Below are 72,089 nucleotides of genomic sequence, written 5' to 3'. Positions count from 1 at the left end.
CATCCTCTGAGTTTCCCCAGCAGCTAAGACAGTGGTTCAGAGGCATCTGCGAAAGGTGAAATGTTCTATTCCACTGAGATTACCTTCTTTCCTTGTTGGAACTCTAAGTCCCATTTCATCTGGGTTCCGTGATCTGAACCTCATCCTGTGCAAAGATTCCAGACCCAGGAGACAAGGCTGCAACTTTGTTGAGTGGATGTGCATAAGCCTTGCTTACCTAATAAGTCCCCCACCAAGGGAATGTAATGTTATGATGTCAGTACCTAGCACACAGCCTGACACACAGAAGCTGCTCAGCGAATGTTCACTCAATAATAGAGGGGAACCAGTCTGGTTGTGGTTGCACAAAGATGTTGGTTTCCTGCCCTCTAGGAAAAAAAAATTTTTCAGAATCAGTCAGTTGACGAATATTCATTGCTCACATCAACCATGGGAATTCTGAGTTCCCTTGGCTTGGATCTAAGAGGATTAAGTAGCCAAAAGATGCATAAAGCAGCTCAGAAAGCTACAGATAGTTAGCTTGACATGTGTAAGCCATAAATCAACAATCAACAGAGATGGGCTGTCTGAACTAGTTAAGGAAAAAAGGGTGATGGGCAAGTTTCAAAGACCCCTGTTCTGCTCCTCTGGGAACTACCCCACTGCAGACACTGCAGGCAGGTGTGTGGTGCAAAGTAAATGAGCTGCTTCTGGCAGAGAAGATGCATCCGAGCAAAGTCTGCATCCTGAAGGATATTGACTTAGGGCTTGAGGAATTAGAGGAGGAAAAGAAATAGAGGGAGAGGGACAAAAGGAGAGAGAAGTCTTAAGGCGGAAATAAGTGAGTCCAAGAGTGTTTAACCAATCAATCAAGGTATATTTTTATCCTGACTTACAAAACACTCTTCTCCATAAACTAAAGTGTCTTTCTTAAGTCTTCTCCTAATATTTAAGGACCATAGCAGGAGATCAGTTGTTCCTATTTTGTAGTTCCAAAGAAGTTAGAGAGTTTGTAAGAATCCGGAATAATTCAAAACCAAAAGTTTTAGAGCTGGGAGGGATTTTCCAGAAATCTTCTGGCTCAAATGCCTGACTTTGGATAAATAAGGTTTCATTTTTCCCATTTTATAAGTAACAGAAGCTCATACCAGGACTGAGCTTGTGTTAGAAGGATGTGAAGGGGCTCAGAAGAACATAACTTGGTCCACTAAACGGTACTTTCTGAAAATCTGCTCATAACCTTAAGTAAGCTAGGACCTTATCCAAGTGACCCAGTGACTTCCAGAGTCATCAGAATTTCTTTCAAACATTTAGTGAGTGATTTCCATATGCCAAGTACTGTTCAGTCTTTTAATGTTCATAAAAATATCGTGAGGTATAAATACGATTAGTGTTTCCATTTTACTAGTGAAAAAAAAAGAGAGAGGTCAAGTAACTTGTTTGAAATTGCATAGTTAATAAGTGTCTGGGTCAGAGCTATGAACCCCAGTACTCTGCCCCCTTAGCCTGGACTGGACTCTTCATCTCTATGCTACTGTACCTATCAATTTAATATCCTATCAATACATTGTTTGTAAGGAAGAAACCACCTTCTAAAAGTACTTTTTTCTTTCCTCTCAAAGAAACTATGTATAGAATGTCCTATAATCTCATTACAATACAATTACCCCAGAGGACTATGAAAATTGAGAGCTAAGAAAAGCTATACCCAGCACCAGGTCTGGCTGAAACCTGCTGCATTCTTCTTGTGAGTATGGTGGTTGAGAGGGGGAAACATGCCCAAAGCATCACCCCAGAGACAGATGAGAATTAACCATAAAGAATCATTTCATTCTGCTCTGGTGCCCATCTTGTACTCTCACTCCTTTTTTCCCCACCCATTTGTGAGCCTATGTTACAATGGCTCTCTATCCCCAAATGGGAGTGTGCATTTCCTCCACTTCTCTGAAGGGCCACAGGCCAAAATTTGTCATTTATTAAGAAGTGAAAGGGTCCATCCAGAGCTTACATATTCCCAGGATAACAGGTCCAGAGTATCCTTGACTCTTGTTTGTGCCCATAGCACCTCGTAGTGCCTCCCATCAGCTTGAAGACTCCTGTTCCCCACTGGACGGAAGCTCCATGAAGACAGGAGGATATTGACTCGGTCTACCTCTCTGTCCCTGGTACCCAGCACACAGCCTTCCCAGTCAGGTGTTCTCAATAAATATTTGGTGAATGTAAAACAAGCTTCTAGCCAGTGGTTCTCAACCAAGGTTGACTTTTGCACACACACACATACACACACCCAGGACACATGGGGACATTTGCCATTTGCCAAGGTCTGGAGATATTTTTGGTTGTCACAATTCAAAGGGATGGGAGTAGGGGGAGTGTGCTACAGGCATCTATTGGGTAGAGGCCAGGGATGCTGCTAAATACCACGCAAGGCACAGGACAGCCTCCTTAACAAAGAATCACCTGAGCCAAAGTATCAATACCACAGAGGTTAGATACCCTGTTCTAACCCAATGTCATCCTTTGATAAATGGAAAAAAAAAATGAGAACAGAAGCAGTGAAAGTTCCTGCCCAACCTCATGCATCAGAGTGGCAGCAGGGTCAGGGTCAGGGCTTGACTCCCAGCCCAGGCTCCTTTTCTCCTTGGTAAATACCCCAGAGATCATACATGTCTCTACAGGGCTCACGTGTGGCTTCTTAGGCCAAAAGGCTCACACTAAAAAGACAATCTTAGATTGAAGCATGATTTCCTGTTATCTATTTTTACTTAGAAAAAACCCTGCATAGCTCAGTATATATAAATAAAATAAATGTTGCATATATACATATCTTTAGCTATTTTTTTCCTTTAGTTTCCCACAGACTGATGAGACATTACTTTTTATCACTCACTTTTCTAAAGATGGATTAATGGTTAAAGAGTCAAAAATTAAGGACATGGGGGGTGGCTCCTTAGTGCACATGGCTCTCAACGCTCTCACTTGCTCTCTCTCTCTCTCTCTCTCTCTCTCTCTCTTTGAGAGGGGGATCTGAAGCAAATATGGAAGCTAAAAGTTAAGTCTGCTAACTTCAAGTAGTGGCTGCATTATTAATTTTTGTATTTTTCAAACTCGAAGCAAGATGACATCAGCTGGAGCACCTCCTGGAGCTGCAGACTCTCCCCAAACAACTCATTTTCCAACTGTCTGCAGGTCCAAGAGGCAGAATGGACCATGAAGAGAAGTGAAATCTTTGAGTGTCGACATCTCCACCATTTACTCGGGCAAGTTAATTAACCTCTCTGAAACGGAGTTTTCTTTTTTAAATTGCAATTTTTTAAAAGGAAATAATTATAGGGATGTGAAAAAAATATTTAAAAGATGAATTGAGTTCGTTCTGAGAAGAGTGAGCACACACTTGTTGAAGATAATAGATGTCTACTTTTTACTGTCGACAGAGCTTTCACTTTTTTTCCCTCTTTTTATCTTTCATGAGACGACTAAAAATACCAGGCAAGAATTAACAGGTAAAATATATTCCTCCTCCTTTCTCTTCCTCTCCAGTCAGTAACCTCAAATTCTTCAGACACTACAATGTGTTAAGTAGGTTGCTCTGGGAATAAGTTAGCTTGGTGACTCGATCCTGTCACCAGCTCCCTGGATCCCAGGGAACACTGATTACCTGGTGTGTGGGGGGCACTGGGCAGTGGAGGGGATAAAGGGACAAACAGATAAGAATAACTGTGATCTAGGCCCTGTCCTCAAGAAGCCACTGATTTCATGAGGAGATAGGACAGAGGGCACACACAGTCCTGAAAGCACAAAGAGTGGGGATGCATCCTATCAGGTGGCTGCAAGCTATTCATTCCCACATTCAAGCAACAGATTCCATTTCTGGCTGGACACTGAGGAGAAGCTTCACAGAAGTGGTGACATGAGAGGTGACCCCTCCAGAAGGGAAGGCATTCGAGCAGAGCTGTCAGAGAGAAGCACATTTCTTTCAGCAGGAGGGAGCAGCCTGGTTACAAAAGGTAGAGCATCAGAATGTAAGAAGAATGGTGTCCCAGGAGAGCAAGCACTGTGAAGGGGACTAAGTGAGCTGAAAATAAAAGGAAGACAGGCTTTGAAAATGGAAATGTGCTTTAGATTGATTGATTGATTGATTGATTCTATAGGCAAATGGGAGCTGTTCAGATTTTGGAGCAGCGGTGGATCTGAGCTGAGATGGGTTTTCAAGGAGGCTATTCTGCAGCATTGTGGGAAGAACACAAGGATTGATCAGTGCAGGACAAGGAGAACACCATGAGGCTCTTAAACTGGGACTTGTTCAATTATTCCTTGCTTTGAATTAGAATCAGGGTCTGATATTTGCAAGTCTTAAAGGTCATCTGGTGCAAGCTCGCAAGAGATTCTGGGGTTACACACTCTGTCCCAATGCTTCCCATGGCGGGAGAGTCACTGGGACACAGAATGACCCAGGCCATGAGTGCACACCTCTGGTCCATGGGCCAAGGATGCAGAAAGACATAGGGGAAAGACCACATAATCCTGGCCTTGAATCCACCTTGGCCCCTACAAAGCAGAACAAGCTGAGGCAGATACTCTCTGAGTCATGGTTTCCTTATATGACAACTGTGAATAATAACCTTTAATATACAAAGATGCAGCGACATAAAATGAAACCTCTTACCCACTATAGCCAAGCATGGTAGACACATACCCTTCCTCTTGGTCTGAGCCAAAATCTTCCTCTTTGTTTCATCCATTCATGGGACTTAATTTCACCTCCTAGAAATGCCCAGAACATGTTTGCTACCAATTTCACAAGACAGATATTAGAAGATAAAAGCTATGTGGCCACAAGTCTTCTGTTCACGTAGTGAACATCACCCTCCTCAGATAACATAATTTCCAAAGCATTTATCTTTGCAATCCTAATATATACCCTGTGATGATGTCTAAATCTTTGGTCTTTAATACAGAACCATATTTCTATGTTGGATTAGGGATAGAAGTAGGCTTTCTCAGAAGCAGTCCTAATGATCTCACTTCTGCTAATGAGTAAGTTTGCTTTGGCTGAGAGGTAGAGAGAGGGGCCCTGTCGATGGTCTCTAGGGAGTTCTGACCCCCTTTCTTATTCCTCTAGGCTCTGTTCTGACAACTTCTTAAATGCAGTCTAGGACAAGGCACTTGGAAAAAAAAATTGAGAACCACTGGTGTAAGACACATGGATCAGTGTTCGGCTGACTACCCGAAATAAACTAAGACTAACAAGACGAAAATAACTCCGACACTTCATGTTAAAGAGGCACCGATGAGCTCCCGTTAAGGCAGCGCAGAAAACAGGCCTGTGGTTCTGGGTACAGTTAGCCTGGCCTGAGAAACCAAGTACAGCCTGGGCCATAAGGAGAGAAATAAAACCTGAGGGAGAGGCCCAGGGCTGTCCCACCAGTGTGGGGAATGAGCTGTCTGTGCCTTTAGCACACTGGAGCCTCTCTTCCAGCTGACCCACAGACTGTAGCAAATACATTTAGTGACCTTCAGTACCCCAGAAAATCCATGAGCCAAAACGGTGAAAACAGAACTTTTTTTTTTTTTTATTGGTGTTCAATTTACTAACATACAGAATAACCCCCAGTGCCCGTCACCCATTCACTCCCACCCCCCGCCCTCCTCCCCTTCCACCACCCCTAGTTCGTTTCCCAGAGTTAGCAGTCTTTACGTCTGTCTCCCTTTCTGATATTTCCCACACATTTCTTCCCCCTTCCCTTATATTCCCTTTCACTATTATTTATATTCCCCAAATGAATGAGAACATACACTGTTTGTCCTTCTCCGACTGACTTACTTCACTCAGCATGATACCCTCCAGTTCCATCCACGTTGAAGCAAATGGTGGGTATTTGTCATTTCTAATGGCTGAGTAATTAATATTCCATTGTATACATAAACCACATCTTCTTTATCCATTCATCTTTCGTTGGACACCGAGGCTCCTTCCACAGTTTGGCTATCGTGGCCATTGCTGCTATAAACATCGGGGTGCAGGTGTCCCGGCGTTTCACTGCATCTGTATCTTTGGGGTAAATCCCCAGCAGTGCAATTGCTGGGTCATAGGGCAGGTCTATTTTTAACTCTTTGAGGAACCTCCACACAGAAAACAGAACTTTAATTACAGCGAGAAGAAAAGTTGGCTGACTGATGGGGATTACTTGTAACGAGTGCAATAAAGGGGAAACTTGAAGGACTTTTGTCTCTATAACACAAGTATAATCAAAGGCCAACAAATGATGGGTAAACGATCAATTCTAAGGGTGGACAGAAAGAAGTAAAGCAACCTGAGGTGAGAAAATGGGCAAGGGTGGTGGTCATCCCAATTTTAAGACTGAATCCTCTTAAAGGTGTGCCATTTTTTCTGTCTCAAATGAGAGACTTTTGGATGAGTTAATGGTAAAATCGTTTTTAACTATCATTTTCCTGGATACACACCATTCATATGCACAGCTACATGGGTCCCTTTCCTATATTTCTTCAAAACCTATTCAACTCACTAATTTTCATAGCAGCAGTGTATCTCCCAAGATGCTTATGAATTATAAAAGGAAAATTTAAATATTTATTGTAGGAAAAACTGACACACCCCTTTAACCGAACGGTCAAAGATTATTTTACCAGAGGGGCACCTAGGTGGCTCCGTCAGTTGAGCATTTGACTCTTGGTTTCAGCTCAAGTCAGGGTCTCAGGGTCCTGCATTGGGCTCTGCACTCAGTGTGAAGCCTACTTGGGATTATCTCCCTTTCCTTCTGCCCCTACCTCCCATGCTCTCACTCATTCTCTCTCTCTCTCTCTCTTTATTTATCTCTCTCTTTATTTAAATAAATAAATAAATAAAATGCTTTTTTAAAAAGTAAGATAAACCTTATTAAAAAAAAAAAAAGACAGATGACCTCACCATACTAAAAGGTACTGATACCCTGTACCTACTGATACTGACAAGAGCACGATATCACTAATGTGGAGAGATCATCCAACCATCGCATTCACACCAAGACAGTATATTTGGGACCATCTTTTCTGTACTCAGTCTTTTCTGGGAAAAATCGACTTGAACACTCATACTCCTTAAAGTACCGATACCTATGGATGCAGAAGCTGAAATATCATTAATTTAGGTGACTTTATCAACAATCATCACAAAATAGAATCATGTTGACGCAAAATAAGTCCTCATTCTACTTGGGGAAAAAAATTCAATTAGCAACGGAATCATGTAGAGCCATCCGTGGTTATGGAGATTTAGTGACTCATTGCAATCGAAAATTGCCTGTAGTGGTGGTGGTGGTGCTATTTCCCTTTTATTCTAGCTTTGCAAGCCCCCAGCAACCTTGCCTGGTTTCCACCCATCACAAAGCAAAATGAAACAAAAATCACCAGGGGTTAAAAGACCTAAATTGGATTACAGTCACACCATTTAGAAAACAAGGTTTTACTGGTAATTGCATTCAGCTGAATAAATATCCTTACATTAGCTTATGGCCCATTAGTATTCTGATGGTGATTATTTTTACTTAAATGTGTCTGCTTCTGAATAAATGGGGAAAGGGTGGAATGATATGAGGTTTTGAGATGAAATGGATATTCTGTTCAGTAAACTAGAGATTTTGGCATGGAGCTAGGACTGTGGGTGAGACTGAGATTACACAGAGATTTATTTAACATTATTTCTTTGCAAAGTGGTCTACTGAAAGCATAAACTTAGGTTTTTCAAACTTTGTTGCATGCCTCAGAATGAGGGGCCAGAAACACTGAGGCCGAGGCTTTTCCCTAGACATTCTGCATCAAAATCTCTACTGGTGGGATTCAGGAACCTACATTGCTAACACAGCTCCCAAATATTGCAGTGAAAAACCAGTTTGAGAAATGCTGGTTCTAAATGTTTACCAGTTTCATTTCAAGTTATGAGTAATGATTCAACTACAGATTTATCTGAAAGGACAAAGTCCGGCACTGGAGATAGAACAAGGGTCAGCAAACTACAGCCCATGAGCAAAATCTGGCCCAACACTTGTTTTGTACATAAAGTTTTATTGGAACACAGTCATGCCCATTCGCTTATGAATTACCTATTCCAACTTTCTTGCTAAAATGGCGTAGAGAATGATTGTGACAGAGACCATATGGCCTGCAAAGCCTAAAATATTTACTACCTGGCCCTTTATAGAAAAAGCTTGCCAATCTCTGGTATAAACAGATGCCAGGGATTTGAGAGAAAAGGAAAATGAGTAAGTTAAGAGATAGGCTGGTAGAGTAACTGACTGCTAACAAATTGTCATGTCCCTTCTCTGGATTTTTTTTTCTAAGTGATCAGGGTGGATATATTCTATTTTTTTCCAGTTTTATTGAGATATAATTGATATATATATCAATTATATAATAATTATATATATAATAATTATATATAATTATATATAATATATATATATCACAGACATATCACACATCTATATGACATTGTATAAGTTTAAGGTATATAACATGTCAATTAAATACATTTATATACTGTGAAATGATTCCCTCATTAATATTAGTTAACTTCCCTATCAACTCACACAATTGTCTTGTGTGTGTGTGTGTGTGTGTGTGTGAGTGATATGAAAATATTTAAGGTCTACTGTTTCAGCAACTTCAAAGTATATAATACAGTATGTTAGAAATAGTCACTATGCTATATATTAGGTCCTGGAACTTATTCATCTTATAAGTTTGTGCCCTTTGGCCAAGATCTCTCCTTTTTCCCCTCCCCCCAACCTCTGGCAACTATCATTGCTGTTTCTATGTGTTTGGCTTTTTTTTTTTCCATATATAAGGGGGATTCCACATATAAGTGAGCTCATATAGTATTTGTCTTTCTCTATCTAACTCATTTCACTTGGCATAACACCTTTAAGCATCATCCATATATTTGCAAATAGTAGGATTTCCTTCTTTCTCGTAGCCAAATAATATTCCATCATGTATATACATGGTGGCTCTTCATGAGACATTCTGCATCAGAATCTCTAGGGGTGTGATTCAGGAACCTACATTTCTTTCTTTTTTTTAAAGATTTTATTTATTTATTCATGAGAGACAGAGAGAGAGAGAGAGAGAGAGAGAGAGAGAGAGAAGAGAGGCAGAGACACTGGCAGAGGGAGAAGCAGACTCCATGCAGGGAGCCTGACATGGGACTTGATTCCAGACTCCAGGATCATGCCCTGGGCTGAAGGCGGCGCTAAACCGCTGAGCCACCCGGGCTGCCTGGAACCTACATTTCTAACATATTCTTGGCTATTGTCAATAATGGTGCAACGAACATGGGGGTGCAGAAAACCCTTGAAGACTGATTTAATTTCTTTTGGATGTTTACACAGAAATAGAATTGCTGGATCATATGGTACTTTTATTTTTAGTTTTTATAGTAACCTCCATACTGTTTACCATAGTGGCTGTACCATCTTCCTTGGATTCTAATCTCAGCTTGACTCCATACTAGAAGAGCTTGACCTCCCTGAACTTTAGTTTTCTTTATCTGTAAAACACAGAAGGATTAGACTAAATAAAATAACATCTAAAGGACAGACACTATTGCCATCATTGTACTAGGTAGAAAGAAGAACACGACTAAGTCATAGTTTGTGCCCTCTGGTTGCTCAAACGTGATCTCTGGGTTCTATTTTATCTTAATCCAAAAAGCTGAATTGTATACTTATTACAATTGTGGATTCTGAGGTCAGATCTAGGACACTTTAAAATCTGGTTCTGCCATTACTAGCAATGTCATCTTGAGAGGATTCTTTATGTTCTTTAAGTCATTCAGGAAAATGGGGCAGAGAGGGAGATAGTATTTACTACCAAGTACCAAGGTGAGGTTAAACTAGACAATGCAGGTAAAGTGCTTAAGGCAGGTAGTGCTTGACACAGCATAGGTCTATAATACATCATTAGTACTAGTATTATTCAAATGCTAGCATTGGTTAATCAATGGAGACACCACCGATTGGGGCAGACAATTCCTTGTGCGAACCTTGTCAGAGTATTTAGCAACACTGCCCACTGAATACCAGTCAAGTCCTTCAAGTCAATGGGATAGCAAAACTGCCTGCAACATTTTCAAACACAGAGAGAGAAGTGATATTGCTCATAAGAGTAATGAATGAAGGTGAATGAATAAAACAGTATTACTTTGTAAATATGCTTCAAGTGCCACCATTATATATTTATACCTTTTGTTGTACATGATTCTATTAGGTTTCTAGAGTCCCTCCTTAAACTGCAAATCATTCCAAGGGAGAGTACTTTCAGCAGTTATTAACCAACATCAAGGTGGCTGAATGCCAACTGTGGCAAAAACCCTACAGGAGTAGCTTATAGGACAGAGGGAAAGAAGGTGCACTGGTGTCCAAGTATAAGGTCAAAATGGAAAGCTTTGTATGATCTCCAATGGTTCTTCTGCATGAGTCTGTGTGTGAAAGTACTCGTAGTGGGAGCCATCTCTTACCTGTCTCCCTCTGTGTTTGAAAAGAAATTGAAACTAAAGGTCTTTTGCATTTACCATCCTTTTTCTCCCTCCGCCTTTTTTATTTTTTTTAATTTTTATTTATTTATGATAGTCACAGAGAGAGAAAGAGAGAGAGGCAGAGACATAGGCAGAGGGAGAAGCAGGCTCCATGCACCAGAAGCCCGATGTGGGATTCGATCCCGGGTCTCCAGGATCGCGCCCTGGGCCAAAGGCAGGCGCCAAACCGCTGCGCCACCCAGGGATCCCACCTCCGCCTTTTTTAGAAGTAATCAAAATGTCCAGTAATAAGGGGTTTGGAATCATTATGGTATGTCCATATAACGTAATGTTTTAAGATCCTTAAAATCATGTGCATGAGGTAGTTAATGACATGGGAGAATGATCATGGTGTAATCTATATATACCGAAAGAGAGAAAGAGAGAAAAACTGGGAGGAAACACGCCATATATGAACAGTTGTAAATCTTGTTGTAATGAGATTATAAAATATTTTAAAACTGTTTTTACTTTTCCCTTCAGTTTCTAAAATTTCAATGACCTCAGTCAGACCAAAAAACAAAAACAAAACAAAACAAAACAAAAACCTAAGAAAAACAAATAAAGAGAATAATATTCCTGACTATTTTCTCATTCCCAGCACCAAACATGAGTCTGTCACAGCATCTAGGTTATGGCTTGTATTTTTGCATTGCCTTTTTCTTTCACTCTTGTTTTCAACTATTGTTTTGTAATTTTAAATTCATAGTTTCTCTCCCCCAATATCCCAAGATTGGTTTCAATACCCTGTGGGAAGAAACAAGGGACTAAACACATAGGCAAATGAGAAGAACTGTGAATTGTATGTCACAAGGGACTCCCATACTCAGTTCTCTTCACTTGGAGTCCAGATCTTGTCCAGAATCTACCCTTGGAGCCTCCCTCTCCATGGTTGGACTTGTCTTTACATGTCTGATGAAACAACTCACCAGAGGATGCTAAGGAGCTGGTGACTGGTCAAGCTAGGAGCTGCTGGGGGCTGTAGCTCTTCTCATCTATATGTCAGCACTGAGTTAAAAGTAGTGACATTTGGGGATCCCTGGGTGTCCCAGCGGTTTGGCGCCTGCCTTTGGCCCAGGGCGCGATCCTGGAGACCCGGGATTGAGTCCCATGTCGGGCTCCCGGTGCATGGGGCCTGCTTCTCCCTCTGCCTATGTCTCTGCCTCTCTCTCTCTCTCTCTCTCTCTCTCTCTCTGTGACTATCATAAAAAAAAAAAAAGTAGTGACATTTGAGAGAGAAGGCTACATCTTCATTTTCCACTTCTGATGCCTAGAATAGTGCCGGCAATCTTGAACATGTTCAATGTCCTCTTTCTTTCTTACAGGCACAAGCTACACCCCACATGCCTCTTTTCTCAATAATCAGTCTTCCTGAGATAACTAATCCTAAATTGTCTTCTCTCCTGTTTATTTTTTTAATTAGCCAAATTATTCTTATAATTTCCTGACATCTCCTGCCCCAGCTACAGTTTTTCTCCTCAACCATCTAAAAGTTAGTGTTCTCATGATTGCTTTGGTTTTCTTTCCTGCTCAAAGTGCTTTACTCTGAAGAAGACATCCATTCCTAGGGCTTCAACAATAACATATTGTCTTTATTTGAATATTTATCATCGGAATCCCCAAACTCACAAAGTTGAATTCTGTAAGAATATTTACCAAAGAACTGACAATTTATAAAAGTTCACCCCCATTCAAAGATCCTTCCTTACTTAAAACAAATGTCTCCTAGTCCATCAAGACAAGTAAAGCAGGATGCCTGGGTGGCTCAGCGTTTGAGCATCTGCCTTTGGCTCATGGCCTGATCCCAGGATCTGGGATCAAGTCCCGCATAGGGCTCCTTGGGGGGAGCCTGTTTCTCCCTGTGCCTATGTCTCTGCCTCTCTCTCTGTCTCTCATGAATAAATAAAGTCTTTAAAAAAAGATAAGTAAAGCAGTCATTCACTGATAATCACATGTAAACATCTATTATAGTACCACTAAATACAAAAGCAATTCTCACAGTAAAATCGTACATCTTGTAAAAGATGCAGGATTTTATGAGGTCAGAGTACAGCTGAAACACTTCCAAAGGCACCATATAAGAGAAACTGGAAGAGTTACTTCAGTTAACAAATGAAGAAGATCAATTTATAAGGACAATGACAGAATAGTGGCTTCAAAGTCTTCACAGAAAATGATTTGAGTATCATAAAATTAAGAGGGTTTCTTGGGGAAAAAATGATGAACCTTCAAAAATTTTTGCAATATTTATCCTCTTTATGACAATGCTGTAAAGGTAAAACCAAATACTTGAATAGCTATAGCAATCTTAAAAAAGAACAAAACTGAAGGTCTCACACAACATAATTTCAAGATTACAAAGCTGCTGTAATCAAAACAGTATGTTACTAGTAAAATGACACACAGACCAATGGAATATAATAGCCTAAATATAATAGTCTAAAAGTAAACCCTCACATATATAGTCAAGTGATTTTTGATAAAGATGTCAAGATTATTTATTTGTTTGTTTATTATTTATTTATTTATTTATTTATTTATTTATTTATTTATTTATTTATGGGGGGGGGTGTGCACATTGGGGGAGGGGCAAGGAAGAGGGAGAGAATCTCAAGCAGACTCCTGACTGGGTACTAAGTCCCATGCAAGGCTTGATCCCATGACCCTGAGATCATGACCTGAGCTAAAACCAAGAGTCATATGCTCAACTTAACTGTGCCCCCCAGGCACCTAATGTCAAGACTATTCAATGGGAAAAGGACAATCTTTCAATAAATGTTGTTGGGAAAACTGGGTATTCACATGCAAAAGACTAAAGCTGTACCCTTATCTTGTATCATATACAAAAATCTCAAAATGGATCAAGGACCTAGATAGAAGACCTAAAATTGTAAAGTTCCCAGAAGAAAACACAGGGGAAAAGCTTCATGACATTAGATTTATTAGAATTTCTTGGACATGTATAACAGAAAAAAAAAAAATTTCCTCACCCTCTTGGGACCCCTGGCTAGGCTTGAAAGTTAAACCGATAAAGACAGATTTAACAAGAGAAAGCACACCAATTTATTTAATGTAAGTTTTAGGTGACATGGGCACCTTCAAAAGAAATCAAGACTCAAAGTAATGGTTAAATCTGAGTATCATTATCCTGGTTTTGAGGAAGAGTGGACAGTTATGGAGAAATATGATGGGGCAAAGAATATAAAGTAAGTGTAGTAAACTAGGGGAAATTTAGCAAGGCCTGTTGGTATGAAATCTTCTCAGCATTCCTTTATCTTCAGAGATATAAATGCTCCTTTCCTCCAGGTATTGAGAGGGTACGACTCACACAGGGTTTTATGATCTGCCATTTCCTCAAACTCCTTCAGTTTCAAAAAATTGAATATGCCAAGATGCCATACTTTGGATAGCATGCCAAGATGCCAACTTTAGGATAGCATGCTCTGAACCCCATCAGATATGACATCAAAAGCATAGTCAACACAGGTAAACATAGATAAATTGGGACACACAGAAATTGAAATTCTGCACATCAAAAAAACCCTGACAGAGTGAAAAAGGTAAACTATGAAATGGGGAAAATATTTGCAAACCACCTATCTGATAAGGGATTAATATCTGGATTATAAAACAAACTCTGAAGATTCAACAACAACAAAAAACAAACAACCTATCTCAACAACGGGCAAAAATCTTGAATAGACATGTCTCCAAATATAGATGAAATAGACATTTCTCTAAGACATATGGATGGTCAGTAGGCACCTGAAAAGTTGCTCGTTGAGAAATGTAAATCAAATCCTCAATATCACTTCACACCAATTAAAATAGCTATTTAAAAAAGAAAACAAGGAAAAAGAAAAGATGTATTGGTGAGGATGTAGAGAAACTGGAACCCTTATGCACTGATGATAGGAATGGGAAATGGTGTAGCCATAGTGGAAGAGTATGTCAACTCCTCAAAAAATTGAAAATAGAATTTCTGTATGCTCTACCAATTCCACATCTAGGTATAAAAAGAAGTTCCTAGGAGCTAGGGAAAAAGGACATGGGAAGTTGTTCTTTAATGGGCATATAGTTTCAATTTTGCAAGATGAAATAGTTCTGGAAACTAGTTGCACAACAATGCAAATATAGTTAACACTGCTGAATTATACACTTGAAAATGGGTAAGATGGTTAAGTTTTATGCTATGTATATATTCCCACAATTTAAACAAAAACTATTTAAAAAGTTTAGAGGAAACTATCATAAAAATCTAAAAGGGTATTGCATTCAGATTGCTTGCCAAAGAGTCTAAATTTTCACTGCATGTTGAAGAAGCAAGATTGGCTTCTTTATTATGTGTAAGATCTGTGCATGAGAGACCAGTCAAAACTCTAACCAATATGCCAATGATTTATTTTTTAAAAAAAGATTAAGGAATAAACATGCATTTATATGTTTTTTTAAAGTGAAATGGAGTAAAGATTCTATAACTGACTAGTACACAAGTTTATTGGGTCTATGGCAACAAAAACAACAAATAAGCAATTAGTTATTTTTTCATTCTAAGAATTAGTAACTAGTTGGAATTACAGTATAAATTGCTTTATTTTTTTAAAGATTTTATTTATTTATTCATGAGAGACAGAGACAGAGAGAGAGGCAGAGGGAGAGGGAAAAGCAGGCTCCCCACTGAGCAGGGAGCCCAATGTGGAATTCAATCCCAAGACCCTAGAATCACAACCTGAGCAGAAGACAGATGCTTAACCAAATGAGCCACCCAGGCGCCCCCAAATTGTTTTAAATATAAGATACAAATAATTGCTTGTAACTATGGTTCTTTTGAGGTCCCAATTTGGCCAGTTTTTCACTATTTATCATTAAATATTGATCTTGTCCCATGTGGATTCATTTAAATAATCTTTTTTCCAGTATAAATCTTCTTTGGATAATAGAGACCTCCTTCAGTTATGTACTCTATGCAGATGACTTCCCACTCTATCTTTGGACCTAAGCAATCTAAGTTTTCCAAATGCCCCAGGACATTTTTACTTAAAGTGTTTCTCCATTAATTCAAATTCAAAGTAAAAAGTCAAAGCTATCATTGCCCCTCTAAATATTACTTTACTATTTCTCAATGTCATTATTGAGGCCCAACCAACTGAAGTGAGAATACCAGTGTCAATCTGCCTACTGACTTCCATTTGCTCATCTATCATTTAATCAGTTTCCAGACCCTGCAGACTTTGCTTTTGGAGGACATCTTTCCCTGTCCTCTTTTTCCATTCCCTCAGGAGTTCCCTAGTTCCGGTCCTTACTGCTCATGTCTGAATGAGCACAATGAACTCCTCATTTCCTGGGTCTTTTGCTATTCTAGTTCTACTCAAATAACACCCCCAGGTACATTTCTCTAAAATGTAGCTCTGCTCCAATCTAAAGAAAAATAAAATATTTTATTCACTCTCCCTTGAACACATCTTCCAGTGTCTTGGCTTTTGCATCATTCCTTCTCTCTCAAATGGCCTCTTCCAAGTCTCCTGCCTCTCCAAAGCCTACTTAGATCCCAGTGCTGTCTTTCCTGATGAGTTCAGGCTAAGTGTTTTCTCCCCAAGAATACATTCTGCCTACATCCCTCAGAAGAGAAGTATCTGTGCATGTACGCTCTAGCTGTTTACAGCATAAAATCCAGAAGTGGGAAACCTAGACATTTCCTAATTGTATAATCTTAAATAAAGCTCTCAGTGGGTATAATGATTACAAACAATTGTTATTTGTTACACACCTACTGTATGTCAAGCACTTTATTATAACAGCCATCATGTATTGAGTACTTATTAGGCACTGGGTCCTAAATAGCATTACATAAATCAGTCTACATAAAAAGCTCTATAAGGTAGGTAGTATTATTAGCCCCATTTTTCAGATGAGGAAACTAACAGAGAAAATGTATAACTTGACAAAGAAAGTTGCTTCTACTAATGTGGGAGAGCAAGTATTTAAACCCATATAGTCCAGCTCCTGAATCTGTATTCTTAACCACAACTCTGCCTTACATTCTAACATGCCATTTATTGTGACAGTTACCCTACAAGACATATATTATTTTGCCCACTTTGAAAATGAGAGAAATTAAATTAAAAAAACTTAGGAAATACTTTTAAGATGTGGTGAGTAATAATGTGAGACTTTATACCCAAGTCTGTGAGACTCCATTAGATGTTATTTTTTATTATGCTTGTGTTCTTGAGATTAACATGACTACTTCAAAGGTTATTGTGGGAATTAAATAGGATCATGCAGGTGCTTTATAAATACTAATAAACTACATTAAATGTAGGATTGAGTTCCCTGTGAGCACATTCTTATGCTGCTACCATACATATTAGTTTTAGACAAATAGTCTCTGAATTTTAATCCATACTTCTGTTGGTCTTTTTATTGGTTTGGAGATGCAGTAATTTATGTATAAATTAAATATATGCATTACTGCACTAATAAATCTTGATTCTGTCTTTTATTAACTAATTGGTCTTATGCTGGTTTCTTATCTGTGCTTTAACTTCCTGATCCTTTAAACAGGGACACTAGGATATATATTGGGTGTTGTGAGAGTTAAAATAATTGATATATGTGAAGTATTTAAAAACAGTACCTAGCACACAGTAAAATGTATAAAATGCCAGGTATAATTACTATGATTGTATCTATTATAAAGCACACAAAAATGAAATTTAAAGAAAATGGAAAAGATTAAATATATTTTATTTCATAAACTTTTGTGCCTTACCTAAAAATATTACTAATATTAATTTTAGCAAATGTGATTAAATATGCTCTGTTGCTTTTGAAAGTCTGGACACAACATTTTTTTGGTACAGTGATTTCATGGCCTGGTTCAAAATCTATTTCCTTTCTTGATTTTACTATTTGCCTAGTTGAAAAAACATGCTTCACAAAGAAACATAGGTCCTTATGGAAAAAGCATATTCGTATACAAGTAACCATATTAGCTCAAATTATGAAATCCTGGTCCCCACTTTTGGTCCCATTCACTAATAATTCTAAGTTTAATGTTGATATTTGATCAATAAACTTCCATCTTATATAATGTCAGTCTCTTTTTTTGAAAATGGAAAGTACTTAATATTTACATTTTTTACAAATGGTCTTAAAAACTACTGAAAGTCTTCATTTGGAAAATTTTTGTACAGACAAGAAAATTCAGCTTGAAATCCTTATTAATATTAAAACATGAGAGTTTTAGAGATAAAAAACATCCATCTTTGTCTCAGGAACAAAAATCACATAATGATGGAAATATTTTTAAACAAATATTTCCAAAATTCTTTCTGCAAAGCATGAATTTCTTTCAAAAAGCTGTTATTTTCTCATTTATTATAAAAAACATTACTTTAACCTCAAAGAGATTGATTAAGTGGGTATATTTTGTCATAAAATCACTGTTGGGTTATCTATCACCAATAGCCATAGTTTTTAATTCCGTGCTGTCTGGAAAATAAACCAAACAAGGCTTGCTGTTCTTCCATTTTTTTGTTGTTGTTGTTATCCTAGGCTTGAATTATTAGAATCATTGTTTTTAGGTAGGCTCTAGACCCAGTACGGGGCTGAACTCACAACCCTGAGATTAAGAGTCACATGCTCTGCAGACTGAGCCAGGCCCTTTGTTAGTGTAATTTGGACCTGCAGTTTCTTTGCAGGAAATGTTTTAAGTCACTTATATGTTTTAAGAGGATTAGTATATGAAAATCAGTAATAGTATATAAATACATTCCATCAAGAATAGGTGAATTGCAATATGGCATTACACATTCATGCAAATGACTGAAAGAGGTGGCCACCACCAACTTCTGAGTTATAGAGTCCCCATCCTTGCAGTGTCTTTGCAGACCATGTGACACAGAATCACCTAACTTACTGATTCAGTGGTAGAGCCAGTATCAGTCCATATGTTAAATACTAATAAAGCTTAATATATTTCTATTTTCTTAAGATAAAATCTAAACAGAAATTTAAGCTCTAGGATGGCTCAGTGATTGAGCATCTACCTGCCTTTGGCTCAGGTCATGATCCTGGAGTCCTGGGATCAAGTCGCACATCAGGCTTCCCCCAGGGAGTGTGCTTCTCCCTCTGCCTATGTCTCTGCCTCTATCTCTCTCTCATGAATAAATAAATAAAACCTTTAAAAAAATAAATTCTAATATTTTCTTCAGGGGTATTCTTGCACATTCCTAGAATGTATCCACCCTTGTTTGGGGAGGACAGCACTGAGCTGTATCGTGCCAACAGTGTCACCACGTGGTCACCAAAGAATACCATGATGCCTGCTTTTTCTGAGACTCTTCCTCCTGTTAAAATGGGAACTGAGTACCAACAGCCCTCCTCATTCTTCTGACCTTTGTTTTCCTTATTATCAAACTCAAACCAATTAGGACAAACATACCATTTTAAACTACATCTCTCTTGCTAACTTATATTCCCCATGAATGTTCCTCTTCCTACTCCTATTCTCCTATAGCTGAAAATTCATCATTGTGTATAAACATAAGGATGGTATTAGTTATATGTCAGCATTCAAGAAAATATAAACTATCCATTTTTATCTAAAATTAAACAGTAAGTACCAGTATTCTCAGTTTTAAAAGCCTTCACAGATTTTTAGACATCTGCTTCAGGATCCCTATTTTCCCCTTAAACTTCTACACATATCCTCATCTTCACCTAGTCTCATCTCTTCACCTTAAGCATTATAGCCTTCAAAAAGACATATGTCCATCTTTTTCTTACTCAATTTTAATATTGTTGTTTCAGGAGTCTCTAGTTCCTGGTAAGACGGAGCAAGCACAATCCATTGCATCTCTTTAACTGAACACAGCTACAAAACAGGAACAGAATACCTGAAAAAGCCACCCAGAAGCTCTGAGAAGTGAATAGTAGCAGGATGATTGGGAAACAAGTTCAGAATTTAAACTACTACCTGTCAGTGGTGATTTTTTCACTTTTTTCTTTCCTAATTATCTCCCACCTGAGTACAATGTAGCCTGAAACCAGGAAGTGAGTATCAATACAGAGAGCTCCAGAAGCAGCCCTTAATTTGGCCTCAAGAAATGGAAAGAGGGCACCCAGGTGGCTCACAGGTTAAGTGTCTGCCTTCAATTCAGGTCATGATCCTAGGATCCTGGGATTGAGTCCCGCATTGGGCCCCCTGCTCAATGGGGAGTCAGCTTCTCCCTCTCCCTCTGCCTGCCACTCCCCCTGCTTGTGCTCTCTCTCTCTGTCAAATAAATTAATAAAATCTTTTTAAAAAATGAAAAGAAAATATGTATATTTCCTTCATCTTTTTTCCCTTCTGTTTCATACCCTTGTCCCCAAGCAACACCATGGTAGTAGCGCCAGAGGTCCCCCATGGGAGCCCACTGAATGGGAAGGGTATGGAGGGGGTCTTCCCCTCCATGGAGCTGCTATTCCAAGAGGGTGGAGTAATCCACCTTGATTCTTTCTCTTTGTCCTCCTAGAAGTTGGTCCCAGACATGGACATAGTTACAGAAATGTGTGGCAGGGAGGATTAACTAAAGCCCCAGCTTTCTTTTTTTAAAGCCCCAGTTTTCTAGCTAAAGGCGCAAAAGGAGACACCCAGGGAACAAATGTCAGTAACCTACAAGGTGGAAGGAGATCAAGAAAATGACCTCATGAAGTTACTTATAAACCAGGTGTTCCCCCAACCGGTATGAATGTGATCCTAATCAGCATATCAAAGAATTCCAAAACTGAGCACCCAAGCCACTGCCCACATCTCCATAGCCTGATTCCTGCATGCCACCCACATGTGACAAATCTAACAGCAAAGGCTTTAAAAACTGAACTGACATGGGAATGATAGCCACAAAAGAAAGGCTAGAACTTGTAGCCTGAACCAAACCAGGACAATTGCCTGATAAAGCAGAAACTCCCAATCCACATAGCAAAGACGATCAACAGACAACCTCTTCAAAGTGACACAGTGTTATGGGCTGAATTATGTTCCCCGCCCCCCACCAATTCATACTCTGAAGCCTTAACCCCTAGTACCTCAGAATGTGACTGCATTTGGAGACAGGGTCTTTCAAAAAGTGATTACATTAAAATGAGACCATTTGAGTGGGCTCTAATCCGGAAGACACAGTGAGAATGCAACCACAAGCAAGCCAGGGAGAGAGGCATTGGAACACACCATGCTGGCGCCATGATCTTGGACTCCCAGCCTCCAAACCATGAGGGGGTAAATGCCTGCCATCTAACTGTCTGTGGTAACTATTATGGAAGCCCTGGTAGACTAATACAGACAAATAGCATAACTTTCTGACAAAGACTTTAAAGCTGCTATTTTTAAAATGCCATGAACAATAGCCAGCATTCTTGAGACAACTGGAAAAAATAGAAAATCTCAGCAAAGAGATAAAAAATCAAAAGAATCAAATGGAAATTTTAGAAACAAAAGATACAATAACCAAACACTCTATCAATAAGCTCACTGGAGGGGCTCTGACATACAGAGATAATCATCAGTGAACCCAACGATACATCAATAGAAGTCATCCAATCTGAACAACAAAGAGAAGGAGGATTGAACAAGACTTAACACAGTCTCAGGGACCCATGGGGCCAGAAGAAACAGGTCACTGGAGTCCCAAAAAGACAGGATAAAGAGGATGGTTCTGAAAAAATATTTGAGGAAACAATGACTAAAAATCTCCTAAGTCTGGCTAGAGAATTAAACCTACAGATAGAAGAAAACTAAACAAAACCTATATAGGATAAGCCCTGAAAAATCCAGGCACATCCTAATCAAACTTTGAGAAACTCACAAAGAAAAAAAAATATTTAGAGCAGCCAGAGAGAAATGATGCCTTACCTATGGGGGAACACTTCAAATGACACATTTCAGAAACCAAAGAACTGGAGCTCTCACAAATGACACCCAAAGCGCGACTCATAAAAAAAATTATAAACTGAACTTCATTAAAATTAAAAACTTTTGCTCCGCAAAAGACACTATTAAGTGATTGAAGAGACAAGCTACAGACTAGAAGAAACTAATTAGATATCTGACAAGGGACGTGCATATGTATTATATAGATAGAACTCTCTCAACACAACAGAAAGAAAACAAAAACCCAATTTTAAAAACCGGCAAAAGAACAGAGGATATCGGTATGGCAGATATGCATATAAAAAGATGTTCGACATAATTAGCCATTAGAGAAATGCAAATTAAAAGCATAAGATGCCACTACGTATCGATTAGAATGGCTAAAAAAGGAAGAAGAAAAAGATACTGGTAATACTAAATGCTAGGGAGGATTTAGCCCACCTGAAATTCTTTGTCTATTGCTGGTGGAAACGTCACTTTGGAAAAGAGTTTGGCAGTTTCTCACAAACATACGTGTGTCATGAGAGTCAACAGCAATTCCACTCTTGGGCTTTTCCCCTTAAAAAGTAAAAACTTGTATTCATGCAAAAACCCTGGACCTGAATATTTACAGCAGCTTTATTTCCAATTGTCAAAACCTGGAAACAACCCAAATGTCCTTCAAGGGTCGGGCAAATAAATAGGCTGTTGTATTCTTATATAATGGAATATGACATAAGATTAAAAAGGAATAAACTATTGATATATATTTTTTAAAGATTTTATTTATTTATTCATGAGAGACACACAGAGAGAGAGAGAGAGAGAGGCAGAGACACAGAGGGAGAAGCAGGCTCCATGCAGGGAGCCCGATGTGGGACTCGATCCCAGGACCTGGGATCACACCCTGAGCCAAAGGCAGATGCTCAACCGCTGAGCCACCCAGGCGTCTCCATTGATATATTTAATAACGTGGATAGATCTCAACAGAATCATAGAAAAAAAAAATCTCAAAAAAATTCCATTTACATAATATTCTTGAAGTGACAAAATGATAGTAATGGAGTGAACGGTGGTTTGCCAGGGTTAGGGGTGGGGGATGCTATTTGAAAGGAGGGCACAAGGTAGTTTGGTGGACACCGTAACTGGTAACCTGACTGTAGGAGCGGCTCCATGAATCATACATGTATTCAAATTGGAAAGACTAGGGGCACCTGGGTGGCTCAGTTGGTCAAGCGTCTGCCTTCAGCTGAGGTCATGATCTCAGGGCCCTGAGATCGGGCCCCACATGGATCCCTGCTTGGCGATCCTGGGCTTCCTACTCAGGGGAAAAGTCTGCCTCTCTGGCTCCCTCTGCCTGTCCCCCTCCACTCGTGCTTTCTCCCTCTCTTACTGGCTCTCTCTCAAATAAATGGATAAAATCTTTTTTAAAAAATGGGAAAACTATGTACCCCCAAACAGTCAATCTTCCTCTGTGATAATTTAAGAAATAAAATTAATAAACAAAAGAATATATTTTTCTGTTGGTTTAGTTATTCATTGGGTAACATTATTACTTTTCCAAAAATGCCCAATGTCAGATATTACTTATATTATTGGGGGAACAAGCCTTTGGCAACTAGCCTAGAAATCTAAATACAACACATCGTAATAATTTTCAGCAAAAAAAAAAATCATATTTTGAGTTTATTTGACAAAGAAGGATGACTTCGATTCAAAAGGCAAAGAAGCAAGATGGGGCCTTGGAAGACTAACATTGGGGAGTGGGGGTCAGAAAGAGAGCTGTGTGCAGAAAACCGGTCCAGGGAGCGCATGTGGGTGTGGGTCCTCTGGGAGAGAGGAAAGGAGGAATGTCCCAAGAAGGAAAACATCAGGCCTGCAGGAGTCTGAGCTTTTAATCAGCAGCTTATTTACCTTAAAGAGGCTGAAGAAACTATTTCAAAAAGAAAGAGATCAATCTTTTCAGCTACCAAATGTTAGTTCGGCGACTCTAGGCCACCCGTCCTCCTCTGTTGGGGCTGTTATAAGAGAACACCACACACTGGGGCCTGTGAACTGCAGAAATGTTATTTCTCACAGTTCTGGAGGCCGGGAGATCCAAGATCAAGGCTCCAGCCATCTGGTGTCCGGGGAGGACCACTTTCTGATTCACAGACAGCATTTTCTCACTGGAATCTCACATGGCAGGCAGGGCAAGGGGACTCTCTGCGGTCTCTTTTATAAGGGCACCAATCCATTCCTGATGGCTCCATCACCTAATCACCTCCCCAAGGTCCCACCTCCTCAGACCATCACACAGAGGGTTAGGATATGAACATATGAATTTAGGAGGGAGGTCATAAGTACTCAGTCCCTCATACCACCCCTCAGCAGTTAAGGGGATACCAGAGCAAGATGCAGTAAATTCTAGAAACAGTATATATATATATATATATATATATATATATATATTTTTTTTTTTTTTTTTTTTCCATTTTGCCACAAATACACACATAGAATGTGTGCCCGGCAGATGAGGACGACAAGGAGGTGGCACCCAAGGGGCTGGTCTCACTGAGGCTCGGGTATGAGCAGAATGTGTCAAGTACAGGGAAGGCCTACCTGTTGTGATCCCAGCAGGACGTGCCTTCTGCAGAGACTGTTCAGATGCTTTTCATCCACAACTTCCGAGCCATGCTTGGGAAAAGCCAGCTGATCTTTCCAGCCAGGAAGTTTCTCCGGGCGTGGGAGCAGGGTTGGAGGTGGGGGGCCGTTTATCTAGCTCCATGGTCTGGCAGGTCCTGGAGCTCCTGAGTGCAGATTCTGCCCAAAGACCGCACTTTGTGCCAGGAGTTGTCTGTGTCCACGAGAGAGCAGCCTGGAGCCAGAGCTGGAGGTCAGAGCCAAAGCCCTGAGGAGACGAAGCTGATCCTGCAGGCTTCCTGCTTCCAAAGCACGCCGTGCAAGTGGGTCATCGAGAGGACCCTGGAGCAACGGGAGGCTTCCTGCCCCCTCCCTTGGCCTTAGAATGCACATTTGGCCCAGCATTGCCAGGGCAGGGGTGGCTCAAGGGTGCAGCCGGAGGGAGGGAGGCACTCCCTGGTCCCCCATTATAGGGCCTCCATGCAAGCTGCCAAGATCCTGGCTGGCCTGTGTGGAGAGGTACTGGTCTTGTGGGGCCCAGCACAATCCTCGTGGGTAAATGCCCCTGCTTATTAAACCTGCCACCTACCTATCTCGAGGGGCCCGCCTCTTTCTTCCTCTGCCCTCCCTGTGCAGAGGCTAGTTTCCAATTTTATCTGGAGATCTCCCGAGGTTTGAAACCAACACACATTGCCCACTGTCTGTCGCCTTAAAAGAAGTGTTTAGCCTGCTGCAGTGCCCTGTCACTTTGCCCAGGAGCAGGTGGGGACTGAGAGGCCCAACAGGGCGCGGCGCCGGTGAACAGCATCCTCTAGCAGCAGCAGCATGTGCTGAAGGCCGACGGGCCAGAGGTAGCTCCAGCCCAGATTGAGGAGCTGCTGAGCCTGGCTGGGCCCCCCACAGCTGCCCAGACAGGGGCTGCATCCGGACTGTGACACAGTGAAGACACCCAGGGGCCAGGGGGAGCTTCTGCAGACCCTGTGGACACACCTGATTCTGCAAGTGGCCTGGACACGCTTCCATTCAAATAATGGAGTTTAAATCTCTTTGTCTGGAATGTTGGGAACTTAGTGACTTCATTTTCAACAAATAGATATGGTGTAGGTGATGGTATGTGACTTCAGATGTGAGGTCATAAAAAATATGCACACCCTGTGCCTCTCTTCCTCTCTCTCTCTCTCTCTCTCTCTCTCTCTCTCTCTCTCTCTCTCGTCTCTCTTCCCCCCTCACTTTGTTGTGAGGGAAGACAGCTACCATGCCATGAGGGGTTTTAAGAACCCTCTGGAGAGGCTTACACAGAGAGGCACTAACACTTCCCATCAACAGCCAGCAGCAGTGTGAGTGGACCACATGAGAACACCAGCCTCCAAGTGGATTCTCCAGCTACAGCCAAGCCTTTAGATGACCACAGGTTCAGCTACCATCTAATTACACCCTCATGAGAAACCCAAAGCCAAAACAGCCCAGCCAAGATGCTCCTGAGCCTCAGAAGTGGTGAGGAATGAAAAATGAGTACTGCTGCTCGAAGCCTCTAAGTGACACAGCATTAGATAACTCATGTGAAGCCTATATGTATCGGCCTTCATATGTGTTACCTTATTTTATTATCTTAAAGTATGACATCTCATATTACAGATCGGCAACCTGCTGCCTGGAATTATGCAAGAATTTATCACAGGGTCATGGAGCTAATGTATAGCCAAGCTGGAATTTTACACTCACGGCAGGTCATATGACTAAGTACCAAGCATCGAAACACAGAAACAGAAACAAGTAGGGTGTAGATCAAAGGGAGAGGGTATCTAACAGGAGAAGGATCATCAACCTCAGCTGGAAGAAATGAAAGAGCTAAATTAGCCTACCTGGTAGGTAAGGAGTCAAATCTTAGGCAAATAGAAAAGCAAAACAAGATGAGAAAAAAAGCAGAACTATGCAATGGTTTGTATTCTTTTAAAGGCATTTGGGTGGGTAGCAGCGAACACAGCAGGAGTGTGTTGACGTGGAGAAAGAGTTTCTGGCAAAGCTACTCTGCTCATTTTCTGTTACTCTTCACCCTGGGGAGAGGACCTCTGCCTTATGGTAATGGTATTTAAGTGAGAAAAGTGCATGCAAATGAAGTAACTTGTGATATTATTGATACTGGTGTTCACATTCATCTAGTTAGCTCCACCTTATCAGGAGATCTGAGTACAAATCTGGGAGGAGTTTTATCCCAGAAAAGAATGAAATCATAAAAGGAACATGGAGAATATGGCAAGAGCTTGGGCTTGGCGTCCCAGAAAGATCTTCCATAGACCACTGAGCTGTTTCTTTCCCCCATAGCCCTGATAGGAATCAGGGTTAAGTAATAACTCTTGCAATTGTTCATGCCTAATCCATTCTGGCTTTAATGCTGAGGGAAATCCTGTAAGTCAAGGCCCCCAGCCTGGCTAGCCAGTCACTGCCAGGGCCCTGTGTAAGGGATCAGGACTCTGTGGGTACCCTGCTGCTTAGACTGCTCTGCCCACTTTGGCGATTTCTGCAGGGAATTAGGCTGCCCAGAAGGAGTATAGTAGTTTCCTAGGGCTGCCTTGCTGAGTAGCACAAACAGGGTGGTTTAAAAGAAAAATTTATTTTCTCATAGTTTTGGAGCCTCAGAATCCCAAATCAGGGTGTCATCAGGGTCATGCTGTCTCTCTGAAGGCTCACGTGGAGGATCCTTCCTTGATTCTCTCTCTAGCTTTTGGTGGTTTGCTGTCAATCTTGGCTTGCAGTTACAACACTGCAACCTCTACTGTCACATGGCCATTTTTTCTGCGTATGTCTATGTGTCATCTTCTAGGGATACCAGTGGTGTTAGCTTTGAGACCATCCTAGTGACCTCATCCTAACTTGATTATATCTGCAAAGATCCTTCTGCATGTAAGGTGTCATTTTGAGGGATTGTGCATTAGGATTTCAGTATAAGAATTTGGTGGGGGGAAGCCTTCAACCCATGACAGAAAGGGAGCAGCACTCAGAGTCAACAAAAATAGATCAAAGGAGAAATGACCCCAAATGAAATCCAGGTTCATTCACACTTTCTACATACCCACCTGCACTCCTGTGACTGTCCTTCCTTTGTCTCTTCACGTCACTTACAGTCCCCACAATATCACAGTTAATCTAAGAGATAAGGTAGCAGACCTAGGAGAAGATTTGGCTTGGCAGGACCCTGCTGCTGGCTGAGTATGTGACTTTCCCAAGTTGTCCACCGAGCACCTGATCAGTGACCTTCAAGTGAGTGTCCCTCTAACATACAGCAGCTCATGGGTCACTTGAGCTTTGGTGAGGCATTCACACTGGGCAGGAGTTTCATCCACACAGGAGACATCTACTCCCTAGACAGGTGCTGGGCCCAAGGTAAATCTCTGAGCTCCCATCATGACATCTGCAACTCCACCTTACAAAACAGTACAGGCAAAAGGAAGACTCCCACCATAAATACTTAGGGGGCAATCTGGAATGGCATACATCCCTCCTGGTCACATTCCATCGTCCAGAATTCAGCTGTATGGTCACACTCAGAAGCCAGGAAGGGTGAGAAGTGACGTTTCTAGCTGCGTGGCCATGTTTTCAAATAAAAATCAGGAGTTTATTATTAAAGGTAAAAGAGTAAAATGAGTATTAGTGGAAAACTGTCACATACATATTTATTTATATTGTGAACATTTTCCGTGCCACAATCTTTAAAAATTTTATTTTAATATTTGCATAGTTTTCGGCTATTATATAGTTGTACAATAATGTAACATCATTATTTCCCTCTTATTGGACATTTAACTTTTTCACAGTATAAATAATGTTGCAAAGAAGAAACTCACTAATCTTTGTGCAATTCTTTGATCCTGTCCTTATGGTAATCTTCTAAAAGAGTTCCTTGAGGCCAAGTATTTGTTACAGGGACCAAATTAGCCTAAAAAACTGCTGATCCAAGTCATCTTTGAGAAAAGTGAATTTTCCATGTTCTTAGCACACTCTGTCCCTCCCCACGCCACCTTGCTTTGGCCAGCTCTCCTCCCAGACCCAGAGCTGGTTATCAGCAGCAAGGCACATGGGGCATAATTTGTTTATGGTCAGATGTGCCATTGCTGGGTATTTTTGGGGAGTTTGATTTGAAGGGCTTACCTTGAAATTGTATGCCATGTGTCTCTAGGCCATTGGTATGTAATATTTTTAGTCATCGACTGGATTTGCATACTTCTTTACAATTTGCAAATACTTAATCACACATGATCTCATTGACTGGAGCCAACAGTGATTTTTCTGAGACACAAATCTGGCACTTCTACTTCCATGGCTTAAACCCTTTGAAGCATCCATGGCACTCTCAGATTCAAGCCCAAATTCCTTTACATGATTTATAAATCTGTATGGCTGCCATGTCAATTAGCTTTTACTGACAAAGGAGAAGAAAAAAATACTCAAAATTCAGTTGATTAAAATAATAGCCATCTATTTAGCTCATGAACTTATGAGTCAGCAATTTGGGCTGGGCTCTGCTGGGCAGTTCTTCTAATGAGCCTTGCTGGGCTCACTCATGCATCTGTGGTCAACTGCAGGTCAGCCAGGCAGCTCTGCATCTGAAGATAGTTGACTAAGAAGACACTGGGAATAATGCCTCTCATTATCCAGCAGGTTATCATGAACTTATAAAACTGTCAGTGTCAGGCTCCAAGAGTAGCAAGAAGCTTTCATGTGCAAGCATTTTTCAAGCCTCTTCTTGCATTTTATTTGCTAATTTCTCGTTGGCTGAAGCAAGTCCCATAGGCGATTCAGATTCAATAGTTGAGATGGAAAAATAGATGTCCCCTGTTGATGAAAGGAAAAGAACATTGTGGCCATTTTGAACATCTACCACAACTTCCTTTTCTAGACTCATCTCTTTGTGTCCCTGTTTTCACCTCCACAGACTCTGTTCTAGCCAAAGAGAACTGCTTACAGCTCCCCATCCTGCCTTGTGCTTTTAGGCTTCCAGCCTATGGTTCAGGCTAATGCCTTGACTGCTATGCTTCTCCATTGTTCACCTTGCTCAGTCCAACTGGATCCCATCCTAGATGTTCTTTCCTTCAGGACACCTTCTCTCAACTCCAGACAGGGGTAGGTATTCTTTTGTGGCATTCTCTTTGCTTCCTCTTCCAACACTTACCATGTTCTGTTACAAATGTCTGTCTTCTTGTCCATTTCTCCCATAAGACCGCAAGGTACTTGAGAGCAACATTTCTTTACTGTTGTGTACTTGGTATGTTGTGTCAGATAGTGGGAGAACAATAGCCATTCATTGGCCTGCAGATTAACTGCACATGAATGAGTGAAAGAAAACAGGTGAAGGAAAGCCTTTTGCACACCTGTAAGCACCCGACATATCATGCGAGTGGAATCTTTGAGTTGGAGGGGACCTTAGTTACTTCTCATCTATGTATAAACTCTTGGAACAACATGGTTAAAAATTGCTCCTCAGCCCATCAGACACAGCCATAAAGATGAAAAAGTCTCTCCTTCAGCAGAGCTCATTCTATTGCTGAACAGTTTTCAGGCTTGAGACTTTCTCTTTCCAGTTGAATCCAAAACTGTTTTCTACCTGTTGTGCAAGACCTTCCGTCTGAAGCCTCAAAGGCAAAGATTACCATGTTTGCCACACATCAGGCCTCCTCACCTGAGATGTAGCAACCATTGCTCTTAGCATGTTCTTACAGCCCTCACCAACCTGCTGGCCCTCCTCTGGACATGCCCAATGTGTCTCTGCTTCTCTCAGAAAATGACATCTAGCTCTGGACAAGATCTTCCCCTGGGATGGAGAGATGCAATCTCTCTGTAAACGAGTCATCAAGACCGTGGTGGCAGCAGCGAAGTTTAGGAGTGCTGGCAATTGCAGCTCCCATAGAAACAGAACTCAGGCGCAAATCAAAATATTAGGATGACTTTTCTAAAAAGCAAGTTTCATCTGGGACTGGCATGAGGATGACTTGCATCCTTTTTTTTTTTTTTTTTTTTTTACCTCTTCTTACCATTTGTATCCAGGTCAAGGACCCCAAAAGCTCAAATTTGCCAGATTTTGAACACATTTCAAAACTGCATTCCAGGATTTCTACTCCTGGTAGAAAGTGGCAAGAGATACTGAGGTGGGTTTCATTATGAACAGATTGTAAGCTTTGGAGTAAAGCAAACAGGGATCAGACAACTTGGCCCAAAATGCAGTAGGTGTGTCTCATTAAGGAGGTTTAGACCTCCCCAGGCTATGCTTTGTCTCATCACATCCAGGTTACTGTTAGGATCACATGCAGATTTAGAGTTTGTCGTGTGTCAAGCAGAGTGCATACATGCATTTTATACATTTTAATATGTACCTACCTCTGTGAAGATGGTTCTAGCATTATGCTCGTTTTATAGAAGACAAAATGGAGACCGAGAGCATTTGTAGAAAGGATACAGAAAGTCATTTGCTAGACACCACTGAGCTACTAAGGGGAAGCGCTGAGCCATAAACCCAAGCTTCTCTAGCTCCAGATCTAGCATCCAGTGAACACTCTAGCAGTCTTGGCACCTGCATTCCCACCTTGAAAGTCAGAGCAGTGGGTGATTCCTGTCACTAATGGTGCCAGGTAGGAACAGCCCCAGCTCCGTGGTGGTTGTGGGCAGCCCTCCACAGTAAAGGCTTGGCAAAGACTCCACTCAGTACAATACTCCATCAGTCTCTTTGGGGTTTGGCAGCAGTGACCAGTTTTGTTGCTATATTGGCACACTTTCCCAGAAATAGATTAGAAAGCAGGAAAAATTTTTAAAGACGGGGGTGGGCGGGGGAGAAAACCCACTCTGATGTGTTATTTCGCTAACGGCCTTAACTTTGTAATAAATAAAGACCGCAAATGGGAAGCAAATGCATAAACTGAAAATAAGCTGAGTGAATCATGGCATGCAGTATGTACAGTATATAAATATTCATGTTAAATTACCTTTTACTCCTACTCACGGTTCTCCTGTGTGCACTTCGGGCTGAGTGGTTTCCGTGGGCCTTAGTTACCGACACAAATGCGTGTGACTTTTGTGAGAGCTCGAGGAGTACCCAAGGACTATTAGCGCAGGCCTGAATAATGTCGGATCCCAGTATAAACCCAGAAGCTCAAGCACCCTCTCTGCTTTTGGCAAGAGAACAGTTATCCATCGCCTGGTCTTTCCTAGTCAATGGAAACTGAGCTGAGGGAGAAAATCCTTAATCTTAGCAACAGCAGGATCTGGTATTTTAGCTGCAGAGCTTAAAGGAAAAAAAAAAAAAAAAAAAAAAAGCCTTGTTGGAAAGTTCAAATCTAGGTAACCAGTTTATGAAAGAGTCTTTTGTGCGAACTGGAGACGGACTGCATGGGCAGAAAAGGGAGTGCAGGCCACGCAGGGAGGTGCCCGAGCTTTCAGAGCTTTCTGAGCTGCAGGGTTGGTTTCCTTCCTGCGGGGAGAAGCATGGCTTGGGGCAGGGAGGGGCTGGTACAGACCTTCACAACACTCCACGGAAAGGCCAACAGGGGGCGTGAGCACACCCCGAAGCTCAGCTGGCTCAGAGGCCAACATTCTTTCCCCTCTTCTGCTCTGGCCTCCCAGTGACCTGGGGGTTAAACTTCAGTCAAGTCCAATGGACACGATAACACTTATCTTGCTCCTCTGTGCAGTGAGCTGCTTCCCACCAAAGGCAAGATCCTAAGTGTGAGCTATTGGAATTTCCTTACAAGGACACAGAGAGAGGTGCTGCAATCTCACTCCCCAAGCTAACCCAGCTGGTCCCTGCCTAGGAAAGGGAAGTGTGTGGAATGTGCGGTTGTGTGTGTTCATATTATACTAGGTAAGTGTCTTTACAGAAAAAGGTCCCTACACAAATTGTGTTACACGTAATAGCAGGATGACTTTAAAGTGTTAAACCTGGGGCACCTGAGTGGCTCAATCAGTTAAACAACTGACTCTCAATTTCGGCTCAGGTCAGGATCTCAGGGTCATGGGATCGAGCCCCCTGTTGGGCTCCACACTCAGTGCAGAGTCTGCTTGTCCCTCTCCCTCTACTCCTCCCCCCACACCCCCGTTCATGCACATGCACTCTCTCTCTCTCAAATAAATTAAATAAAAAAATAAATAAAACTTGAAAAAAAAAAAAAGTTTAAACCTAGCTTTCTCCTATGCCTCATGGGCACAGATTCATTACATCAGCATTTCCTTCCCATAAGGGTATATAGCCCATGAAGTTGAAACTTTCCAAGTATAGCTTTAGGTGTTTGTTCTGGTTAATTCAACAAGCACTTCTGGAACACCTATGATGAGGCAGAGAGTCTACCCAGAGCTAGTAACACCAACACAGCTAGTGCAGAGAAAAATGGAGACCCCTGAGTCAGACCAGGATCGGATTCTGGCTCTGCTACTTGGACCTTTGAGACCTTCGGTAAAAACGCTGACATATTTAATGCCTCAATTTCTTCATCCATAAAGTGTTGGTAACAGTGCCCCGGAGGGTGGATGTGATGATTCAATGAGAGAGCATGTCTGGAACTAAAAGCATGTTTGCTGGTCTTACATCTCAGGTGCTACCTGCATGGAGGGCATAGCCCAACAGGGAGCCTGTGGGCAGAACAGAGAATCTCGGTGTGTGAGGCCTTGAATGGTATGTGAACATGTTTCTAGGGAAAGGTAAACACAGAAACTAGAGACACAAGTTGATGGTGTGGGGTGTGAGAAGGGCAGCCTTTCAGATGGAGGATCAGCAGGAGCTAGTGGAAGGAGGTTGAAACCTGCAAAGCTGTGTCAATCCATGGCACTTGAATGTAGCAAGAGTGGGAAATATTTCCATTTTCAGTTGGTGTTAGAGAATCTTTGTGAAGTATCTCTGGATCCTTATTATTGGGGCACTTATTGGTGTTTAAAATAAAATATTTTAAAAATTTAAAAAATTAAAAGTTGAATAAATGCTATAATTAATTAATATATATTAATATAACAATATAATTAATATAACTTTTTTATATAAAATAGATTTCGAGAGAGAGAGCCATGTATTGAGTGCCCACAGCTCTTTTGCACTCGTGATTTCCTTTCATGTACTCCAAATAACTTCACAGGAAAAATATTGTTATCCCACCTTAACAAATGGGGAAACTGAGGCTCAGAGAGGTGACACGGCTGATCCAAGTTCACACCATCGGTAAGAGGGGTTAGCACCCCACCTTGACTAATGAACTTCGGTTATGGGCAGTCGGAGAGCAGGCTCCCTTCCCCATGCAAAAGACTCATGTGTTTACTGTATGTTTGTTCATCTGTGAAATACTCCTGTGAGGCAAGACACAGAATTCAGAGCAATCTAGGCACCAGACTGGTTCATCATGCTGATACTGAAAGTTAAGGAAGAAGGCCCATGCAGCAGGTCTGTTAATACTGAGATTGGGGATGGAACCTATCTCTAGGAGTCAGACTCCTTGATGATGAGAACTCATGTCATCATCATACATCCTGCACATACTGAACTTTGGGAAGCTGAATCCCCCCTTTCCTGCATCTCCATAACCCAAACAGCCCTTATTCTTTTGAGAACCATTACTTTAGTGATCAGTAGCTTAAGTCACATTTTCTTTATAATAGCACATTCCCATGCAACCTGAAATGGCAAAGAGGAGATGACAGGAGTGCAGGAAGTGGGATGGGTTCGAAGAAGTATTTGAGCATTCCTCAGGACAAGAGAAACAACACTCAATTTTCTTTTTATACCAACGGAAGCACAAACTCATCATTACCAGGGCATGGGCAAGGACCATATGTATAACCTCTGGTATTCCAATTAGGCCCTGTTTCATGTGCTTAGCCCTAAAGCATTGCCAATTCTTTTACATGTGAGCTAGAAAACAGAAATACTAATTGTCATGGTTAAATTTCCTTAAATACTCAGTGCCAGGAACTGTGCCCCTAGGGTCAACAAGCCCTTAAGGTCATTGCATTATGTAATCAGCTCCGCTGCACTATGAAATTTGTGCTGGATATTTTCCACTTGCTCTCCACCGCCATCCACACCCTCTTCCCCTTTGCCTCTTGGTACAGCTTGTACCACCCGCTCTCTTGCCTCTAGCTTCTCCTTGGGTTACACCAACAGGCAGCCTCAAGAGAGTAGGGTTCTGGAGAAAGGAAGGAAAGGAGGTCAGGCTCTCTCTCAGTGAGGCCATTTCTGGTAGACTAAGATCTTAGCTTTTCTCAGAGGCTGTTTCTAAGCACCTCTTCCCTCTTTGGGTTCCTGTCACTTGTCTCTTCCCTCTTTCCTATTGGCTGTGTGTAGCCACAGCTCTGTGCTATGAACTGGAGTTACCTCACTACGTGGTGTGGCTTCCTAAACCACTTCCACACATTTACAGTTTCTCTTTTTATAAAGAAGACCTGTTTAGCTGCGCCAGGGTGGCTCAGCTGGTTAAGCATCTGCCTACGGCTCAGGCTACGATCTCAGGGTCCTGAGATCAAGGCCCACATGGGACTCCCTGCTCAGTGGGGAGTCTTCTTCTCCCTCTCTGTCCGCCTCTGCTCCTCTGTGCCCCTGCCCCTACTTGTGTTTTCTCTCTCTCAAATAATAAATAAAATCTTTAAATACAAAAACAACAACAAAAAAAAACAACCCTGTGTGAATGACCCTAACCTGAGTACAGCCTCTATTTCCTGTCAGAATTTTGATAGATAGATACTATTATCACATCCATTTTATAGATAGTTTTTAGAAAACTAAAGCATAAGACCAACTGGAAATCCTAGAGATGCAGCCTTGTGTACCACCTCATGGGAATGTGTGGTGGGCAAAATGAGACGGTGCAGATGGTTTGCACTGTGTCAACCTCTTTATCAGGCCAAGAGCTTACCCAAAAGAAAGCGGGCCAAAAAAAGACATCCTCACCGGGCTTGCTGCCCCTGCATACTGGACTCTCTCAATGATATCGGGGCAGAAAACACCTGATGGTGCAGAGAGGCTGGGAGGAGCCATCAGACACATTTAAATCCTGGTTGGGAATCATATTCCAGACCCACCATCAGCCTTTCTCTAATGGCCCTGGTGAGCCAAGAGAAGTTCCCATTGGGGCCAATCGACTAGGACAGGCTATGGTTGATTCTTTATTCCAAAAGAAAAATCAGGGCTACATTTGACCCCCAACATCTAATTCATTCACTAGACCCTAAGAGAATTCATAGCCAGAACTAAAGACGCCACTTGCATCCGAGCAGGACTGACCTCAGCATGCTAGTTTCTGCCTTCCACCTCAGGAAGCTGCATAATCTTTATTTAATTCTGCAACACTGAACCTCTCTCTGCAGAGTGAGGAATTTATCATCTCAGGCCTCAGATTAAGTGAAAAGAATTTTTTAGCTAAAATAGTTACGTAGATGCATTTCCATAAGTCATTTTACCATAAATTAGGAAGACATCTACTTCCTCTGCCTAAAGAAGAAAGATTTTAAGCGAGGATTCTCACCAATGCCTTCTTCTAAGTAGTTCTGTTATCTCTTGTGCCTATCTTGGGACTCACTGTACTGAATTATGTTGACATGTCATCTCCTGCACTGGAAAGTGAGGTCCTTATAGGTAGATCCTATGCCTCCTTCATCTCTTCATCTCTGACCCAACACAATGCGCTGCATACAGCAGGCATTCAATACATATTACAGGAGGAACATACTTGGATGCCCTCAGAACAACCTGTGAGGGCTGCTGTCAGAGTCTGTTATGCAATTATATATTGACTCATCAGCCTCATCCACAACGAGAGACACCATCTTTTACTTAATTTTATACTTCCCATGTTTGGAATATCATGACTACTCAAAATATATTTTGTAGGAATATGTAGGAAGAGATGGAGGACACAGCAAGCAAGAAATAAAGCTTCCTTGTCTTTGGCCCCTTTGTATTATGTGGAGATAGACAACAACTTGGGTTGGCGTCAGAGGATTACACCTACTGTTTACCCCTTATAGAGAGAATAATGGAACAGAAGGGTCTAAAAAGTAGGATGCTAGTGGGGCTGGTCACAAGGGTAACAGCCTCTTTCCTCACCCAAGTCAACTCCTAGTTATTCCTCAGACCTCAGGTCAAGTGCCCCTTCCTATAGGAAACCACCCTTAGCTCTCCTATCACAGTCATGCTGTTTTCCCCCAGGACACTTCATTCTGTATGTAACTGTATATTCATTAGTGTGACCTCTTTGGTGAGTGTGTGACCCTCTTGAAAGTTCCATCAGTTGCATCTGTTTTGTTCATTATTCTATTCCCAGTACCAAGTGTGACATCTTTTAATTAGGTGTTCAATATATCAGTGCTGAATGAATGAATGAGCAAATAAACAAAATGTCACTCTATGCTCAACTCATATTGGACCATATTTTCTCATTCCTGGTCTAATATTCTTTCTCTTAATACCAGCCATTTTAAACACTGTCTTTTATCTGTATGCAGGAATTTAGGCCTTCTGTGAACCCAAACATTCTGACCCACTCTCACATCTGTTTACCTGGGGGCTGCCCTGCAGGTGGCCTACCCAACATCTTGGCCGTCTCATAGAAGAAAGCTGTAAACTCTAAACCAATGTGTGTTTGTTTCTAAACCAGTGGTTCTTAAACACTTTAAACACTGTAGAAGAATTCTTTTAAAATCTACATCCCACAAATTGTATTATATCCAAACAATGCAATATTATTCAGTGATAACAAGAATTTAGCTCTCAAGCCATGAAAAGAAATGGAAGGAACTTAAGAGCATATTGGTAAGTATAAGAAGCCAATCTGAAAAGCCTATATATTGTAGGATTGCAATGATACGACATAGGGAATACTATGGGGACAGTAAAAAGCTCAGTGGTTTCCAAGGAGTTCAGAGAGGGCTGAATAGATGGAGCTCAGGGCATTTTTCAGACAGTAAAGCTATTCTCTCTGATACTATAATGTACATACATGGCATTATGGGTTTGTCAAAACTCATAAAATGTACAAGGAGTGAACCCTAATTTAAACTATGGACTTTAATAATAATGTATCAGTATTAGCTCATCATTTGTAATAAATGTACCACACTAAGGCAAAATGTTAATAAAAGAGAAAACTGGGGGGTGGAGAGGAAAGGGGATATATGGGAACACTGTAATTTCTGCTCCATGTTCCTGTAAATCCAAAACTGCTCTAAAAAGTCTATTAATTTTTTAAAAATCTGCATCCTAGCTGGTCACTCGATGTATAAAATATACAAATAGACAGATTCTAGCTGAAGTAGAAGTGCAAGCCTTCCCATTTCCTAGCCACAAACTCATCTCACACCTCACTTTCCTCCTTGTGGGTCCCTAAGATGCCACTATGGAAAAATCTCTATTGCACTTACATGAAACCTTCCCTTGCTTTGCCTACCACACGCCCCCCTCCCAGCTCCTATCCCCACCCCTAGCACCACAAGTATGCCCTAAGTAGTCTGAACTGACTCCTTGCTCTGTAGCTCAAGCTATTTCTCTGTAGCCCATTGTTATTTTAGAAAGGCAGGTGGTCTCCTTGTGGCTTCTCATGGACCTTAGCACAATTTGTCTGATTGAAATGATGCTCTTCTCATTTTGGTTTTCCCATCACATTGGCTGAGAAATCCCAGTTTGGATCCAGCCATCTCCCATATATGTCTATCCAGGACCCATGGGTATGAGAGACCATGGAAGAGTACAGACAGGGGGGAACATGGATTTTGAACTGGGTATATGTGAAATCAGACCACTTTCATATTCCAAAGTCACAGCCAAGACTCCTCAGCAGTCCTAGTTATAAACACACCCCAGTTGCTAACAAAGAATCCAAAGGAAAACTCAACAACCCCTTGAAGGCAAACCAGAACTTGTTAACTAAAAGTGGTGACACCACAATTACTGGCAAATGTTTTCTGGGCAGAAGGGGAGTCTGTGAAATGCCGCAGGGCACCGAGACAGTTAGGAGCCAGTTCCACCAATTAATAGAGTGCTTCTGAGTAGCAGTTGTGTCTCAGAGTTTCTGAAATAAGCCCTGGCTGTACCAGCTAAGGCCCCTGGAAATGGGGAGCAAACTCACTCTCCCCAGCAGCAGGGAAGCAAGAAGCATAGCATCGCCATGGCTACCCAGTAGAACTTGCCTCAAAGCCTTTCAGGAATCTCTGCTATTTGTGGAAACTGGATTGCATTCTCCAAGGACCAGCATTCCTACACTCCATGGTTGCTTCTCTTTACTTTCCCCTCACTCCAATTAAAAAGGCAAGAATGGGTCCATATACTCCACTCATGCTGGGGACCCTCAATGACATTCACCTGGAATGCCCCCATCCGAGGCCATGCATAGCAGAGGCAGCCCCAGCAATTTTCATCCCCATATATTCACAAGTCATAATGTGAAAAGTCATTAGCATAATCCTGAATTCCTAACGGGATTGAAGGGAAAAAAATAGATCCTTATTGATGTGACCAATGTGCCAATTAAGGACCGAGGTCTTTCTTCTTTTGCTTTTCTGTGTTGTCATCTCAACACAATCTCAGGGGTCAGTGAGTGACAAGGCAATGTAATTGCTATTGTATATTTGCCACAAAGAACACCGTTAGAAACCTTCCCACTGGGGCCAGCAGCAGTGGATATTAGTCTGTATTTTTTCAAATAAAATAGGGGAAATGTGTAGATTAGTTTAGAGTTTTTGGAAAACAATAGAAATTCAAGCCAAGCTTAAATTCTTATTAAAACCGACCCTCCCAATCAGCTAACAAAACAGACAGAAAACATCTACAAGAGAGTCAATGAGATTTTCTTTTCAAATTGACTCCAATGTCTGTGCCCATATATTTGTCTTTTCTAGCCAGTGTATCTCCATTATTCCAGAAGATATATCACTTTATTTTTAGCGTAGTGTCTCCAAAATTGCTCTTTCTTCAATCCCTGCCCAAATACGCACTTCTAGTGGGAACTGCTAATAGTGCCAATAGAGGCATCCTAATTACTTTGCTGCAGGATAGGCATCTCATGGAAAGCATCTCACAAAAAGCACACCAGAACTTAGCCCGTGAAGAAGCCTAGATTACCCTGCTGGAGACAAGTGGTGCAGCCAATAGCCAGCACCATTTGCTGGGCATAAAAGGAAGACAATCATGGATCATCTGGCCCCAGTTATGCCCCATGAGGGATACCAGAGATAAGCAGAAGAACCATCAAGTTGAGCCCAGCCCAAAACAATGGTGCAGAGTTATGAGCAAAAGGAAGGTGGTTGTTTATTTCACCAAGTCTTGGAGTGATTTGTTTGCTCTACAATAAATAACTTGTGGGTTCCTGGGACCTTCCTGCTACCATATAAAGAAGGTGACAGAACAAGAGACTGTGTAGAAAGAAGAACCCAGGTGTCTCAAAGATCCCAGCTGTCCCAGCCATCTGGCTAAGGTCATAGATGCAACACTAAGCCTAGCGAACGCCACATGGAACATAGGTGAGTCTCCCACAGGAGTTGCCAATCCACAGATTCATAAGCAAATAGATGTTTGTTTAAACTTAAGCTTTAAAAACCACTGAGCTTTGTAGTGGCTTGTTATTCAGCAAAAGCTAACTCTTCTTTCTTGAAGCCACTTATTTTTGTCTTTCTCCTAAAGCCACTGTCTTCTGGATTTTGCCTAATCTGCTGTGCAAGATTGTTCAGGATTGTTCAGTGCACTTCTAATGTCCAGTCACTCCTCCTCCCTTGACTGAAAAATCTTGATTTTGTGCAGGGGGGCAACGTTCCACCCCTAAATGCTCTGTCCATCTCCCTTGCAGCTAGATGTGGTCACGTGACACAGTGGAAGCCTTTAAGAAGAACATAACAATTGAGAAGGCAGACCATATCACTTTCCACCACTTTCCACCTTCCTTACTAGAATGCAGGTATGATGACTGGCACCATGGCAGCTCTTTTGAGACACTGGGTTCTCAAAAAAGAACATAACAATGAATCATAAAGGTACCAGACCTGATTTTGGTGAGCTGCTAAAGCAATACTGGTGACCTTCTAACTACAGAATTGTTGTACTGGAAAAACAGAAAATTGGTTACAATACACCTGTCTAAAGTGAGATGCTTTTTCACATAGCCCAATTCAATCTCAAGAGAAATGAGTTAGATTTCTGTCACTTGTGACTGGAAGAGTCCTGATCAGGGATTTGGTCTTTCTCCTGGGGAGTTTTGGGGTCACTTATGCATATCATACCTTAAGATGCACTGCTCCCCTTTCCCTCTGGCTCATGTGTAAACACAAAGGCATTTTCCTCTTTTACCTTAAAATAGATAAAAACAGGTAGATATTTTCAGAAAGCATTTCATTAAAACCCAAAGCAAATAATTACAAGAAATATAAGTAGCATGAAATTGCCCTGTTCCCAACACATTTGATCCTAAAATCACTGATGAAGCTTTATGTGCCCCTATTGTATGCTCTTTAGGACAGTGATTCTCTTGGGGAGTCACCAAACCAGAAGCATCAGTATTACCTGAGAACTTCTTAGAGATGCAAATTTTCAGGCCCCACTCCAAACCTACTGAATCCAAAGCTCTGAGGGTGAGGCTAGCAATAAGTGTTTGAATAACCCCTTCAGGTGATTCTGATGTAGTCAGTGTTTGAGAGCCTCTACCTTATCATAATATTTGTTATTATAATAAGACTATAAGTTTCAGCTTCCTTTAGATGGAATTGGGTAAAGCCTAGGGTTCGAATCAAAGAGACATGGTGTCATGTTGTGATTTGGCCATATTAGCTGTGACATCTAGGGCCACATCTGATTAACCCCTATTTTCCTGTGGTCTTCATTTCATTCACAGGTAAAAGGCAATAATACTTTTTAGGATCATTTAAGATTAAATGAGACCTGTAAAATGCCTACCCAACAATCTGGCCTATGGCAGTAATTAAATAAAGTCAGCTAACTCTCTTTACTCTCTCTCTCTCTTTTTTTTTAACTCTCTTTTTTAAAAAAGTCTGCATCTTAGTTCTGTGGCCACAGCTTAGTCCAGTAACAAATATTTGGTACATGCTGCTGAATTACTTTCAAAAAAATAAAAATAAAAATAAGTTCCCTAAGTCCAGTTCAAATCTCCCAATACTTCTAAATACAGCCCCTTCAGCCAGGTGTCAAGATAAAGAGTTCACTTTATTTCTTAACTGATTTGTTAGAATGACTGGCACTTGTCACGCCCCAGTGGTCTGGCCTTTACACGCTGAGGCTGAGGAACTGCCACCCCCTTGGGCATTTCCATCCTCCTCACTGCCAGGGGCCTTCGTTCAGTCTACTTCTTTCCCAGGAACCCCAAATGACCTTTAACCATATCATAAATACTTTAAGAGTTAATCACATTCAGAAATAATCGTCTGCTCTGAGGAACCTATTCAGAAACAGCCGAGTATAGGATAGACACTTGGCCATAGCTTCTTGTTTGTTTGTTTGAGTTTCCTGTTTTGAGGAAGGAATCTATACCCATGATTAAAAGATTCAAAGATCATAAAAGAGGATATTATGCAAAGTTATTCTCTTTTGTATCCCTGGCATTTAGATCTCTACCCAGAGGCAACTGTGCTTACCAGCTTTTTGGATAAAGTTTTAGAAACAGTCTATATATGGAAAAATCATGGAAAAAACAATATATATATATATATGTATATATATATATATATATATAGTGACATACATACATATACATACACATATACACACACATACACACACACACACATAAAATCTTGTTTTCCACAAAATGTAATGTATAATATACACTGTGTGCCCCAAGAATATGGAAATCATGGGCAGAGGGAGACTGATTAATAAGAGACCTTTATAATCTTCAAAGTCCTATATGGGGAAGCTGGAGAGTTTGTATGGTATCATCTGCAACATAGAAGAATCTTATTCTATGTCTCTTGTGTCTCTGGCTTCAGACAGACACTCTCTTTTTTTTTTTTAATTTTTTTATTTATTTATGATAGAGAGAGAGAGAGAGAGAGGCAGAGACACAGGCAGAGGGAGAAGCAGGCTCCATGCACCGGGAGCCCGATGTGGGATTCGATCCCGGGTCTCCAGGATCGCGCCCCGGGCCAAAGGCAGGCGCCAAACCGCTGCGCCACCCAGGGATCCCCTCTCTTGATGGCTGTATCCATGTGTGCATAAGTGTGCACATATGTGTGCCTTACTCTGCAAACACACAAACAGGACCATGCACATCTTTTGGGATCACTGTTCTCTATTACACTAGCTTGGTCACTCACCAGTCCTAGATTGGACTTCCAGGCCCTGGGATGAACTGCCTCTAGAAGGCTCTGTGCCACTGACTGGCTCCCTGTTCACTTTTTTCACACTGGCGAAACAACATCCAGTTTACTGGGGACTCACACTTGACATCACCCAGTCTGCCTGACTGCACACCTCCTCCTCCTGCGCTCCGGACACCCACTGACAAGCAGCTGATGGGATCTTAATCGGTCTCTCCCCCTATTTTACAGATGGGAAAAATGGGACCCAGGCCCAGGCCCAGGGAAATCCCTAAAGAAACATGGATAGTGATATACCCTGGAATCAAGACTCTGAGATCAGCTTGGGCAAAGAAAGGTTGGTTGCCTAATAGTAGTGAGTTCTAATCCTGGCTTCACTACATGAGACCTGTGTTTTCTTGCTTCTAGAACCTCCAGTGGAAGATTTGTAAGTGAGATAATAATAATTAGATATAGAATCATTAGGATTATAAAACAAATATATGGAAAACACTAAACACTATATACTACAGAATCATAATTTTCCAAATTTTAGGCTTTGACATTTCTTAGGGGTTCACCCTCCGAGCTCTAGCTTGCTTTCTTATTTCTGTAAGCATTATTCAAATATATAGAGTAACTCCTGCATGTGGGATACAAAGATGATCGAGACAGTAAGTACCTTTGTCCTCGAGAAGTAGAAGGGGTGGCAGAGACAGCCAGCTAGTTCCTGCACCTTAGTGAAGGCTTCTTTCCATGGAGGTGTGATGAGGAAAGCTAGGAACACAGGACACTTACCTACCTGCCATTGACAGCATAAAGGGCAGAGCCAGTGCTTGTGTGTGTCTGCTGGACCAAGGCCAAGTGTGGTGTGAAATGGGAACATCTATTTCCAGCCATATTTCCTCAACCATGCCCACGGATCCCACAGAGCTATTCAATGCCACCCCAGCATCTCTCAGGGATTTTCCAAATACTATAGCCAGCATTGTGGCCACTTTCATTTCTGGGCTTCCAGATGCACAGAAATAGAAGAGTCTCCTTTCTCTGCAACCAGCATGTCCTTCCACCTTCCACACTTAGGCCCCAGCATGACCTCTAGAATGAAGTCTCTAGAGAAATAAACCTCTCAGGATAATTTGTCAAGGACGCAGTTCGGCAGCAGGGCAGGGAATCTTTCCTGACTTCTGCAGATAGGAGCTTACATCACAGCATGAAATTTGTTTGCCCTTATCTTAGCACACAAGAACAAATTATCCCACCCTTGTTATAAATCCAGCAGCCCTGCATCTGTGAGCAGGTTTCCATGTAAATCTCTAGCAAACGCTACTCGGCTGACTGTTCATTTTGTTTGCTGCCTTTTCCTGGCCCCGGCTCATGGAACAGTTCGTCTCACCAGTGGACACGCTGGTTTTCATCTGTAGAGATAACAGGAGAAAGAAAGAGAGCATCCAAGAGTCACAGCTGCCCCAGAAACCCCACCACCCGCAGCAGAGCGTGTATCCCCTCTCCTGGCTGAACTGTGGTGGCTCCATGGGCCAGAAAGATCCACCAAGCCACAGTGAGATCTGCTCTCAACAACTTGGGAGGCCAAAACTTATCAGCCTGTAGGGCCCCCTTGCAAACTCGCTCTGTTTGGGATGGTTAGTAAGAACAGGTGGTCCTCAGTGGGGTGAGGAAGCTGTTCCCAATGGGCTTTAAAAGGCCTCAGCAGCCATTTAAATCATGTGAGTCCAGCAGGGAAAGGGGAGCCCTCCATGCAGCTAACAGATCACATGACCATCAAAGGAACCATCCTTGGCCTGAATGCCTAGACCTCAAAGACAATAGGATGGCTTAGGACCCCCCCCCCCAAATTTTTTTTAATCATTAACAATCACAATAGCTATAGTGCAGGACTCCATGGGGTTCGGGGCTGGGTGCCCTTGAGTGTAATCCTCTGGCCTTAGCCCCCTGGATAGATCACCTGGCAGTGCTCACAGTAGCCCAGAGGTGGGGGTGGGGGTGGGGGGATGGCCTCGTTGTGAAAACTAGAGACTGGAAGCATAGAAAGGTTGAGATGGGTCACACAGAAGTAAGAGATAAGAGCTTGATTAAAACAGGTGGTCAGACTTCAGAGCCTATGTTCTAAGACAGTGCTTCCTATGCACTAAGATGCCCCAGAATCACCTGGTGACCTTGCTCCCATGCAGATTCTGATGCAGCAGATGGAAGCAGGGTCCAAGATCCTGCATAGCCAACAAGCTCAGCTCCCAGGTGAGGCCAATGCTGCCCAGTCAGACCACACCTGGAGGAGGGGCCATCTGACGCAGCGCTATGTAGTGGAATGGGAGCACCTCTGTCCATCCATCTACTCTTCGTTACCTGTCCATAGAGAAAGCAGAACAAAAACTAGGAGCAAGCCGGTGGAAATTTTATGACTATTTGACAGGTTATCATATCTGCTAAGTCTAGTACCGAAGGTATGGCTTGTATGTCACTTTATTTTTGACTTCATCCTCTAGTAATTTCTATCTATGTTATTTGACAAAGGTGCACAAAAAGTTAGAAATTAGAAACCAAACCAGGAAACCAAACCAACAGACTTGTCCTTTCCCATGGATACTTTGGAAATCACTTCTTGAAATTACTACCCTGTACTGATTCCCTAATAGACGGAGGAGTCTAGGGCCATGGGGTGTATGTGTGTCTGTCCCTTTCTACAGGGAATTCCACTTCCTATTAGGCTCCATTTTCTTGTGGTTTGGGGGCAGTCCTGGTATATGTAGCCCCCATATGCAGAGGAAAACTGCCATTCATAAAAGCCTCAAGTAATGTGAATTCTGTTCTGTCCCTTCCTGGTTTTGGAACCTATGCCAAGTCACTCAGCCTCTCTGAGGGTCCTTTGCTTCCTCTGTAGCATAAAGCCCACCCTCTGGGTGGCAACAAGGGATAAAATGCTGTAATGCATGCACAACATCTGGAACCGATCACTAGCAATCAATAAAGAGCAGGAACAATCATTATTAGGGGGAGAAAAAAGCTGCAAGAAATAAATTCATATCAGGCATCCTTTGACTCCATCAGCATTTTTGAGAAAATGCTCCTGACACTTTGCTAGGCACTGGGAAGGCAAGATGCTACATTTCTCTCAGCAAAATTAATTTATTTTCAACTTAGAACATTTGGTGCCCAATTTCTCACAAAAGTCTCCAACGACACTGAAATTTTAATCCTAACCGCTAGGCAAGAACAGCGCCCCAAGGCACTGCAAGATGTCTGATCATCAAGCAAAAATGTAATTATTTCCATTCTGCTGCAGAAACTTAGGCAGGTAGGTGAACTAACACAGTTTCGAAAGATTTTCAATAACAAGGAAGGAAACAAGGCAGGTTTTATTTAACCTTCAGTTAAGCAGAAATCCAGCTAACTAGAAGATGGTCAAGGTGGAGTGTTCCTAGTTAATGGTTGTTAGAGTCTGCTGGTAACTCATTTACATAACGACCTAGGAGGCCAGAAACCCCAAGGTTTGTGGACAATGGAAGGAAAGGAGCTGAGTACAGTCTTGGTAAATGTTGATCTAGTCCCTGACAGTTTGGGGCAGGAATTTGTAAATCCCTAGGTGAGGGAAATTTGCCAGGTGGGAGCTGGAATCTTTCTGACCTTGCCAAAATGGCAGCCTTCTTCATGCTCAGGTTTGGTGTCGTGTTTAAGTGCCTGCCGGGACGTAGTGATTCGGTACAGCACACTGAAATCCAATTTATTTATCATCGTTGGCATGTCCCCAGAGCTCTAATGACTCAGACCCTCCCACAGTAATATATTCATTTATCAAATTAGTCAGGGTCCTCAGGTTGTTTCTTTTTCCCTCTCCCTGGGCTCTGCTGATATAGAAAGTTCAGGTTCCTTTTCCCAATGGGGCCATCTTCTATCAGTCTGTTATTGCAGTCAGTGTGGCTGTGCTGAAGTCTAAGACACCGATCTGAAACCCTTGAGCTAGCTGCTCTGGTTGAAGCACACCCCACTTAGAGGAGGAGAAGGAGATAAAAACAGTCAATGGCTACATTTTGGCTTACCAAGAAGCTCCTTCCTGTTGTTGTTGGTCACATTGGTGTGGAAAAATAGTTGCTGGGGCACCGGGGTCCCCTGTCCAGTAGGGCCTGCATTCAGACCTGGCTGGGTCCATATCCTGTTGGTTGGCTGGTTTGCCACTTTAGATGGTTCACCTTCCCCAGCTATAAAATGGGTATTAGAATCATAAGAGAACTTGTTCTGGGAGGTTATGAGAAGGGTTAACCAGGTAATGATTACAAATAGTTAGCACAGAACCTGGCACAGAATGAAGTCTCCTGCTATCTCAGAGACAAGACCTCATCTTTCCGCTGGTTCACTGTGAAGAGCAGCATAATCTGTTACCCCAAAAGGTGTCAGTTTAGCGCAAGGTGGAAGGCAACTGAAAAGAAGCAGATATAAGCAATGCTTTGCCCTCCCCCTCTGTCTTCAGGCAAATTCCCCTTGTTAAGGTGTCGCTCTTTCTCCACTTCCTGTACCATTGGAGACAAGATGGCACAGAGAAAATTTCCATTAGTTTACTATTAGTTTCCCCATATATTTGCCTTCCCACAATTTGCTTTACCTAGAAGTTCAAAGTCCTTTGTCTTGTCACTTCTCTACAAAATTACTATACTTTGCTAAGATACTATATAAGCCCAAGTTCCAAACACCCTTTTGATCTACGCCTCACAGAGTGCTCCCACGTATATGTGTGATGCACACGTTAATAAGCTTTTATTTGTTTTTCTCTTGTTAATCTGTCATTTGCTAGTCTAATTTAAGGACCCCAGCCAATGAACCTAAGACAGAGCAAAATTATTCGCTTCCTCCCCTACAATAGCTATGGACAGAGTGATTATAGCTTCTCCAATTTGCAAAAGCTCGGTAAACATAGCTTATATACTTATCCTTTTGGCTCAGACTCTAAATATCCTTTGTCTGGCATCCCCAACGCTGCGCCACCGGGGCTGCCCTGCTTTTAGGACTCTTAAGACAAAGGCTTAATTCTATGCATTCATTAACCCATTACTTTAAAAAGTGCTAACTGAATATTTCCTAAGCTGTTTTGTAGATGCTAGTTAGTTGATGTGATGGAGCCATGAGCATCCAGAGGGTGAGGGGCAGGTTTTGGTTCCTTTGCATAGCAAGTGGAGGATGGATGGATGGCATAAAGTAGGCCAGGATTCCTGGAATGGGACTGGCAGGCACAGCAGCCGACCCTCATGCACAGTGGTACACATTCAGCCCTGGCCACAGAGTCCAGGGCAGGGCTAGCTCACAGGTAAGTCCTCCCCACGTAGAGGGAGAACCCCATCCCATCCTTCGCTCCTGCAGTCTCATCAGTTAACTCATCAACTCCTGATGCCATGAGCTTTAGCAAAGTCCTTTCTTGACATCTGTTCCCCTTAATAGGCCCTTATTGTCATCCTTTTTCTTTTTCTTTTCTATTTCTCTCCCTTGACCCACTTTACTCCTTCAGCTTTTTCAGGGTTCCACTTCACACGTTCGCTTTGCAAACCGAACACATTCTTGCAACTCAAAATCATTTTTTGAAGAAATGCTTCTCCTGAGCTATGAAAAATGAGAATATAAAGCTAATCGAAAGAGGGGTTTATTTACTCAATGCATAATTGTTAAGCATCAACCGTGTGTCGGACACTTTACTGGATAATAAGAGTGCAATGGTGACACATCAGTCTGGGCTCCTTGAGACACAGGCAATGATAAAAGAAGCAAATACAATCATTATTGTAGTAAGTGTTACTAGGAAACAAATGGGCTGAGGAAGGGTGAGGTGGGTAATAAGGTAGTTGGCAAAACCCTCTCTAAGGACTTGACCTAATTGGAGACATTAAGAATACAAAGGATTAGGGCACTGGGTGGCTTAGTCAGTTAAGGGGCTGCCTTTGGCTGGGGTCATGACCGCAGGTGCTGGGATCAAGCCCTACATCTGGCTCTCTGCTCAGCGGGGGAGCCTGCTTCTCCCTACCCCCCCTGCCTGCCACTCTGCCTGCTTGTGCTCTCTCTAATACATAAATAAAATCTTTTTTTTTTTTTTTTAAGAAGCATACAAAGGATTTAGCTTTATGAAGAGTGGAAGTCCAGGACATTCCAGGCCCAGGGATTGGACATGTCAAGGTCTGAGGTAATCACAAGCGTGATGTGGACAGGAAACCAAGGACTGATGTGGCTGGGCCATACAGAGGGGGCAAATGGGGAGACATGAGGCCAGAAGGATGGTGAGGAGTCAGATTCATGAGTGAATGCAAAGACAGAAGGGATGTGAAGTATGAAGACAAAGGAACTCAGCCATATTGGTTACCGTCTGCGGCAGTTGGGTGGCCGGAGGTTACCCCTACTGTGTGACACTCTCTTGTGACACATCACTCTTATGACTCTTGACTCCAAAAATCACTAGCTATGTTGTCATAGGTAAGATGCTTGAGGATATTGATAACAGTGCCTAGCTCGTTAGGTGAGGCTTAGATGAGTAAATACACATAAAGCTCTTAGGATGGTGTTATTTATAGTAAGCACTTCACAGATGTTAGCTGCTAGTATCTTATTTATTACCACTTCCGTGAATTCTTCATCATCTGAAGTATAATCCTTAAGCTCAAATGCTCAGAAACCCAACTCAGCCAACCCATAGAAAGTATATAGACTTAGCCTACACAGTCTGAGGCATGAAGCCAGTCCCCCACCTCTCTTACTGATTGACAAAAAGAAATATAATTATTAGGTCAATCTGTACTGTTTCTAAGCATGTCTCCCCAAACGCCTCTCAGAAAGTTACTTAGTTGGTAGGGAATAGAACATGCTCGATAATGTTAATGGTGGGTGTCCCAACTCTGTAAAATCATCTTTTAACCCAAGAGATCTAAGATATTACAATTTCAATGTGTAATCACTTGGAAAAAAATTAGTAAGATACTTTACTCTTTTGTACCATATTATAAAATCGGTGTGCATTTTACATTTACAACACATTTCACTTCAGACCAGTTACATTTCAGGTACTCAACAGCCACATATGACTAGTGGCTACCATGTTGAACAGGGCAGAGCTATAATTTCCTGGTGAAACTTAGCTGTATTAACCTGGCTTCAACTTCTTAACCGCTCTAAAGATTCAACTGTCTAGGATAGTACCTGGAACACTACAGGCACTTAGGGAATTTTCAAAGTAATCTTTAAATTAAGAATAACCCGAATATGTGTCAAACACTGTTCTAGCAACTAGGGATACCTCAGTGAACAAAACAAGAATCTCTGACTTCATAGAGCTTATACCGAATTAGGAAAGGTAATAAACAAAATCATATAGAAATTAAAATAGAATCCTAAAAGGTGATAAGTGAGTTAAATAAGTGATAGAGAAACTGAGCAGGAAAGAAGAGTAAGGAATATGTATGGGAGGACATTTGGAATTTTAAATAGGGTTGCCCAGGGAAGGCTCACCAGAAAGCTGTCATCTGAGTCAAGACTTAGCACACCATGAAGTTGTCTGGTGGAAAAGTTTTCCAGGCAGAAGGAACAGCAAATGTTAAGGCTGTGAGAGAAAGGCATGGCCACCATGGCGGGGAGGAACAGCCAGGGGCCGGTGTGTCTGGAAGTGTGAGCGAGGGGGTGTCAGAGAGGTAAGGTGGAAGACAGGCCAGGGCTTTAGGGCCTATTTTAGGGATTCTGGCCCTTCCCCATGAAAGAGGGGGAGTCACAGGAAGTTTCTGACCAAAAGGGCGACCTGGTTTGACTCACGGTCTCATGGGATTGCTAGGAGCTGCTGGGTTGTGAACAGACTATAGTGGGTTAAGAGCCCCATGGGCTTCCTTTGGCCCTAGGCCTGGAAGTGGCTTGGGCAAAGAGACATAAATTGACCAACCAGATTTGTTGAGCCCTACGCCCCAAATCCTCAGTAGGTGGCTCTTCTAATCTGTCCTGCAGAAAGCCATGCTGAACAAATGCTGTCTTCCTCTCTCATGTCAGCTCTTCTTCCCTGGAAGCATGAAGAATGCCCAAGGAAAGAAAAGGAGGTTGGATTTGCTGTGTTGAAGCTTTTCTCATTATTGACAGCCTTGTCTCCTCTCTAAATATCTCATCCTCCCCTTTTTTGCACAAGAAGTGCAAAATAAGATTCTTAGAATTTAGACTTTTTTTGAAATCTCTACATTTGGATTTGCAGATATGCCAATATTTGGATTTATAGAGCTATAATTTAAGCCGGTCTCTCCCCTGGAACCGCCTGGTGAAATGCATCTTTCATGAGGCTTCTGCAGGAGCCCAGCTACAAGCTCAGACTCCGGAGCACAAATCAAACTCTCCGGTTCAACATCAACAGTATGTTGTCAGGGGCCTCCCCAAACAGCAAGGATCTGGAAGGGACAGGCCTCGGTGTTTTCCCACTAGTGAGTCCTCTTCTAGAAAAGGATTAAAAGCTTCCTCACAGTTTAGCCAAAGGATGAATGCATGGAAAACTAATGGATTTGTGTGGGCGGCATAGCCCCAGACCCCTTCTCAGGGCATCTCCTCTTCATGCCTACCCGCAGGGCAGCCTAGCTCTGGCCCAGCCTGCTTGAGAGAGCCTGCTCTGGTTATCTGAGGCCCAAAGCAAGCAGAATGCAGAAGCTGAGGAAAAGGATGCCACTCTTCATCCTCGGTGATTCCTTCCTTAATCTGAAGGTCAAGGAATAATTCAATTAAAGTATAAAACTCTGTATGCAGGTTTTAAAGCCTAAGATAGCCAGGCTGAGAGGGTGTGAAGAACAGCTGGCAGGGCACAGCTCTCAGAGGGGACAGAGGCCCAGCCCTCACCTCCTGTGGAAGCATCCTATTAAAAACGGAGAAAGAAAAAAGAATAAATGCCAAAAGCAGGCTATTGTCTTTTTTTATTGGATGGTCCTGCTTATGCAGTAGCTGCTGTGTCTATAACCTCATTTGGAAACGGGGGCCCTTTGTGAGAGTAGGTCTTGATGAAAACACGTGACTCGCCTTGCTCCCTTCTCCTATCCCTGCTCCACCCACCACACAACTCCATGAAAGCCCTTGGTTCAGGGAAGGCAATATCACGATGGGGAAGCACCCACATAGGGCAGCCAACTGTCCCAGTTTGCCTAGGACATGCTAAAATCAGGATAGTCCCAGACAAACCAGGTCAAGTTGGTCACTCTACATCTAGAAGACACAACCAGCTGCCTGGTCCTCGGACTGGCCAATGTCTACATGAACATATATGCTGGTGTTCCCGAGGCAGCTTGGTGCAGAGAGAAAAGCAGGCTTGGAACCAGCCAGATTTGGATTTGAATCCAGCTTCTCTCACTTACAGTCAGCAAGATTCATATCCCTGGGGCTTTGGGTGCTTATCTGGGAAATGTTAAAAACAGGATTGGCATGGAAATTTAGTGAGACCATGCCCACAGCAAATGGTTATCCTTTTCCTTCCCATATTAAAATCATCATCTGGCTCTTCCACGGTGTGTGAATAATGCCTGGCATCTCCACAGTCTTTAGGGTTTACAAGATGCCTCCACAGAAACTGTCTCATCAGAGGATTCACAAGCGAGACCAGGAGTACCATCAGCCCTATTTTAGAGACCAGGAGAGGAGGCCAAACGGAGAAGAGAGGCTCCAAGGTCATGCATGTGGCAAACACAACACCGACCCATGTCATCTGTTTCCATTCTGCTACCGCTCACCTCCTATGGTTTCAACAAAACCCTGGTAGCAGGTAGCAGGCACAGGTAAGTCTGGGAGTTTCCTAATAGATGGAGGTGTGAGGAATCTGTTTTCCAGCAAATTCACTCAGCTATCTGCTGCCACGGGGAGGCCGGGGCCTAGCCCGGGGAACAGGCAAAGTTCCAGATTGCCTAATCAGATAATTCCGCCCTCGTGCTCCTGTTTTGTACATTCTTGGAGCAAGCCATTCAAACTACTACACCTGCAGAGTCAGGGCCTGTGCCTTGTCAGGTAGAAATGTCAATTCTCGATTATTCCCCACTGCTTTGGACAGGAATCCTGTGAGAGTGACTAACTGGCATTCAACACAGCTTGTTTCTATTGAGCGCCTCCTCCAAGGATGTGTGTGGGATGTGACACGTGGGTCACACCGGGCTGGGGGGGATGAAGCTACAGTGTGGCTGAGAATCCAAATCCAATGAACTGTGTCTTCAGTGAGCCATTGTTCTTGGGGACGGTGCGGTGCCTGCATGGCCTTCCTCCTTTGTTTGCAGGTTCCATTTGCATGGAATGCCTTCCGTTCTGCAACCTGGCATTGGACCTGACCTGCTTCCTCTCCTGGCCCTGAAGAGTCGTTTTCCGAGGGCCAGCCAGCTTGAAGACCTTCAAACCTCAAAGCTTCCTACCTTTCTGACTGTATGTCCTACACCAGCCCCAGCTCACTGTCTCCTTTCCTTTTCCTGAACATCCTAATCCCTTCCCACCTTAGTTGGGAATGTGGAGGCAATGCCAAGGCCAGCTCATTGGAGTGCCAACTCAAGTTTCCCTCCCTCAGGAGTCCATCTCTGGCCATCTTATCCAAAGTAGGCCACCCATCCCACCCCCATCCTCTCTGCAGCCAGCCGATCCCATTACCCTATTTTGGTCTCATCAGGGCCCTTATCTCTCTCAGAAATTCTTATCCATTGACTTATTTGCCACTTGCCTTCCTCCTATCGACACATAAATGCCATAAGAGAAAGGACTTTGTCTACTGTGTTCTTGGCGTTCTCTCTGGATCCCAGTAAAACCAGCAAAACTCAAGTATTTGTCAAATCTTAAAGAATGTGTTTATCTCTACTTAAAGTGGTTGTGAGCACAAGGCTTGAAGTCAAGGGGACCTGTGGGATCATCCCACTTGCCAGCTGGGAGAAGTCACCCAGCCTCTTTAAACTTAATAAAACAGAAAAATAGAATCAAGAGCTCACTAGTAGTTGCCATTATTAATCTACAGTTATGTCACCCTCACTAGTTCAACACACACCCCTGATGGCAGGCATTTTGACATTCACTTGTGCCCACATGCCTTGAAACTTCCCCTAGGCACTCCTACTTCCCCTTCCTTCAGAACATGCCATACTGTCCTAAGATGTCTACTTATTTCTCTGTCTCCTCCATGGGGACATGAATACCTCTAAGGCCCAGCATGCTGCCTGTTGAACTTATAGCATAAATGTGTGGTGTATAAGACAAGTAGGTACCTAGCAGTTCTTCCAGAAACATGTTTTGAATCAAGCTCTCTCTAGAAAAGACATTTTAAATACACGAATTAAAAAATAATACCAGATGGCAAATGATCACGTGCTGAATTATATATAATCAAGTGAAATGGCAGAGATGGCCAACACAGAGATTCCCCAGGCCAGCCAAGGAACTAAGGTAGTTGAGGTGGGTGGGATGGGATGGGGGCCAACTGGAGACTACATCTCATCTCCAAGGCAATGATCGCTTAGTTTTTTAGCTCTTTGTTGCCATTGTGGTAGAATGTGGGCCTGGTGGGCTCACACAGTTACCTTTTTCCAGCAAATCTGGAAATTTAAACATGAGATTTCCCAAGTCTCCAGATTGTTGACAGCTAATTTAAATTTACTAAACGATTATTTGAGATGAGCAAAGCACGTTTGGGAGCCCTTATATAACCTCTGACCAAGAGCCCCAGGTGGCTAGATGAAGGCTGGGCCCTAAACAGGAATTAGTGGAATAAGCTACACAGGAGGGAGACCATTAATGTGGCCAGGAATTCTGCTAAAGCATCCATCAAGCACTTACAGAGCACTTAACTAACTACGAAGCACTGGGTTATAAAAATGACTCAGAACCTGTTTCCCCTGAGACTTTCCAGTTGGTTTCAATTCAAGAAATATTGTTGAGCCATGATCACATACCTGGACACAGCTGCTCGAGACAGGGGGACAGGCACCTAGATGACTAGGTATTGTTTCCTACTTGTTAGATCTTTGTCCCAGAGTGCTGGCAGCACACTGTCATACTTCTGTGTCCTATGGATTCTCCTATTCCCAGCCAACCTACCCAGGACCAGCTGCGGCAAAGTGGTCTACCCTAGCAGAGGTTTCTCAGACTAACAGACATGGAATGACTGTCATTGACTCTGTGAGCTTAACTCCTCCCTGGTAAAATGAGTACCTCCAGGAGCTCACATGGTGGTGACACCAAGTGTTCAGGTAACAGCAGCACCTCAGAACACGTGCCCGAGGCTGTTTAGAAAATATTGTAATTTTAATCTGCACAGCAGGCACACAGAAGTCTCTTTTTGGCGGAACTTGTACTGTGATCTTAGACTTGCTGAAGGACTAACTTCCATCACGGCCCTGCCAATATCGATTGTTCGGGCTCAAAAGGGCCTAAGTAGATTGATTTTTTTTTTTCCCTCTCTCTCACACTAAAAAGGATCGTAGTAGTGTTAGTATATTCCTGTTTCCACTGGTTGGTATGCATACTGAATTAATAATAGTGTTACCTGGAAAAATTTAGTTAAAACAAACAGTGATGGAAAACAGGGTAGAAGAGGTCTTAAATTGCATTCTTAATTCCACCACGAATGAGTCTGGTGTTCCAGTGAATGCCTAAGCCTATTTTTTTTTTTTTTTTTAAGACAAAGAACCCTTTGGTAACCTGCATCTCAGACAAGGGACAAAAATGAAAGGAAAAACAAAACACATACAAGCAAATACAAAAGACAAAAAGCAAAATCAGCATGGAGGGAACAAGTGTCCCCTTGTGGTGGAGGTTAAGAGGCAATCCTCCTCTTCGGTCACTTCCTTCCGTAAAGTCAGCAAGAAGGAAATAGATCCACCAGGGGCCTCTGCTAATTTGTTCTTAATTTAAGGAAAATTAGACAATTCCTAGATCCCCCATCCCCAGGGAAAACGACAAGCGCAAATGGTTTTTCTGAGCAAATGCTTTTCGTAACCCACCGGATGACTCGGTCACTCTGCAAACAACAAGAGGTTATGAAATCTACTTTGTGCCACCTTCCAGGGACAGCTTACAAACAGAGGGCAGGGCTTGGGAGCAAAGCCAGCCACTCCCTCTTCGTTCAGTTTTATGGGGCTTCCTTTCTGTGAACTTTTTTTTTTTTGCCTTCCTGAAAGTTTCACAGCACGCGTTCTAGAAACACCTCTAAACTGAAACGCTTCCCCAGCTGTCCCAGTAAAAAAAAAAAAAGAAAAGAAAAGAAAGAAAAAAAATCCTTTTCTCAATGACCTTGGGCAAGAAATACATTCCAGGAAAGGAAATCCAGAAGCCAACGCCTGTTTACTAGCCCATGACTATTGCTCCCGTCTCCAGGTCTCTGGGAACGAGGCGGAGAGGGAACAGGACAGACACCCAAACTCTCAGTCCCTCTGTCCTCTCTGCGCTGGCAGGTGGCGCAGGTCCTTCCAATCGCTTTCGAAAGCCGCCAGCTCGGAAGAGCGCGAGCTGAGCAAGCAGCGCAGCCCCGCCCGGCGAGCCCCTGCTCTAGGAAGCAGCCGGGATCCCCCGTGGCCAGTGTAGACCCCGCGATCCGAGGTGTCAGCCCGCCAAGCGAGTACCTGCCAGCTGGGTTTGAACGGGCTCGGGCGCGGGGGCGGGGCGGGGGCGGGGCCTGGGCGGGGCCCCGCGGCCGGGGGCGGGGCGGGGGCGGGGCCTGGGCGGAGCCCCGCGGGCGGGGGCGGGGCGGGGCGGGGGCGGGGCCCCCGGAGGCTCCGCGCCGTGTGGGAGAGACCCGGGCTCCGGGAGCAGGCGTCTGTCTCTTTAAGCGCCAGGGGCTGCTGCGCTCCCGCCCGGGGAGCCCGGAGCCGGATCTACAATCCCGTCCCTCCCGCTCCGGCGCTTGTTGCTCGCCGGGTCCGGGCTGGGGCTGCCGCCGCCGGGCAGCGAGGCTCCTTCCTTCGCCGGCTGCTCGCGCGCCGCCTCCCCCGGGCGCAGGCTGGGGGGCAGCAGCAGCCCCAGCAGGAGGGAGGGGTGCGGCGCACGCGGCCGTCGCTTCCCATCCTCAAGGCTCGGGGCGCCCCGTAGCCGCGGGGGCCAGACATGCGTCGCTCCCCCCTGCCCAGCGTCGCCGCCGCCCGCGCCCGGAGAGGACGGATTGCGGATCCCACACCTGCAAACTCACCCTAGAAGTCTCAAGGTGCGGCTGGGAGGAGGGGTGGGGGGGTCGGTTCCCCAAGGCCGCCTCCTCTCCGCGGGTGAGTTTTCGCAGGTAACCCGAGCCTGCGGGCGGGCGGGCGGGCGCGCGGGGGAGGGGCGGGCGAGACGGGAGGCGAAAGCGCCGCAGGTGAGCCAGGTAGGGTGGCTCACCGGCCCCGGCCGAGCTGCGGGATCCTCGCCGGTTTCCCCGGAGATGGAGGCGTGAGGGGGCTGGGGGGGGGGGGCCGCCTTAGGGGCTAAGTTAGGGCCCTGGGGTGGAAGGAGGGTTAAGGAAAGGGGGACTGGAGCAAAGTTTCTCTTCTTCACCCCTCCTGCCTGGGCTTGGCAGGTAGGGCGCCGGCGGAAGCCGTACGAGCTGCTGATGCAATGGGCTTTGCCTGACCGAGGTGAAGTGCTGGGGGCGGGGGAGGGCCCCAGTTGCAGGCGTCCTGGGACCGTGACCCTAGAGGTGGAGAATCGAGGCAAGGCTCGGCGCATCCGAGCCTCCCCGTAAAATGGCTCCAGGTGCTCAGCCCCGAGCCCTTCTCCCTTGTGTCAACGAGTTCGTCCTTTCCGTGGAGGGGCTTCTACATGCCTTGCCTTCCTCTCCCAACAGGTGGTCTCGGCCCCTGTCCGGGGGACCCGTGCCGATGACCCAGGTGGTGCTTTCGCTTTCTGCCCCCTCGGCCGTGTGAGCGCGTATCCGCAGCGTGATGGGTAACCAGGTGGAGAAACTGACCCACCTAAGTTACAAGGAAGTTCCCACGGCCGACCCGACCGGCGTGGACCGGGACGACGGGCCGCGCATCGGGGTCTCCTACATCTTCTCCAACGACGACGAGGACGTGGAGCCGCAGCCGCCGCCCCAGGGGCCGGATGGTGGCGGCGGCGGCGGCGGCGGCGACGGCTTGCCCGATGGTGGCGACGGGCCGCCGCCGCCGCCGCCGCAGCCCTACGACCCGCGGCTGCACGAGGTGGAGTGTTCCGTGTTCTACCGCGACGAGTGCATCTACCAGAAGAGCTTCGCGCCCGGCTCGGCGGCGCTCAGCACCTACACGCCCGAGAACCTGCTCAACAAGTGCAAGCCTGGCGACCTGGTGGAGTTCGTGTCGCAGGCGCAGTACCCGCACTGGGCCGTGTACGTGGGCAACTTCCAGGTGGTGCACCTGCACCGGCTGGAGGTGAGCAACAGCTTCCTGACGGACGCGAGCCAGGGCCGGCGCGGCCGCGTGGTGAACGACCTGTACCGCTACAAGCCGCTGAGCCCCGGCGCCGTGGTGCGCAACGCGCTGGCTCACGTGGGCGCCAAGGAGCGCGAGCTGAGCTGGCGCAACTCGGAGAGCTTCGCCGCCTGGTGCCGCTACGGCAAGCGCGAGTTCAAGATCGGCGGCGAGCTGCGCATCGGCAAGCAGCCCTACCGGCTGCAGATCCAGCTCTCGGCGCAGCGCAGCCACACGCTCGAGTTCCAGAGCCTGGAGGACCTGATCATGGAGAAGCGGCGCAACGACCAGATCGGGCGCGCGGCCGTGCTGCAGGAGCTGGCCATGCACCTGCACCCGGCGGAGCCGGACGAGGGCGACAGCGACGCGGCGCGGACTACGCCGCCTCCCGGGCGCCCCCCTGCGCCCGGCGGGGAGGACGAGGCCCGGGAGGCGGCGGTGCACTGAGCGGCCGAGCTGGGTGCCGAGCCCCTGGGCGGGAGCCCTTTGCAGCCGCAGCAGCAGCAGCAGCAGCAGCAGCAGCAGCAGCTGCCGCCCCCCTCCCCTCCTCTCGCTCCCTCCTCCAGCACCTTCCGGGCCCCATCTGGGCTCCTGGGCCATTTGGAGAAAAGGAGAGTTGGCGAAATGCGCAGCCAGCTGTGGCTTGAGCTCGTTCTCTTGGATGGAGGAGCAGCAGGAGGGAGCACGTAGGCGCCCTTTAGCCGGGGCACTTCCTGCCCGCCCGCTGGATCTGGCTCCCTTCAGGAGCTGGGCCGAAAGGTAGACTTGCCCGACGCTTCATCCTTGCCGGACCTGGGTCCAGACTCGACCCTTCTGAAGCACTCGGGGGTGGAGGAAAGTTCAGAGGACTGGTGCCTGCTGTTGCCTCCTCCTCCCCCCCCGGGCTTGGAGGGGGCCCTGTACTGAAGCCTGAGCAGGTTTGTGGCGGCGCCCAGCTGGCAGAGAGCCAAGCTGCAGATAGGCGCACCCCCACCTCCACCCCGGGGTGTGTGTGTGGGGGGGGATGTGGGAGGCTGGGGTGATTTACTTTTGGGGGATTCCTGGGGTTGAAGGCTGGAGAGTCCAGGCCCAGGTCTGGGAGCAGCAGGCCACAACCAGAGCAGCCCCCCTGTGAAGTGTGATGAATAGTTTCGTGAACTTGGGCTACAAGACAAAGACTTTGCTACCTCCCCCCCCCCCCCCCCCCCCCCAAGTAATTCATCTTCTGGAGCTGGCTTCTACTGGAGTCTCCTGCTCCCTCCAAGTAAATCATTGTCACGGGCCAGCTTGGGGAAGGATTCAATTATGGTTCTGTTTTGCCGCCTTTGTTTCTCGCCTGCTGTTGTAGGCACTTAGAGCCACGTTGTCATCAAAGGAGGGAATAGCCCTTTGTGTCTCTAATCTAATTAAACCTGCATGGTTGTGTTCATCCGCAGGTCACACAGAGGGTTGGCCGGTGCCACCCCATAAAGTATCCACTACAGAAGTAGTCAAATGGGGTTGCCCTGGCAGGAATCCCATCTCCCACTCATCATCTGATCCCCTTCCTCAACAGTGAAGATAACCCTTTTTTAAACTCTTAAGGCTTTGGTGGTGGGCCTGTGATTTGATTTGATTTGGGTTTTTTTGTTTTGTTTTTTATTTTTGCCTCTTGGCTGTCCCATCCCCCTCACTCACTTTTGTTCTGCAGGTGATAAAATCTTAGGCTTGAGGTCTATTCAGTGATGAGGTGTTTGTTTTGCTAGCCACACCTGATGCAATTTAATCAAGATGCAAAGTCTTATTGTGTTGCAGCAGTCTCTTTGTTCCTTGGAGAACCCCCCCCCCTTTCAGAGCGCTCCTGCAATTGAGAGGGGTGACAGCCATCACAAATTAAATGCCACCTGGTGTAGTCAGCACTGAATCTGGTGACAGTCCTAAGGCACAGGTTGGTGGCTGTGAGATCTGTCGGCACCAGTCTGGCCTGTACTCTGAATCTGCCACTGATCCTGTTTGCTATACTGTGGGGCCTCTAGAAATTTTTACAACCCATCTCTTGTATTCATGAGAGCTCTGGCATGATGTGTGCCCTTGATTTAACGGTGCTGCTGTGCCGCAGATTGGCATTGCTAATGCTGTCTCAAAAGTTGAGTGAAGTTTTCCTTTCCCTTGGGAGTCATTTGAGATGACACCGAACAAGTCATTTTCTGAACAAATTCTTACAGTAGGAGTGGAATCCTATTTGAGCGTCCTAAAAAGCTGTGGCCATGTTTGGGCCTTCTCCCTGGGGATTTCTAAGTCACAGCAACAAGACTTGAAGGATTTCTTTGTATACTTTTTTTTCAAACCTGGAAGTTGATGCCATAATCTTTAAAAAGCCTAGACCGTCGTCGCACCTCAATATGAAATAATTGTGGGGGCATTAGCTATGTTCCCTGTTCTCACAAGGATCACCAAACAGGTCCTGTCACATTGCTAAAGATGAACCACACTCAGAGCCCTAGTCTGGGACCTTGGAGAAATGTCAGTCGCCTGGGGGAAATGTAGCTCTAGTTTCCATGTGAAATAATCTCCCAGCTTCATGTTTATATTCTCTTGTTCGTGGCAAAGCCAAGCAAGGTAAAGGACATTTAGGAGAACCTCCCACATCTAACAGATTTGGATTTTCTTTTACACTTAACGTGGTGGTTGAAAGACCAGCGTGCAGACACCAAGAGGGGAGAAGAGCAGAACAGCAGAGTCTAGTAGCTCTGGGCTGGCTAGCCAGCCAGCTTTTCCACTTCCCTATCTGTGTGTCTGCCTCCTTGGCCCTCAATTGGAAAGTGAATGTCATTAGTCACACGGAGGTACAGCAGTGACTGTCGTTACAAAGGAACTGCTTTTTGTGGGAAGTCTCCACTTGAAGAACTCTTGTAAAATCCGCACCCATAAACAGTAGCATTCTGCTTCTAGAGAAGAGGTGGGGGGGTTTTTGTTTTGTTTTTTTGAAAATGAGCTAGAAGAGGAAAGCCATCTCCTTTCCAATGTAATGCAAGCGTTTTTTTTTTACTGGCTACCAGAGATGTGAAGTCTGGAACATGAAGAATGATTCCGTTGGAAGTTTCCTTAGGGTTCCCTAGAGCTCTAAAGTAAAGCAACAATCAACCAATGAAGGCTCCAAGAAAGGGGACTTCGTCAACTTCCCCTCTTTCCTCAAGGTGGCAGTGTTGTGGATAAGTGAGTTTTTAAATGTCCAGGCTATGGCTACATCTGGCACTTTAAAAAAGTGAATATATTTAATAATTTTTGTTTCTCCTTGGGAATAAGACTTTAAAACTCTTTTGTACTGTGAATTACGTATGTTCTTTGAAAGAAAGAAATATCGATTCTAATGTTCTTCAGAAGTTGTGGCAGGGATAAGCAGGACCCCGGACTGGAACATATCCTAAAAGTAATGAAACAAATTCTATTTTCTTATCTGAGCAAATATTTTATTGAGACTGCTCATGTATGTCAAAGGAGCCCACAACGTCAGCGACACCATTTTTTGTATTGAAAGAACTCCTACTTTTTGTAGCTTTTATTCCACATGTGATTGAAAATGACTTTATAGCACTAAAATGCCTAGCAGAAGACTTGACACCAGACCTTTAAGGAAATCTTTAGTTTTTATGAAAAATGACACTTCAGTGGTTAAACTTCTCGTGTCTTCGGTGTTTCTGGCCCTAAGAGCACCACTAGACAGCACCACAACCACATGGAAACATATTTTTGGAAGCAAAACTTTAATTTTGTACCACATATGCTATGGAGAGTTAAGAAAAATTAATGACTACTTGTTTTCTATTTTTTTTCCTAACAAAATCGAATCCACTGTGTCGAAGACTCTTGATATTATGTGATCGTCTAACCATTTTTTAAAATAAATTAGAATAAAATCTGTGATCATGGTCATCGAATGGTTTTGTTTGGAAAGTTACATTTGTGAGATTTTTTTTTTTTTTTAAGTCATGGTAACTACAAACTTGACTGGTTATTCACATTTTCACTATGTTTTGTTCTTAGCTGTAATTCTTGTGCCCCATGGAGAATTACATTTACTAACATGGTAAATTCTATGTGTATTTTATTTCCTAGTGAATTGTGTAAACTATTTTTGTTGAAGATTGTATGTTAAATCAATGTTATGTTCTCATACCACTTCTTGAGAAGGAGGTTCCGATTTGAAATTGTATCATTTCCTTCAAAATGAAGGGCAGTGTTTAGTTAAAATAAAAGATCGATGACATCTTTTGAACCACTTCCTCTTCACTGTCTTATTAAAATGAAATCTATCAAGTCCTTTTGAAAAACGCTATAAAGGTTTCCAATAAACCATTCATTAGTGTTAACTGAATTTATAATTTTTTCCCCGCTTGTATACCTCTTTCTGCTATGTGTGGTTCAAATATCAAGCTGCAGTTTTTTCTGAGGATATTCATCTTTACATTGCTCAGTAAACATTTCGATGAATTCATTTAGTGACAAAGCCCTCCCTGCATTTGCTCTGTGAGAATTAATCACCCATTGCTTCTAGGCTATCAGTGTTCGTGAAAAATGTCTCATAAACATAAATTTTCAGTGCACATTGATTTTCAGAATCAATGCAAACATTGCTGATCACCACACTCCCATATTGGAATGTATACTGGGGCGTTTTGGTATTAAGATCAGTTGCATCTTGGGTGGTTTCAGTTTCAGACAAAGGGAATCTGTTCACTGGGTAATTGAATTACAGAAAACAGACAAATGTGACCACATGGCACCGTTGGCATCATAAGGGATGCAGATGCCAGCAGTTGATAAGAGAGGCAGATGTGGCATCTGGGACTGGTGTGTGGGAGGCCACGAGCACTGCTTAGGCCAGCACCTGAAGCTACTGCCACAGTCCCATGAGGTTCAAAAACCTGGGCTTTGTCAACAGGCTCTTAGGAGAATTTTAAATAGAAAGAACCAGAAATGCAAAAAGTAATAGGGAGCTCGGCAGCAGGAGGGCCATTTATCCCTAGAGTGGGAGTCCTTAATTTATCATGGTTCTCCTTGTACAAGAAAATAGAGGGAAGGGAGCTTGATACAGAAAGTTCATTTATTCTTGGGAGATCTTGGTGTAGGCTGCTGTTTCCATTCCCTTTAAGTGGACTGAGCTTGCTTAATGTAGGAAAATGACATGTTTGGAAGCGTTTAAAAGGACCTCCAAAATGAACAGACCCAGAATACGTGAGAAGGGCTTTTATTTCCTTTTACTGAATTAACTGGGAAATTGGCTTATTGAACAAATAGAGCCATTTTATCTGCAGAGTAGATGCAAGAATGATTGGTGTGTATTTGCAATCACAAGATACTAGGAATTTATGAAGGAGTAGAGGATGCTGAGCTCTAGTCTAGATACTGGAATGTGCAGAGATGACAAGCAAACACATTGAGAGAGTCTTGGTTTCTCAGGGGAAATTCATTTCACTCTTTTTTTTGTATGGGACATGATAATAAAAGGCGGCCCTGTACAGAGCTGATGGTAGGTCTTCAGGTAAAGCAAATGGGTGTAGGTTGAATTAGACCAAAATTCTGAAAGTACAGATGATGGCAAAAAGGATGTAACTAATATACCTAATATTCACAAAGTACTTAACTGGGAGGCTCCTGAATTCCCAGTGCCTAACGTAAAAAGATAGACCAGATCCATAGTTTCTGTCCTCAGTGTCACATTCTAACAGGTAAGACAGGTGACTTCTTACCAAAAAGGAATTCACAGTAAATAATTTAATTTCAGTCGATGGAAACGTACAGGGTGTATGGGATCTCTCCGTCAATGAGTTGGTGAAGGCTTCCCTGAGGAAGCATTTATGCTCAACTCTTCCAGAGGAGACGAGAGAAGGGTAAAGGAGAGAGCCAGGTGCTTTAGAGTGGGCACGAGTTACACTGATTCAGGGAGGAAGGCTGGGGAGGGAACGAAAGAATGTTGAGTGGCCTCAAAATGCCTTTGCTTCTTACTCCAGTAGGACCTGGCAGGGAGAGACCTTCACTCTACATTTGATGGAGTGAATGAACCTGGAGGTTGAGTTTGCCAGAGTAGAAAGCCCTCCTATCTCCTCAAGGTGCTGTCATCTCTATGATGTGAGGAGGGTGAGGTAGCAGTGATTGTAGGATGAATCAAACGGGGAGCAAGGGAGTGACACTGTCTCCTCTCCCAGAACTCCACTGCCAGCTGGGCTATAAATAGTGTGAATTCGGGCCTTTGCCTGATGAGACTGAGAGAAGTGGCACAGGTCAGGCTGGATGGAAGCAGAGGTAAAACAGCACAAGTTTGACAGCCTTCATGCCCTGGTCTTGGAGTCATGATCGCAGAAGACATTATTTCATTCAATTGGCCAACACAGGCCACCATCAGAATATAGACTTTGGTGCCTCGTCATCAATGGCCATTAATGACTCAAAAGATGAGCTTTGCTACTTTGGTGGGAGAAACTTGTACAACAATGTGCTTAACTTCCAAGGTTTGGTTACCTTAATAAGCATTCACCTTAACCTCATAACTGAGGATTCTCAGTGGCTAAGCTAAACTGGAAGTAGAGGGTCTGACCTAGGCAAGAAAAACTGAATAGTGGTTAAGTCTTGACAGTCAACCTACCTGGGTTTCTCTACTCTGGGCTCTACTCACTGTCAAGCTGGTAACTTTGGCGGAAGTTAAATATATGCTTGGAAGCCTTATTTTATCTTCTGTAGGATGTGACCTATGACATAGGTCATATTCACTTAACTCTGAATTTCAGCTGTACTTGCAAAATAATATAATATAATGTATATAATCATATGATTGGACTAAAATAATAGTATCTACTTTAAGCGGTCGTTGTGAGCACAAAATGAAACAATGCACCTAAAGTGCAGATCAATAGCAATTGTGATTGATAAAGAGAAAATCTAGGATATTCTAGGTGTTCAAAAGCCTTATTCAAAATGAATTTTTATCTGGTCGAGAGAGGTCTCCCCTTTAGTTCTAGAGTATTTCTTAGCTAAGCTACAAGAAACTGGTAAGATAAAGAGAGAACTCTAGTTAGTACTGCAGTTGTTTAGCTTCTGCTAGAGGATTTGATCTTTAGTAGATGAACCATTTAATTTGTTTATACATTTTATTATGTTTACTCATCAATTCAACCAATATTTCTTAAGAACTTTTAAGGTATAAGGTGCCAGAGAGATGAGGGTGAATTTGAAGTGATAGTGTAGTGATAATATTAACAGCGATGAGGTCACGGTGTTGCCCACCCACCTCCGCCTCCAGCGTTAATCATCACAACAGCCTTTCTGGACAGCTGCTGATAGCTTCATTTTATAGTTGAGGGCATAGCTTTAGAAAAATGAAGCCATTTGTCCCTGGTCACATAGCTAATAAGCGACAGCTTCTGGACTAGAACTGGAATGCTGGTCTCCAAAGCCCCAGGCCAGGATTCCTCCACTGAGAGGTCATCGCCACTCCCACCCTTTGGCTGCCTCTCCCTTCTCTGTACCCAAGGAGGATACAGAGAACCTCATTCTGCTCCTACTTTTGGCAGCATTATCTGAGAGGCAGGTAGATTTTCACTCCTGTTGCAGCAGCTCTGAAGGTAGTGACCCCAGAGGTAGGAAGAGGCAGGAAGAGGAGAAGCAACTCTTCCAAGAGAGATTTTACACCCTTATCATGAGTAACAATAACAAACCCTGGGTGAATGTTGACCATCCCCTAATTACCTCCACCCTCCTGTGGCGGAGCATTGTGACAATCCCTACTCAAACTGCCCCTCTCCTGTCAGTGCTTTTGTGACTCACTTTCCTCCTTCAGACCAAAATAAGGTCACACGGGCCTGCTTCAGATCTTTGCTCCAGCCCCTGACCTGCTGTGTGATGTTGGGCAAGTTAGTAATTTCTTTAAGCCATTTTAACTTATCTAAAAATTGGAGTTACTAGGACTGTCCAGTCCATAGGACTGTTCATTGGCTTACGTGAGATAATGTATATCAAGTGCATCATGGAGCACTTAGGTGTGGAGTGGGGGTCATATTGGCTCTGCCACAAATGGCATGGCTACAAATATAATATATGACCTTGAGCAAGTCCCTTTACCACACTGGGACCCTGAATTTACATTTCTGTGTATGTAGTACCCAACTCCAGCAGGAGTCCATGACAAGGTTCCAAGAGCAGCTATATCCTTTGAGATGGTTCTAGAAGTTGCTATACATAATTATAACCAATTAATACTAACTGATACTTATTCCTTGGCTATAGCCCTAAACCTCATTCATGTAAAAAATTAATATGTAGAAAAAATAATATGGAAATGTAAAAAAGAAAGTGATAATAAGATGATTGAATTTCAGGGAATGCTTTTATTGTGAAAGATAGGGACTACACACACAAAACATTGTTTTGAATTAGCAAATTTTGTTACGATCTTTAATATTAGAAACCAAATCTGGGTCGTGGGTGAGGGAAAAGGTGATAATAAGAGTAAATTAATCTGTATTTCCTTTGGGAATAGAATTTCCTCTGGAAGAAAAAGTATTTCATTGTTTTTTGTTGTTGTTGTTGTTGCTGTTGTTCTGTTTTAATTTTGCTTTTCAAACACTAATTTTCTTTTTCTTTTTCTTTCTTTCTCTCTCCTTTTTTTTTTTTTTTTTTTTTTTTTTCATACTAGGGTACATTTCTCTTTGCTACCTGGCTATACTGTTGGCCAATACATCAAAGCCCATAGAGAGAATTTTCTTGTATCTCAATGGCTGTGCATGATTTATTCTACTTTATTCTAATGGAGTCTATTTCTTTTTATATTTCAGTAAGAGCAAGGTTGTTCATAAAGCCATAAAGCATCAAACAGTGGCAGTTCTTTGTGCTGACATCTATTTTAGTACTTTAAAAAAATTAATAGACTTTATTTTTTAGAGCAGTTTAAGGTTCACAGCAAAACTGAGTGGAAAGCAGAGTTCCCACCTACCCCCTCTCCCAACCACACAGCCTCCCCCAGGGTCAGCATGAGAGTCAGTGTGGCACATTGTTACACTGGATGAACCAACACTGACACATCATTGTCAACAAGAGTTACATTAGGTTTCACTCTTTGTGTTGTGCATTCTATCATTTTGAAAAATGTATCCACCATTATAGGATCACAGAATAGCTTTACACAAGACACGTCTCCTTTAATTCTTTCTCTCCCAAACTAGGAATTGGACTATTTTCAGCTCCTCTTATCAAAACTTAAGAGCCATTTCTCTGCAGGGCCCTTCTGTTTTCTTGACCATTCCGAATGATGTGTCTGGCTAGAATTGTGTTCATTCATTCTTTAAGTATGAATTGAGGCCAACCCCAGGCAATGTGCTACCTACTGGGGCTAGAAAGAGGAGTACCATGTGGTCCCTGTGCCCCAGGGCCTACCCATATTCTACTGAGCAAGATGGGCAACACAGGAAGTGCAATACCTGGGATGAAGTTGTGATGATGGAGAAGTGGCAGGCTCCAAGCATTATAGTAGCACTAGTGAGGGGTGGAGATGTTGGCAGCTAACCCCACATGGTGGGAATGGGAAAGGGTCTAGAATAGCTTTCCTGGGCAAAGTTAAGCAGATAGGAGGATATCTTATCAGAGGAAGATTCTAACATAATCCTGCTTCCAACTCATCAACCCTTTATTTAGGGAGCAAAATACACATCTGTCTCTATAAGTGGCTGGGGGAGCGGAGCATGAGAAAAATACTATCAATTGCTTAATAAATCCTCTTTTTCATAGTGCTGATACAGATTTCAGTCAACGAGGGCACATTATTAAAAACTCTGAAAGGATAATTTCACTGCATTAAAAGTGTTCTGTTCTCTTTTAACACCATCATCCTCCTGACTTTAGGCATAGCCAAGCAGTTCCAATACAGTTGGGACTGAGGCTGCTTTCCCTGTGTTTGAGGGAGCCAAGAGGCACTGTGGAAAGCATTGCCTGGCATTTGAGTCAGGCCTGGGTGTCAGCCCAGGACCTTTCTTTCTGCGCCACTGGGGCACATGCCCTTCCTGGCTTGGGTGGCCATAGTGTATTTATTTGTAAAGTGGGAATGACATGTCTCCCATCATGCAGGGTTATGGAGTTGATAATATACAGAAATCACTCAGAAGTTGGGGATCCCTGAGTGGCTCAGTCGTTTAGCACCTGCCTTCAGGGCCAGGGCATGATCCTGGAGTCCCAGGATCGAATCCCACATCAGGCTCCCTGTGTGGAGCCTGCTTCTCTCTCTCTCTCTCTCTCGAATAAATAAATAAAATCTTTAAAACAAAAATCAAAAACAAGTATTCCTGGCAGGAAGTTTTATGCTTAGGGATCGGTTGCTATGACTATCCATTTCCCCTTTTTCACTTTTGCACTATATCCACGCCTCACCAAAATCTCACAGGTGCATTTCAGATCTGAGCAGGTTGAGCCAAAGAAACTTTACCAGAGTTAAGAGATGATGTGACATTTTGGTTTTGTAATGGTTAAAACTCTCTGCCTCCAGGTGTTTGGAGAAAAATCATAAATATATGCACACACAAACCTACGTACACATGCACATAAACAAGCCAAGTGCATCATTTCATTTGAATCTTCAGTTTCTCCCCAACCTGACAACCAAGGAGGTGCAGCTCAAGCATTGAAATCATCATATCATCTTAAAGCTGTAACTGTTTTATTACTTCCTGGTTAGTGCCTCTCTCTGCCTGCCCTTTCAGCCTATGAATATTTTTTATTAATATAATTTTATTACTTTTTTTCTTACAGTTCAAAAATAATATGTACTTAAAAGAAGTTCAAATACCAAAGTGTATAAAGTAAAAGAAAGGACATCTTCCATTGCCTTCTTTCACCTTATTCCACCTGTAACCAAGGCTTATTAATATCAGGTGTGCTGCGAATTCCTTCTAGATTTTTTTATATGAACATTCAGACATGCTTAGCTGCATGTATTTTTCCTGTTTTTTTTTTTAATATTTTATTTATTTATTCATGAGAGACACAGAGAGAGAGAGAAGCAGAGACATAGGCAGAGGGAGAAGCAGGCTCCATGCAGGGAGCCCAATGTGGGACTTGATCCTGGGACTCCAGGATCATGCATGCCCTGGGCGGAAGGCAGGCTCTAAACCGCTGAGCCACCTAGGCATCCCAAGTTTTCATAGTAAAAAGCTTCTGTTTCTTATTTATGCATGTTTTTATTGATGCTCATTTCAACTATATCCAATTTTTCCTGATTATAAATGATACCACATACATTTTTTGTTACACCTGTTCTTGGCATGCATGAGAATATTTCTAAAGGATATAATCATTGAAGTGAAATTTCTGGATTAAAGGTTATGCAAAGATGTAGATTTTTTTATTTTTAATTTTTTTGAGAGTGAGGGGAGGGATGAGGAGGGACAGAGGGAGAGAATCTCAGGCAGGCTTCACACCCAGTGCAAAGTCCCATGTGAGGCTGGATCTCACAATCCTAAGATCATGACCTAAGCCAAGATCAAGAGTCAGATACTTAACCAGCCGAGCCACCCAAGCACCCCTGAAAAATTTAGATTTTGATAGGAATGACTATGTGACCATCTATAAAAGATAGTGCCAACTACGGTAAAGCTTTTTGAAAATATTTGCTAACTTGGAGGTGAAAAACAGGACATAATTGTTTGAGTTTCAATGGGAGTTTTATTTTTTTACCACCTGAGCTAGTCTCATTGGTATCTCTAAGAATTCAAATCAACGGTTTACTAGTTTTATTCTATTATAATTATTCTAATTCTCTTCAAAGCACTTGGTGATAGGGTCAGCCTGGGGAATTCTAGAATTCAATCTGTGAACTTGAGCAAATAGTAGAAAGGTAACAGTGAAAGGTATCCAAAATGATCCTTTTAAAAATGTCAGAGTGTGCAACATGCTGGCGGCTTCCCATGGTGCTTTGGATAAAATCTAAGTTTTTTACTATGGCCTGTTGACCTGCATGATCTGGCCTCTGTTTATGCTGCCAACTTCACTTCTTATCACTCCTTCTTGCAGCTATATCCCAGCGTCACAGGCCTATTTTTTTTTTCCTCTAAATGCACCAGAGTTTTTCCTTCTTGCTCTAGAGCAGCATTTTCATACACTTCGACTACTGACCTGCAACAGGAAATGAACCATGTATCACAACTAAATGCCTACATATATGTATGTGTGTGCATGTGTGTGTGTATATATGTGGGTATATGCTTATATCTGAATCTAAATTTTACCAAACAACTCCTAACTGTACTGTGATACCATGTAGCAAGATGATGCAGAATCATGGCCCCCCAAAGTTGTCTGCACCCAAATGTTTTCTGACCAGTCGAAATCCTAAAATTGAAGATTCACTGGTAAGGGGAGAAACTATCCAGAGCCTCATAGTTTCACCACTTTACAGTTCTCTTTGGACAAACCTTTCATTTTAATGAAATTTTCACAATACCTGTGACCTCCTTGGCCTTTTCTTTGGAAATGCACATGTTCACCACATTTTTTGGAGCTTCCACAGCCCTAGGCTAGATGTGAATTGTGTTCAGAGTCATAGATAATGCTTCAATAGTCTTGTTGAAGAATCAGAGATACTTTAAAGTAATAAAGAGAATGAGACTTTCATTCCCTCACATGTGAGGGGTAGTTAGGGACTAGAGGACATTTGAGCCACCTTCATCAACTCCTTCCATCGCTGACAACGCTAACTTAACGTCTTGGTAACATTACTCATTGTCAAAGTGTGTTTCCTAGGTATTGAATTAAATCTCTGCACCCTCTTCTTAAGATAGTACTACCATCCTCCTTGAATAGGCATAGAAATTAAGCCTCTGAGAAAAGGAAATAAAATGTTTGCTGAGCACATACTATATTCCAGACCCCATGACTGGAATCTTACAAATGGTATTTCATTTAATCTTGAGTGTAATCTGGGAGGTTGCCACTATGATTCTCATTTTAATATGAAGTCATGATTCGCCCAAAATTGCTGAGCTATGAAATGGGCCCAACAAGATCAACCTACAGTTATCTGACTCCTGGGCCAATGTTGTTCTTCCTGCTACATGGCAGGTTCTTCCAGTGGTTACACTCACTCTCATTTTGCAAGTGTTTCCAAGTCCCACAATCACAAAAGCTTCTCTTCAGATTTCCTCAGTGCTGTTGAAAGTTGATGAAGTGGAACATTCCACTTACATCTTCTTCACTGGCCCCTGGTACTCTGAAAACTGAGTAGATGAAGGCAAGAAACTGGGCAATCCAACTGAGAGATGACAAAGAGCTGAGGGAAGATGACACCCCATGTGCAAAGGGCTGTGATTTTTCCTTTTACTTGAACTTATTATTTGGGCATAATTTCAAAGTTGCTTGAATGGGCATAGTGCAGAGTTGGCATAGTCTACCCTTGATGCAGATTCATCTTTGTCAACATTTTATTCCATCTGCAAAGGGCAGGTGGGATACAGGTACTTAATGTCATTCTTGCCCACAGACTCTGCGTGTCTAGCAGATTTGTTAATTCTCATTTGAAGTGTCCTCCAGCCCAGCTCTCTTACTCGTCCTTCTCCCCATGTTCTCAATTTCAGTTTTGCACTATTGCCCAGGATTTCTCACTCTCTCCCATTGCAGGTGTGAGGCTGGCTCTGCCATAGGTCAGTGTGAATTCAGATCACTGGTCTACCAGTTACCAGCCATTGTAACTTTCGGAGAGGCATTTAACCTCATTGAAAGTATGAACCTGATATAGCACCTTCCAGAGTGTTTGTGAAGATTATATGGAACCATATGAGAGAAAGAAGTTAGGCAGAGTGCCAAGCACAGAGTAAATTCCCCTAGAAATGCAAACTCGTATTGCAAAAGACCCCTATCCATCCTGTAGCCATTCGAACACCTAAGCAGATACTAAAATCTTGAAATACTTCCATAGCAGTGGGTAAATAGCTGCTTCCATAAAACCCATCCCTCACCACCACAGCACCCCCCTTCCTGACCACCTGGTTACTGCCCTGGGACACCCATAATATTTCCACAGACTGACAGGTATATGCACGCAGAGCTGGGGCCTCCAGCATTCAGCTGCTGCTCTATGTGAGGCATTTTGATTGGCTGATGACTGCTGAAAAATGTTAATATCTCTGCAGAATATTAGCTTAAGTGCCTATAAATACTATCACCCCCATTTACAAATGACAAAGGAAGTCAGGGGATGGAGGGAGTAATTTTGTCCAAAGTCATACAACCGATTATGACTTAAACTTGAGACTGTTTAATTTCCAAAACCTTGCCCAGTCCCTGAGGAATGGAGTCCCAGACCCCAAGCACCTGTGACCTTGGGCAGGAGACTTCATCTCCTAGAGGAGGAACAGAGTGCAAATGATCCTTCTGGCTTCCCTACCTCTCCAGGCATAAAAAAAGT

The 72,089-nt window shown here is 43.3% G+C and overlaps 1 protein-coding gene and 1 long non-coding RNA gene across 7 annotated transcripts; one reads left to right on the top strand and one right to left on the bottom strand.

The window, feature by feature from the left end:
- Positions 1 to 42,099: 42,099 nt before the first annotated feature.
- On the bottom strand, positions 42,100 to 56,559 carry LOC111098550. Its single transcript, XR_005368644.1, has 4 exons — positions 56,458 to 56,559; positions 46,373 to 46,531; positions 44,487 to 44,681; positions 42,100 to 43,735 (listed from the first exon to the last, which is right to left on the bottom strand). It is a non-coding gene; the product is annotated as an uncharacterized LOC111098550 (long non-coding RNA).
- Positions 55,648 to 61,928, top strand: LRATD2 (LRAT domain containing 2). Of its 6 annotated transcripts, none has more exons than XM_038555513.1 (2): positions 55,648 to 55,871; positions 57,088 to 61,928. In XM_038555513.1, the coding sequence occupies exon 2, from the start codon at positions 57,185 to 57,187 to the stop codon at positions 58,136 to 58,138; it is 954 nt and encodes a 317-aa protein (XP_038411441.1). In that variant the 5' UTR covers positions 55,648 to 55,871; positions 57,088 to 57,184; the 3' UTR covers positions 58,139 to 61,928. The 6 variants fall into 6 exon arrangements, with proteins under 6 accessions (XP_038411441.1, XP_038411437.1, XP_038411438.1 ...); XM_038555509.1 differs by lacking the exon at positions 55,648 to 55,871 and adding an exon at positions 56,074 to 56,530; XM_038555510.1 differs by lacking the exon at positions 55,648 to 55,871 and adding an exon at positions 56,074 to 56,544.
- Positions 61,929 to 72,089: the final 10,161 nt, after the last annotated feature.

The sequence above is a fragment of the Canis lupus genome, chromosome 13 (genome assembly GCF_011100685.1).
Source record: "Canis lupus familiaris isolate Mischka breed German Shepherd chromosome 13, alternate assembly UU_Cfam_GSD_1.0, whole genome shotgun sequence".
Taxonomy (NCBI): Eukaryota; Metazoa; Chordata; class Mammalia; order Carnivora; family Canidae; genus Canis; species Canis lupus.
The sequence above is the reverse complement of the archived record's forward strand: the minus strand, read 5'-3'. Positions and strand labels throughout refer to the sequence as shown.

Excerpts from the sequence above, each read along its gene's own strand:
- LRATD2 (XM_038555513.1), top strand. The coding sequence starts at position 57,185 with ATGGGTAACCAGGTGGAGAAACTGACCCACCTAAGTTACAAGGAAGTT.